This window comes from Juglans regia, chromosome 13 (genome assembly GCF_001411555.2).
Source record: "Juglans regia cultivar Chandler chromosome 13, Walnut 2.0, whole genome shotgun sequence".
Taxonomy (NCBI): Eukaryota; Viridiplantae; Streptophyta; class Magnoliopsida; order Fagales; family Juglandaceae; genus Juglans; species Juglans regia.
In genome coordinates this window covers 39,302,037-39,373,407 of record NC_049913.1, presented here as the reverse complement: position 1 = coordinate 39,373,407, position 71,371 = coordinate 39,302,037, and the positions used below count along the sequence as shown (strand labels likewise).

Sequence of the window (71,371 nt, the reverse complement as noted above, 5' to 3'; positions counted from 1 at the left end):
TGGTATTCAAATACTTATAATTCGCCAAGAAAAGAATGAATTCTATCATCAAGTTGAACAACCATACTAGTTTTGAATCATTCCCCTTACCATTTTGTGCAAACATGGAGAAGTTTGGAGTATTTTTCAAAGTTGTAAAAACTTCCAAGATATTGCATACAGGATATTGCAGCAAACACCTGTAGGGTGTAGACCACAGTAATTTTCTGAGCTCCCTGGTTTCCTGTTTCATTCATCATATCTTAATTCAGTGGAGACATGAAGTTTAAATAAATATAAACTTCATGTGCACATCACTATTCACTTCCACCCACCTGTCGTGATAGGAATCACTGATGTCTCTTTCAACCAATTTAAAAAACTCAGGTGTTTAAGCTAGTGATTCAGCATTACCATGCAAGAATTATATATATATATATTATAATTATTAAATGGAATCTTAATTTATGACATATCTGGACCGTACTACCAACTCGATCCAAATTAATTTTAATTAAAGCAGAAAAGGAAAACAGTCTAAAATGTCTGTTTTTGGCATGAATGTTTTTTTCTTCTACATTGATTTTTACATCTGTATAAATTATAAGTATCTATTAAATAAGTGATAAATATATATATTTTTTAGAATTTTAACTTAAAAATTATTTCCAGATGTTTACGAGATACATATTAATTTTTTAAATGAATTGCAATAAACTAACGATCTACTTTAGAAGAAAAGAATCTATATATCATGTAGAAAACTTGTGCATCAGCGTTGAAGATAAAATGACACCTTTGAGGTGAGTTGATGGGTCATTTGCAAGTTGCAACACATGACCCCTAATAAAATATATATGATTAACATTTCGTCTTTGGTGACTGTTGAGTCATATCTATGTGACCACGAAACATATAACGAGTAAGACAATGTATGTGATTTGGCTGATTCCATCTTATCCTGTTATAAAATTAACTTTGGATGGCTACTCTTTGGAAGGTTAAGGAGTTGGATGGCTTAAAGCATTAATTACAAAGAGATTTTATAAAAATAAATATATAAATTAATATATGCATGATGGTGATGACAAGCTGTCATTTGAGGTCTTCATCAGATGTGGCCAATGAACTTTGGATGGAACTTGACAACCATTATCCAGTGTTTTCAGTCAATGTACGCAAACACTTTGGTGTGGTTGATTTCAATACGTACAACCTCCTTCATTAAATAAAAAGCTAATTCAGAAAGTTGATCAAGTTGAGTGCCAGCTTGTATACAAGTGTCTTGTATATATGTAGCTTTCGCTTCTATTTTAATGGAGAAGTTGATTTGATTTTTCTTTTCTTGTTATTAAAAGGGAGTATATGGTACTAGTAGACTGTTTGCTCTCTCTCTCTCTCTCTCTCTCTATATATATATATAAAATATATTTTACTTCCATCTCACATCAAGTACTCTGTTTACGAATCTTTACCACACTTGAATTATGTGTATGTGCATGATGAAGATATATATATATATATATATATATATATATGTCAGAAAGAGAAAGAATGTTAATGATGTTGAGAATTAGGAAAGGGTGCGGCTACTCTGCCGCCATCTTGACCGCTGCGCTTAGAAAAATGATATATGGAAGCCACTGTTTGTAGAAGTCAATTTTGCACTCATTAGGTGTCAAAACATAAACCACATATTTGAGAGGGAAAACGAGAGAAAGCACAGATGAGAGAGAGAGCACGGATGAGAGATGAGAGAGAGAGAGAACGAGCGGAGATGAGAGAGAGAACGAGCGAGAGAGAGCAGAGAGAGGAGAGAGAGAGCGCAGATGAGAGATGAGAGAGAGAGAGCGGAGATGAGAGAGAGAACGAGCGAGAGATGAGAGAGAGCGAGCGAGAGATGAGAGAGAGAGCGAGACGAGAGAGAGAGCAGAGACGAGAGAGAGCGAGACGACGAGAGAGAGAGAGACCGAGAGCAGAGATGAGAGACGACGAGAGAAAGAGAGACCGAGAGCAGAGATGAGAGACGACGAGAGAGAGAGAGAGACCGAGAGCAGAGATGAGAGAGAGAGAGTGGAGATGAGAGAGAGAGCGAGCCGAGAGAGAGTGAGACGACGAGAGAGAGAGACCGAGAGCAGAGATGAGAGAGAGAGAGTGGAGATGAGAGAGAGAGCGAGACGACGAGAGAGGAGAGCAGAGGAGAGAGAGAGAGAGAGCGAGACGAGAGAGAGCGCAGAGATGAGAGAGAGCGGAGACGATGAGAGAGAGAGAGACGGGAGAACAAGCCGAAGGAAGGAAAAAAAAAAAAAAACAAATGGATGAGAGGCATCCACGTAGTGTGTGCATTGTGTGCACCACTACAGTGGATGCCGTATAGCACTACTCCTGGGCTTATCCTCTAGCGTAAAGTAGTTTTTTTTTTTTACATATTTTTAATATATTTAAAAAATAAAAAAAATACATCAATATATTTAAAATCACTTTCTTAATCATTAAGTAAAAAAAAAAATAATAAAATAAAAAAATAATAAACAGTTAAATAAAAGTGTCAACTAAAATGGACATAATAGTATTTTCCATTAGGAAATTCATATTATTCACATTATGGTTTATTTCAAAGTAGTTTTCCACCTTGCTTTGAAAAGTGAAAAAAAGTGATAAAATGTCTCTGTAACAAATCTCTTTAATCGATTTGATGATATATACATGTGTAGGTCATCAGGGTCAAGCTGCGTGCAACCATACCCCACCCGCTACAAAGATCAATCATTCCGATTTTGACGCGCTTTTAGGTCCCTTTGAAAGTTGAGGACAGCCAGCCATTCCATGGTAGTCTTTAGGTCTCTCGTCTTGGTCAATATAATTATAATAAATTCATCTCAACTTATTGTTATAAACTCACTTTAACTCAAACATGACCTCATTTGAATTGAAAACTAACATCAACTCATTTCATCTTATCATTATAAATTTTTCAAATTTCTACACAAAATATAATAAACAATTCAACTTTTTCAAATTCTAAAATAATAATAATATTAAAAATAATATTTTATTCTACTATTCACAAACCATCTTAACTCATCTTTGAATTTAAACCAAGCCTCGACCAAATTTTTTTGAATTTCGTTTCAGTTGAAGCATTAAAATGAAATATTTCGATACTAGTATTATGAGGGGAGTTGTTCTCAGTGATGGGCCCAACCAAACAAGCCCAGCCCACGTGATATGGGTGGGACAACCTGGTAAGAGAATGGGAGGGCCCAGGTCGAGCCATAAAGCTGCAGGGCAGCACGCGCGAGGCATGGGGACTAAGCCAGGAGACCTGACATGTCTATTGGCTGACACATCACATGCATAGGGTCAAGAACAACCTAGGCCTCTGAGCGTCGACGGTTGGACAAGACTTGGAAGATGGGAGGTGCCTGACCAAGGCCACGACACATTTAATAAAGGACGGAGGCGGGCACGTCAAGACAAGGACCCAGGGTTGTCAACGGTCGCCGCGATCAGGCATGGTTGGTCTGTCACATGGTAGGGAGTTGGCAGAGGATGCGACCTGGATACAGAGTGGCACCATTACGATCAACCTTACAAGGGATCGCCCCTGCCAAGTATAAATATCTCCCCCTTGGGACAAAAACACATAGATATGTTGATCGAAAGCTCACACTGATCACAAGTTCAGAACCCAAACTAGCTTAGGCATCAGAGAGGTCGTGTGCTGAGGCTTTCCATTAACTCTAAGGGGTGCGGCAAGAGCTTGGTTCAGATCCTTACCCCAGGGTCCGTTGATAGCTTCGGCGAGCTAGCCCGACTCTTCCTAACGTAATTCATGGCGAGCAGGAGGAGGAGATGCTCGACTGCCTACCTCTTAACGGTAAAGCAATGTGACGACGAGAACCTGAAGTTGTACCTCTCCCAATTCAATCGAGAGCGTAAGATCACCCTGGCGGCCTTACTTTTGGCCACGGAACCCATTCATGACAGAGATAGTACTAAAAACCCCCAAGACTCTGGGAGGGTTCATGGACTAAGCTGACGACTTTATCAACACTGGGGACTCCCTCCAAGCTTTTACAACCTCTCGGAGAATAGAGCTAGAACATGCAGACAAGAAAGCCGCGGGCAAACCGTGAAGGAAATAACAAGGGAGCACAGGAAGTCAAACGAAAAAATGAGGCGCCGGCCCAACCGCATGGCCGACCACCCACGCATATTATTATGGTTGTGGAAGGCGACCACATCCCGAGCTCACGGGAGGAACCTCAACGAGGTCAGAAGAGGAGCAGATACTGCACCTACCACTGATAGGATCGGCACCGGACCGAGGACTGCTATACATTGAAACAAAGGATGGAAGAACTTGGAAACTTGCTGGAACAGAGACATCAGGAAGAGAAAACGTCGGTACAACGAGCAAATGGCCACCCAAGGCCCCGGTGGAGTAAGAGCCCAAGGGCCCGAAAGGAGGCCCAAAGGAGCTCGCGACGTCGGAGCCCAATCAGGGCAGGTACCTTGATAGGTGAAATCCGCATGATCTCGAGGGAATATACTAGAGGAGGACTCACCTCATCGACACAAAGGGCCCACGCCCGTAGGGCCCGGTACGAGAATGTATTCATGACAAGGAGGGTCACCTCCGGCACCAGGAGACACATAGGGGGAGCCGCCATAACGTTAAGCAAGAACGACAAAGAAGGCATCCTCCACCCCCATGACGATGCCTTGGTGGTCATCGTATAGGTTGCCAACTTCAACATGCGGAGAGTCTTGGTTGACAGTGGCAACTCGACAGATATCCTGTTCTGGGAGACATTTGTCAGAATGGGAATCAATCTGGACCGATTATGCCCTGCGCCAATTTCGCTCAAAGGTTTCACAGATACATCGTCCAACCAATGGGAGCCATAACCCTATCCATCCTGTCTTGGAAGGCCCCTAGAACTTCAACTACGATGGTCGATTTCCTAGTGGCAAAAGCCTCATCCTTATATAACGTGATATTGGGTCACCCGACCTTGAACAATCTGAAGGCTGTAACATCCACGTTCCATCTCAAGGTGAAGTTCCCTACCAATGCAGGAGTGGGAGAGATCCGAGATGAACCGGTGCTGGCCCAAGAATGTTAGAACTGAGGCATGAGAGAAAGGAAGTCAGAAGTCTCGAAGAAGCATGAGTGAAAATTCTTATCAATTTTCTTGAAGTGGACCTTCCTCTTGAATTATCATGATTGTTATCACCATGACGTTTTCTACTTTTACTCCATCGTTTTTCTGTAACAAGTGCCTCTGAATGAGAAGAATAACCATGCCCTTTCCTTATGCTTGTTCATTAAACATGCCATCTTTCACTATACTCATAGTCATCACATCATTGGTAGCTGAATTATTGAGAGACAACCAAAGTGTCCCAACTGTCTGCAATGAACTCAACAAAAGTAAACCTAGAATCTTATCATCCAAGACAAACTTCATGGTAGACATCTCATCCAACAATTCTTGAAAATTATTCAGATGTTTTGCAAAACTTTGTCCATATCTATCCTTAAAGTTCACAAGCCTTCTTATCATATAGGCTTTGTTTTATGCAGTCTTTTGCTCATAAAGACTTTCTAATTTTATCCAAAGACTATAAGCACCTACTTCTTTGGTTACAAGATGGAAGCCACTTTGATCAACCCATTGTCTGATATGACCGACAGCTTTCCAGTTCAACTTCTTTCATTCATCATCAGTTTTCTTTTCTGGTTTAATACCAGCCAAATCAATAAGCTCAAATAACTCTTTGTAATAAAGATCATTCTCTATTCTTGTCTACCAAATTGAGTTTGATAAGTGAGTTTACTCATGCTACCAGATGAATCTTACATTTAATCCACACAGATAATTAACAAAATAATCAACCTAGCTCTAGTACCACATTGTTAGGGTGAACACCAAAACATAGGGGAATATTTTCTACTCTTCTTTGTGCAAATTAAATTGGCAATATAGTAAAAAAAAACTTACAAAAAGGATAAAGAAAAACAAGCAACCATTAGCAAGACACCAAGATTTTTATGTAAAAAACCATTCAAAGTTAAAGGAAAAATCACCGGACCTAGCCCAATTAAAACTTTTACTATCAATAATAATGGGGTTACAAATTGTTTTCTCTAGAGCAATCTCTAGAGGCTACCAGTACATTATGAATATTTATATTCTTGATTCAACACATAATTATCATCATACAAGTTGTTTTCTCTAGAGCAATCTCTAGAGGCTACCAATACATCATGAATATCTATATTCTTGATTCAATAAATAATCATTATCATATAAGTGGATATCAACTAGGGTGACAAGAAAGATCTTACCAAGTTGGTATGCATGTGACAACAATAAGGATTGGCATGTTCGGTCTGGTCTATAGGGATAATCGGTCAGGTCCGATCCAGCAAAAAGGGTGGACCGAAATTTTCAATCCATGGCCTCCCCCGGACTGGACCAATTACACCCCTACTAAATCCTTAATAAAAACATTCTTATAGCACTTCCAGATTATATGTCACCAACTAATTTTTGAAAAAATGGGTGAGATAATCATTTTCCTTAATTTCCTTGTTGCCCAACATGTAGTGAATCTATTGTCCAATTCCTTTAACGTTTTGGAGATAATAATGGTTAACGTAGAAATCACATACGACATTTTTTGCCGTCGATGAGTTTTCACTGATTTAAAAAAGGAGAGAGAGAGAGAGAGAGAGTTCTTAGTACAAGGTTTCAATTTGAGAGTTTTTGTTAAGGAGTTGGAGAAGAGAAAATGAGAGGGAGAATCAGTGTGTGTGTGTGAAATATGGGTGGAGTAGAGAGAGAAAATGAGAGAGGATCCGTGTGTGTGTGGAATGGGTGATAGGAGAAATTATGGAAAAGAAGAAAAAGGGACAGAGAGGGAGAGAAAAGTTGGGAGTTACCATTGCAGTTTTTTTTTTTTTTTTTAACAATATGCGCCTAGGTATTAACATTCATGTTTGGTTATTTGATTGAAGTTGCTCTAAATTATGAGATGTGATTGTTGGATTTGTGGAGCTTAATTTATTTTTATGGTGGGTCGATTTAATGATTTGACCCGAAAATGATTCATTATGATTTTTTGGTGAATTTTCGACCTAAGCCTCATGGGGGTCTGGGAAAATATTTTGACCCTGTATGTGACTTAAGAATCATCAGATTGAAAGTTCGCTCAACGTTCGTGCAACAGGTCACTCAAGCAAAGTTCAAGCAAAGAGTTTGCTCAACACTCGTTCGACATGTCGCTTGAGTGAACATTAGATAGAGAGTTTGCTCAAGATTTGCTCAACACATCGTTTGAGCAAATAATGCGATAATTGAAAAATTAGGACTTCAGTTGTGTAATCCTATATATTTGTTTATTATGAACAGTATGACCATTTGAAATAGTGTATTTTGTCCCAAAATTTATTTTGCCATTCCTTAAGATAATAAAATCCTTTACAACTCCGTGTATATAGGTATATTGTCGAAATATTGCGTTATGTGATTGATTTTTTGGTTTTACTTTACTTGTATCGTTTTTCACAACAGTGGCCAAAGTACATTCGTACTACTCTCATAATTACTGGCATGGATTATTTTTGTAAAATAATAATTTATAAAAAATTCAAATGGACAAGTTTTACATAGTTTTTTTTTTTTTTTTTTTTGTAAATATTAGAGTCTACCATAAAAAAATGTAAATTTTTTTTATTATTTTTCAATAAGACTCACTTTAATTTTTACAAAGGCCTGGACAATATTAATCTTTTTGAGACTTGTATCAAAATAACATCCCTGGGTGTCGTCTCTTATTAAACAAAATAAAAACAATTCTCTTGATAATTGATTTGACCTTGGATTATATATAGCAATATTTCAATTATCTTTTTAAGGAAAATTATAGAATAATGTTGTTGGTTTAACCATTCCAATGGGTACGCATGGACGTACGTACTATAAGGACGGTACGTAATGCAATAACTAATTCGTTTAAACGATTATTGGATATAAATCACGTTTTATTCTGGACTAATTAAGAAAGCCTAGTACTTGTTTCAAATTCATGATTCTTCAAAGTGCTTTTATCAATTAACAAAGATTAACGTTAACAGACATGCATATCGATCGATCGACGCTTAATTTCGAACTGATCTAATCAAGGAGCATCATCAGGCTGCCTCAGCTTCTCATACAGCATCCTCGAAACCTTTCGATTCAAGAGCTAAATGTCAGTCATGTTCACTTGATAGCTAGAGACGATTTCGCCCAAAAAAAGAAAAACATATTAATGCTGAATATTTGGACGTACGTACCTTGTGCAAGGAGGGTGAGTAGCGAGCACCACCTGCATAAATTGGTTGATAATTTGGCATGCATTTTTCAGGGGAAGGAGATAGAGTTGGTTTAATAGATGTTGGAGATTGACGAAGATATGCGGAAATTGGTGAATGCAGTATTGGAGAATGGTTATATGAAGATAGTGGAGTATTGTGATACGAAGAAAGTACTGGGGATGCCATGGAAGTTTGCCTTCGAAAATGAGAAGCCGATGCTGCTGCTGGATCAGATGACATTGACCCTGATGAAGGTGTCATATTTTTAAACCTGTTGCAGAGATCATAGACGACACAGCTAGTAGAGTCATGATTAATACATGATATAAACAACATTAAAGATCATTCGATATAAGTCAAGTGATCATAACTAAGCCAAAATTATATGAATAATATATGTAGTAAAACAAATTAAGCAGTCGACATTACTTGTGATCATCAACATACTCGTGATCGGTCTCATCCAGAATTTCCTCCTGCATAAGTAGAAACTAATTAAACGCATCAAGCATAATTAATGATCGGATGCATGCATACGTTAATTAATTGTAATATGCACTTAATTCAAACCATCAAAAGTAAGAACATGTTGGACGATATATATATTATAAGCAGTTGCCTTATCCCTACATATGCTATGGGTTGTTTTAAAATTCCTGTTAGTTTTTGTAAGGATTTCGAAATGATGATAACAAGATTCTGGTGGGGTAGAAAAATAATAAGAGAAAAATGCATTGGATGAGTTGGGATCGTATGTGTCTATCTAAGTTCAAAGGAGGGATGAAATTCAAAGACTTAAAGGTATTTAATATGACTTTATTGGCCAAGCAAGGGTGGAGGATACTGCGAATTAAAATGAAGAGAACCTTCTACACAGAATTTTTAAGGCAAGATATTTTCCAAAAGGGAGCTTCTTTTATTCTATGCTAGGAGCAAATCCGTCATATGCATAGAGAGGGATTTGGGAAGTAAAAAGATGGCTACTAGAGGGTTGCTGACGGAGAGTAGGGACAAGGAAAGGTATTAAAATCTGGAATGATGCATGGATCCCAAGTCATAAGCCTTTGGTGCAGGAAATTGATTTAATGCAAGGATGTCATGTGGAAGATACAGTGGACACACTCATTGATCAAGAAACCAAATGGTGGAAGGTGGAGCACATTAGAGCTCTCTTTAATCCAATTGTCGCTGCTGATATTCTGAAAATCATGCTGTCAACAAATCAGTACGAGGATAAATGGCTACGGACTCAAGAAAAGAATGACAACTAATTTAATTTAATGTTCGAAGTGCTTATCGATTCATTCAAGACGAATGCAAAAGAAGTCAGGGGGAAAGCTCTAGGTGTACAGATTAGTCTAAACTGTGGAGAATGCTTTGGAAGATGTAGGTACCTAGAAAGATGAAGACTTTTGCATGGAGAGCCTGTAAAGATATTTTGCCTACACTTAGTAACCTTAAAAAGAAGAAAATTGAGGTGGAGGACAAATGATGTTTCTGTAAGGCAGCACCAGAGGATGTTTTACATGCCTTAGTTTTTGTCCTGCCATCAGGGATTTGTGGAAGACTTATGTGCCTCTTATGCATAATATGAATTCAGAAATGGATTTCTTGGCTTTGGTTACATATGTAATGGAAAAAGGAACCAATTCAGACTTCTCTATGTTCTTTCTTATAACTTGGGGACTGTGGTTCAAGAGAAACACAATACAGATGGATAAAATCTTAATTGAGTCTAGTCAGGTTATTAATCATGCTTTGTATTTGTAGAAAACACATAAGGATCTCATAAATTCATCAGGCAAGATAGCAAAGAGAATGTGCTGTTGGAAGCCACCTCCAGTGGGTTTTTTCAAGCTGAATGTTGATGGAACCATGCTTTTTGACTTGAGAAAAGGTGGTGTGGATGTTGTCCTTAGAGATGACAAAGGGTGATGGCTGCTAGTAAGATGGAAAATGAGATAGAGGATCCTGGCACTCTTGAATTGTTGGCTTTACTGCGGGGCTTACAACTTTAATTGTGTTCATTTGGGTTTCTCCAAAATTGTTATTGAAAGTGATTGTTTGTTGATGGTCAAAGAAATGAAAGAAGATCAAGATTCCTTTTCAGCAGATGGTAATCTTATCAAGGAAGCAAAGAGCTTGTTGCATCATTTTCATGAGGTTGGGGTTCAACATGTACATCTCATGGGGAATGAGGTGGCTCATAGACTAGCCCGTTATGCTTGGAATGTTGATAATATTAACATGTGGTGGGACAATGTTTCTATGTTTGTTGCTCAATCTCTTTGGATTGATCAAAATAGTTTGTATTGAATGCTTTATGAATGAATGTTTGGTTATAAAAATATATATATATATATATATATATTATAAGCAGAATGTCTATTACTTAATTAATACATGAACCTGTAACAGCTCCTCTATGACATCTTCCAGCGTTATGATACCGATGACCTCTTCATCTAAATTAGGAAGCTGAGATTCCCAATCCTCATAATTTAAAATGTTCCCATTTCCTTGTTCCCATATTTTCTTTGATTGTGGGCTTTGTTTATTCCCGAGCTTGGCATTGGCATGATCTAATGTGGGAATTTGAATTGCAGTAGTACTCATGTGATGATCAGTACTCCAGTTTGTGTTTACAGAGATATTAAGTCGACGCTCATTCTGACCCAACTGGTGATCATGATCTGTTCTTGAAAACAAGCAATAATTAATAATTAGCTCATTCACCATTATATTCTTATTAATTAATTCCCATGCACGACACACATATATAAATATATATATATATATATATATATATATATATGCATGTTTATAGAAGGAGAAAAACGTCGATTGATCTCACCTTTTGTCACTGCATGTGTATGCTTTATATTTAAATTGATGATGCTAGGTTTGGCTTCTTTTTCTGGAGTACTCTCCGGCCTATCTCCTTTCTTACCCTTTATGACAATAGCCATGTGGCTGTGACCCTTCTGAAACTCATTCAGTAAATCGTAGAGAGGTAAACACTGATTTATCCTGTCACCATTTCGAAATTTAATCACAATATAATAATTTTATGCCAATATCACTCATTGCATGACTTACACAATATTGTCACAAACAAGTCTGAGTTGATGCATGCATTGAAAACAGTACTCATTACCAATATTCTGAAATCATTAGCTAGCTGATGAGTTGATGCATGATATAACATGATGAATGTCTTTTTAGTCCAAAAACTTTTCAAACGGAAATTCAAAGAGAAAAGCTACAAACCTAGGAATTTTCCTGATAATAAGATCTCGGATGGGGGTTTCATCTTCGGGACGGAACTTGAACAGATCTTTTACCTAAAACAGAGGCAGAGGATTAAATATATATGGGTAAATGTACATACATCATGCATACATGTGAGTAAAATAGATATATATATATAGTTGGTCCTCACCAAAATAAGGCCAACGATATTTTTGGGGCTTCCAGAGTAGATGGGCACACGACTATGTCCTTTGCTCAATATTAGTCCCATTGTTTGCCTAGCTAGGTAAATAATAAATCGACTTAAGTTGGAAAGTGATATATAATTACTATATATATGGATAGGAATTAAGAAATTAAAGGGCATATATACTCATCAAGTTTCGAATCTCTGTCAAGCGAAAATATTTCAGAGATGGGCTTCATAGCATCTATGGCCCTTTTCTGTGTCATATCCAAAGCTCCAGTGATTATGGTAGTTTCATCATATGTTAACTCACCACCTTTTCCTGCCTAAAATTAATATAATAAATGAGCTTTGCATCACTTTCACGCTTCATGAAATGAAATTTGCAAGTGAAAGGAATCAATTGCATGGATATCATAAACTAACCAGAATTCCATGCATGTCAACCAATGTTTTAAGCTCTGCCCGACGTAGAAGTTCAGAATGTCCTTTACCAAGTAGCCAATCCAACAGCTGCATGCCACATGATAAGTAAGAAGCCTTTAATTAGGTATTCTAGCTAATTTAATTTCTAAACAAACAATCCATTTGATTTTGGGAATGATCTATCTATTGCTTGCATCTATTTAATTATAATCTTCATTAATTCATAAAGATGCAAAATTACCTTACTAATGGGGTAAGATAATGGAAAGAAGACCAAGACAAGCAACCGAACTAGGAAAGAGAGTTTTGCACCAACACTTAGTCCATACCTTGAACACACCGCTTGTGGAATAATCTGGGAAAATAAAACAGGTATAATATATAAACTTGAATGTAGTATATGAATTTATCGATCATCATGATTTAGTTCATATTCTAGAAGCATAAACAGCCAATCCAAATTCCAAAAGATCAGAAATGGTATTAATCTATCAAAAGGATGGGAGGTAGGAACAGATAAATAAATCATCTTCATAACACTTTCATATGGATATCCGTCTATATATATGATCGAATTTACCTCGCCGAATGCAAGTATAAGTGTGACTGATATCAGTATGGCAGCCCAAGCTGGAAGAAGTGCATCGATGAAAATGGGAAGGGCCTTGTTTAACATGTACGTACGTAGTTCAAATTAGTAGGTTTAGATATATAATAGGAAATCGATCAGCAAACTGTATGACAAGTGAAAAGTATATATATCTTAATTAGCTATATACCTCCATTGCCATGGCATTGCTTATGAGTAGAGTACAGAGGAGTAAGTGATGGTTCTTGACGATTGGGAGAATTTTCTCTGCTACCAACAAGGTATAGACCATCAAGATTTCATGCTTATTCGGAAAACGAACCATAAATAGAGTAATTAATTAATGAAAAAGGAAGGTAATTAATGACCTGCATTCTTCCTATCTTGGGGCTGACCAGCCTTGGCAAGGACCTCAAGATCAACCAGGCTAAGGGACATGAGTCCCAGGGTGAGGCCTGACATGAGTCCGGCAAATAAAACAAGAACCACGCATATGATTAGATACACCCAGAACATTGGCTCGCAACATGGAACATCATTTGCTGCCATTTTTTTTTCTTCCTGTTTTAGATAAACAAAAGCACTAATTTTAACAGAGAAAGCTAGCTCGCTAGTTTCAATGAAGGCACGGTTAAAGAGATCAGTCGGGTCTGGATAAAGAGCAGGAGTTGTATGTTTGGATATAAATAGAGGGAAAAAGGGGGAATTAAACCGACCACGGCGTCACACCAGATGAACCCAAACAAAATTGCCACGTTTTCTGTGTCCGTAGCGAAAACCAGTATACGCGCGCTAGCATGCTTGAGCAAAAGGAGATCTAGACCAAATTTAGCAACTTAATCATGTTACCTGTAAGATGACATTGAAATACATACATATATATATATATATATATATATATATCAAAGCTGCAAATAATTCAGCGTTTTATTAATGGCTACAACTTGTTCAGCTTTTTTGTACGGAGCCTGGTTTTGTTTGTGGTTTAGTTTGATGATTCGATCAGATAAGAATTCTTTGTAGTTTTCTAATGGATCGATGCTATTTTGAGATAGCTCATGCAGCGAGGTACCGAGCTTCTGTGTGTTGTGAGACGTGGCAGCTTAGCTTTGACTTTTCTTGTGAATTCTTTGCGTGGAGAATCGAATCGGGATCAGCTCCCAATTGGAAGCTCATGTTCTAGGCCATCTATCCATGACTACGCCCAAAGGACAAGTTTGAAGCTGTTTTAATTATTTGTAGCTAATAATTATATATATATATATATATATGGCTTCGTTTGTATTCATAACCCATCTCAATTCTATTAGACTTAAAATAAAATTCTCTAATGCAGAATAACACTTTAGAAATGAGAATTGAAGGGTTTAACACCAAGAAATCTTACCTCCAGCCATTGATGCAATTCACTGTAAAAGTTACGTTTTTCACTATGTTTGGCTCTTCCAAACTCTTCTCTACTCTATTTAGATTGTGTATTACCGAAGGGAATTGAGTGAGTGAGTTTGGGGATCAAACACATGTATTTATAGCCGAAATTCCCATCAAATTTCGGTGTTTACGTGTCCCACGTGATCCTATTTTCATGGGATCAGTTTAAATTGATGGAGGAGTGTTGGACTACTTAAAAGACTCTTAAGATGATAGACTCCCACTCATGAACGTCTTCATGAGTAAGAATCGGTCAACATTCTCCCACTTGGTCTACACTCCTAGTTTAAGATTTTATCTTAAACCCATCAATAACCTTCATTTAAGTAATAAATACATGAATCATGGCGATAGGTCCTCTAATGACGAGTATTACCTTCCATGTATTACTATGTATTCATTCTTTATAATTTATGTAGGAACAATTTCTTAATGAATAAACCCTATGTTTATTCTTGGTCCAATACAGATGAATTTTTCTCAAAAATAAATTAAGGTGCACATTAATATGAGAAAAGAACATCAAAATGATTAAGAATTTCATTAAAAATAACTTTGTTCATACAATGAAAAACTACATAATGGAACCAAGTCCCATATTCACTATATGATCCTTGAATTTCAACGGTGGCATGCCCTTAGTCAAAGGATCAGCGATCATTAGTTCAGTGCTTACGTGCTCAATGACCACTTTATTTTCTTTAACACGTTCCTTTATGGCTAAATATTTAATGTCGATGTGTTTACTCCAACTCCCACTTTTGTTGTTCTTAGCTATAAAAATAGCAGCTGAATTGTCGCAGTACATTCTCAATGGCCTAGAGATTGAATCCATAATTCTAAGTCCAGAAATGAAACTCTTAAGTCATACACCATGTGAAGTAACCTCAAAACAAGATACGAACTCGGCTTCCATAGTGGAAGTGGCAGTCAAAGTCTGCTTGGCATTCCTCCATAATATAGCTCCACTGGCCATAAAAAATATGTATCCTGATGTTGATTTGCGTGAATCAACACAGCCAGCAAAGTCAGAATCTGAGTAGCCAATTACTTCCAGATTGTCCATTCGTCTATACATAAGCATGTATTCTTTGGTCCCTTGAAGGTACCTCATTACTTTCTTTGCAGCTCTCCAGTGGTCTAAACCTGGATTACTCTGATATCGTCCCAACATTCCCACAGCAAATGCAATATCAGGTCTTGTACAGACTTGAGCATACATTAGGCTTCCGACAGCAGAAGCATATGGAATGTTCTTCATTTGTTCCCTTTCAAGGTCGTTCTTTGGGCATTGATTCAAATTGAACCTATCACCCTTCACAATGGGAGCTACACTTGGTGAACAATCCTTCTTCCGATATCTCTCCAAAAATTTATTAATATAAGTTTCCTGAGACAGACTCAAGATACCTCGAAATCTGTCTCTATGGATATTAATGCCAATGACATACCCATATCCTTCATATCAAAATTTTTAGAGAGGAATTGTTTCACTTCATGCAGCAAACCTTTATCGTTGGTTGCTAGCAAAATGTCATTCACATATAAAACAAGAAAACAGATTTTACTCCCACTTACCTTCTGGTATATACATTGATCCATAACGTTTTCTACAAAACTGAATGAAGAAATTACATTATGAAATTTCAAATACTATTGGCGAGATGCTTGTTTTAAACCGTATATGGATTTTTTGAGCTTGCAAACCAATTGCTCACTATCACTAGAGGGGAATCCTTCAGGCTGTTTCATGTAAACCTCCTCCTCTAGATCTCCATTGAGAAATGCTGTTTTCACATCCATTTGTTGCAATTCTAAGTCAAAATGGGCTACTAATGCCAAAATAACACGCAATGAATCTTTCTTAGATACGGGAGAGAATGTCTCCGTGTAATCGATTCTTTCTTTCTGAGTGAATCCCTTAGCAACGAGTCTTGCCTTGTATCTCTCAATGTTGCCTAATGAGTCTCTTTTGGTTTTAAAGACCCATTTACATCCAATGACTTTTACACCATTAGGCAACTCAACAAAATCCCAGACTTCGTTACTCTTCATGGAATTCATCTCTTCCATCATGGCATTGTACCATAATTCTGATTCTTTGCAACTCATGGCTTGTGAAAATAACTCGGGATCATTTTCGGCTCCAATGTTATAGTCAGATTCTTGCAGATACACAACATAGTCACTAGGAATTGCTGATCTCCTTGCTCTAACAGATCTTCTTAATGTTGCACCATCATCTTCCTGAGAAGTAGTATGTGGTTTAACTTGTTGTTCAAAAGTTGTTGGCAACTCTTGAACTACCTAATCTACTAGAGTGTAGTCAGCAACTTGTGGAACATCAATAATTGGTAGTTCAACACCAGTTGGTACTTGAGGGGTGTTGTAAACAATAACCAATCTATCACTTGAAGTGGAAGGTTGAGATTCTGAATGATCATTCTCAGAAACTATGTTCCTGGTTTGATCGCTCCCACTGATCAAGTTATTTTCAAGAAACTTTGCATTTCTTGATTCCACAATCCTAGTACTGTGAGATGGACAATAAAATCTATAACCTTTAGACCTTTCAGCATATCCAATGAAATACCCACTAATGGTCCTTGGGTCTAGTTTCTTCTCTTGTGGATTATAAATTCTCACCTCAGACGGGCATCCCCAAATGCGCATATGTCGCAAACTCGGTTTCCAACCTTTCCATAATTCAAATGGCGCTTTAGAAACAGCCTTGGTTGGAACTCGGTTTAATATATACACTGTCGTCTTAAGTGTTTCAGCCCACAATGATTTAGGAAGATTGGAGCTGCTAAGTATACTCCGCACCATGTCCAATAATGTTCGGTTTCTTCTTTCTGCTACACCATTCTGGTCTGGTGAACCAGACATGGTGTATTGGGCAATAATCTCATGCTCTTGAAAAAACTTTGCAAATGGCCTAGGTGCTTGTCCATTCTCGGTGTATCTACCATAATATTCTCCACCTCTATCTGATCTCCCGATCTTAATTTGTTTACCGCATTGTTTCTCTACTTCAGCCTTAAAGATTTTAAAAGCATCTAATGCTTCATTCTTGTTATGAAGCATGTAGAGATACATATATTGTGAGTAATCATTTATAAAAGAGATGAAGTATTTCTGACCATATGAGTCCATGTCTGGACTACATATATCAGTATGTATGATCTCTAATATGTCTGAACTCCTATTGGCACCTTTCTTTGACTTGTTGGTCTGCTTTCCCTTTATACAGTCCACACAAGTCTCAAAATCAGTAAAATCCAGAGTATTAAGTACCCCTTCATTTACTAATCTTTTAATTCTATCTATGGAGATATGGCCTAATCTCCGGTACCATAATTTAGAGGAATCCTCATTAATAACACATCTTTTAGTGCCAGTGTGAACATGCATTGAATCATAAGTGATATTGTTTTGTAAATTAATGCAGTAAAGACCATCAGACAAAATACCATTCCCAACATAATCAGATTTATAGAATAAACTGAATGATGAATTTGAAAAATTAAAGGAATATTCAAAAGGTACTAGTCTTGAAACTGAAATCAAGTTTCTAGAAAAACTTGGAACACAAAAGGTCTTTTTCAACTTTAAAACAAAACCACTAGATAAAATTAAATAGCAAGTTCCAACAGTTTCCACATGCGAGCCCATCTTGTTTCCTGATAAGATGCTTCGCTCACTTCCCACTGGCTTCCTTAGATTTTGCAAACCTTGCAAGGAATTCGAAATGTGGATTGTTGATCCAGAATCAATCCACCATGTGTTAATATTGACATTAACCATATTAGATTCATAACAAACAAGTGAGGTCGAATTACCTTTGTTTGCAAGCCATTTCTGGAATTTGGCGCATTCTTTCTTCATGTGTCATTTCTTTTTACAGAAGAAACACTTGGAATCTTTCTTAATACCACCTTGGGGAGGTATTTTGCCTTTTCCCTTCAGTTTGGCTTGATATTTGCCCTTTCCATGCGTTGCCAGCATTGCACTTTCACCCTGTTTCATCATCAGTCTCCCTTCCTCTTGAACACACATGGTCATGAGTTCATTAATTGACCATTTATCCTTATGTGTGTTGTAAGAGATTTTGAAGGGTCCATATTGATGCGGGAGTGTGTTCAGGATGTAGTGCACTAGGAATGACTCCGACATTTCAACCTCGAGTTTCTTCAATTGAGCCACATTGTCCCTCATTTGCATGATGTGCTCACGCACACCTTTCACACTGGTGAGTCTTAGGGATGAGAACTTCATAATTAGGGTGCTTGCTAGTGCTTTGTCTGAAGTGACAAATTGTTCATCAATGGCTTTTAGCAAGTCTCGGACCTTTTCATGCTAATCGACAGAACCACGAATACCAGCTGATATTCTAGTCTTAATGAACATCATGCTTAGGCGATTAGATCGCTCCCATCGCTCATAAAGTGCGATGTCTGCTGCATTACTGGTATCAGTTACAGCTGGTGGTTCGTCTTTCCTAATAGCATAATCTATGTCCATCCACCCTAAATGAAGAATAATTCTCTCATTCCAGACCTTATAGTTATCTCTCTTAAGTTCAGGGATATCATAACGAACATCAGAGAAATTTGTAGGTTGTGTAACTGCATATAGATTACATGTTTACGTTAAAATTGAGGTCTAAATAAATATTCATGTTTTACCAATGTAAATCATGCCTAAAAATTGAATCTAACGACATAAAATTGCCTGTGGGCTAAATTTTTAATACCTGTAGATCCAATTAATCCATATGATAGAATTTTATCAATATAATTATTTAATTCATAATTCTAAAGGGTATATTATGATTTTGATGTGTATTCTATCTTAAACTTTTATGATAAAACTATCAAATTATTTACTTCATTCATAATTCATATGGGTAATTTATGTATAATTTGATATTTTATCCTAATTAATAATATAAATATAATAAAAATTCCTGTGGGATAAAATTTATTATATTTATGTATAATTAATTACAATTAATGTCTAATATTCTTTATGTGATCCTAATCAATCATTATAATTTTACTTAATTAAAAATGCTGTGGCTATTCTCTAATTAACATAAAACTATATAGATCACTAGACATTTAAATTGCATAAGACTAGCTTAATATTATGAATTACATAATTTTAACTAATACTCACATGTTATAACTATGCACAAAAGATTCATAATATAAGCATAAATATTGCACAATCTAGATTATAATATTATGCATAACATTTAATCTCATGCTCTAAACTATATACTCATCAAAAATTGCATGTAAAAAGTAAAAAATTAATCAATTCATGCAAACTAAATATGAGCATAATAAACAAATATTCTCATCGATATAATTAAAAATAAAAAATAAAAAATAAATTATAAGCACAAAGGGCATAGACTCAAAAACCCACTATTCAAGCCATTTAAGATGGGAAAAAATTTTTTTTTTATTTTTATTTTTATTTTTATACACTGCACCATATAAACGACATGTCGTTTTTCTAGAAGGAAAAAAATGACGTGTTGTTTTGCCCATTTCTTAAAACAGAGATAGCCTCTAAACGACATGTCGTTTTACTGAAACTCAAAACGACATGTCGTTTATCTTCATGTTTGATAAACGACTACCGAATAAAACGACATGTCGTTTTCATCAATTGAAAAATGACGTGTCGTTTTTGTCATTACACTTGAACGGGTTCCGAAACAAAACGACATGTCGTTTTCATTAAATTGAAAACGACGTGTCGTTTAGTAGTATAGGGGAATTAGAAACCTTATGCTAAACGACATATCGTTTTCATCAAATTGAAAACGACCTGTCATTTAACAGTACCGAATGAAATAATGTGCTGCTGAAAACGACATGTCGTTTTTAACAAGCCTGAAAACGACATGTCGTTCGCGTCGTCTTCTACCTCCAGACACAGCGCGATTTTTGCATTTCACAGTGATTTTCACGTCAAAAATCATGTTTTTAATCACAGAAAGCTTAGAAAAAATATTTCTTTATGATTTCTAAACTTCTTTCAAATAAAAAACGTCCAAAAATCAAAACCCAAAAAAAATTTTCAAGTTTTGGCCAAAAACAGAGGAACTGCGATTTTTGAATTTAAACATCAAGACAGAGGTTTTTAATGCTCTGATACCAACTGTTAGACTTAAATAAAATTCTCTAATGTGGAATAACACTTTAGAAATGAGAATTGAAGGGTTTAACACCAAGAAATCTTACAAACTCACCTCAACTCAACTCATCTCATCTCATCTCATCTCATCATTACAATTTTCTCAAATTTTCACATAAAATATAATAAACAATTCAACTTTTTCAAATTTTAAAATAATTTTCTCAAATTTCTATACAAAATATAATAAATAATTTAACTTTTATTCTATTATTCACAAGCCATCTCAACTCATTTATGAATCTAAACCACTCCTATTTATATTAATTTTCCATTTAATTCAATGATATTGTTGAGCGTTTTCGATCTTTTTGCATTAAATTAATTACACTTTTGTGCCGTTCAACTCATACATGACACAAGGGTTCTAGCTAGCTAGCTAGCTATTAGATAATTTAGCTTTGATATAAAAGACAAATGATCATTGTACGGATTTTAGGACTTGATCAAGTTAGAAAGAGAGATAGACAGTCATGAGTTCTATAATTAATAGTTATATATTATAAAGTGTGTGTATATATTATGAATGAGATTAAATATTACTTGGTTAAACTGTTGAAATCAGGGTAAGAATTATATATAAAGAATTTGTGTGTTGGTTGAGCTGTAGTTTTAGAAGTATTGGTGAAGGTAAGAATTTGTGAGTTGGTTGAGCTGTAGTTTTAGAAGTATTGGTGAAAGAAAAGTGGCCTACTTTCATGATCAGATCAAGGGGTACGTAGTAATACTAGTGTTAATGTTTCCAATGTTTAACTTTTTATTTAATCATTACAAATATTCAAAATTTTTAAACAAAACATAAAAAATAATTTAGTTTTTTTAAATTCAAAAACAAAAATTATATTCTAAAAATATTTAACTTTATAATACTTTGATTCAACTTTTTTTCTTTCATTTTCTAAAATCCAATAAAATATCTGACGTCGGACATAATAGTAATTATTCTGCAGACTAGTTTTAACAGATAATTCGTAGGAAAGAAGAGAAGAGAATCACCTAAAAATACAGAGAAACGCCTCTAATGATCAATTCAAAATTATAAAAATTTAAGAATGGTTCCGTCAACCCACAAACCGGACTGTAATAGTTGAAAATCGACCGTATCAGAATTTTATCAAAAATATCAAAATTTCAATAATCATGCTAAAATAAAATATGTAATAAAAGAAGTAATCTACCAAAAATCTAGCCCAAATTGAGTTCAGAATCACTTCCTAAACAGTAAATAAAATATTACTATAAAAAGTAAAAAATAACTAAAAATAAGAATTTAGAGAGGAAAAAAGTAGAACTTGGCCTCGAAAATGATGCACATCAAGGATAGCTGGGTGCCCATGACGTGCGCACCAAAAAGAGCTTTTCGAATTGGGGTCATATGCACGATTCTGATACCTATAGTCAAAGTTATAGTCAACATACTGAAACGTGTCTAAAACTGTCACAATCAAGAAAATATCATGATTTCCTACCATCTTTGCGCTGATCTGCCACCTTAAGGTACTCCAACACAGTCAACGTGTAATCCGACAACTCAGCATCATCTGACTCGGATTCTCCTATATCAACATCTTAATTCAAACTATTTAATTATTATTCACAAATTTCTTATCTTATCTTATTCTTCAAATAGGCCTTAGTCACGGTTTTAATCTAGATAAAATGGGATTGCCCATATTTAGTCTTTTTATATTGTTATTAATAATTTGCACTTATTGTTTTTAAACAAGAATTTCTTATAACCGCTCAAGTTTTTACTTGTAAAAGGTAGTATTTACCTATGAAAAAGAGGTAGCAAATATATCAAAAGGCTTACTTTTTTTTTGTTTTTCTTTGAAAAAAGAAAGAGTGGTCATGATTCCATTGTATAGGAAGTTTACATCATGACTCCATTGGCCGGACCTTTGTATGCTTTTTTTGGGAAAATGTCTAAAAAAGGTAAAAAGGGTTTGGGGAAAACATCATGATTCGTGGGTAATAGATCAAGCTGAGCTGATCTTGGACGGACGCTTCTAATTAGCTATATTTGATAATTGACTATATAATAATGGACGCAGGTGGAAAAGTAACATTTTTTAGTTTTTATGGTTATATTAATATCAAGGCGAGTGGAGCAGTTAAAACGGGAACATGCGCACTTTAAGTGGCTGACAATAAAGCGGTGTCGTTTTCGGAGTGGAATGATGCTTACAGCCACTGAATTAGCTCAAGGTACGTACGTACACTTGGTGCTGCTTTCCAAATAATAATATAATATTGAATCATTGATGGATGGATGCGGGCGGGGCGGTAGTTTAATTATTAATAAAAAAAATGGCATCATGAAATTTGCTGAATGAACTAATTATTTTTTTTTTTAAATTTAAAAAAAAAAAAATCGGTAGCCACGTATATAACGGTCTTATCTCAAGTTTATTTTTTAATCATCTTTTGTGATAGAGGAATGTTGTGATAACATCGTTACATTTAGAGATTACAAAAAAAACGCTGTAACCTAACCCAAAAACGAATTGTCAAAAGAAGCCAATAAAAAATAGATAAAAACAACTAGCAAGCGTGGGGATTCACTTGCTGCATGAACTAGCGTTTCTACTTAATTAAATCCCGTATTATTATCTACCTAACATATATAAATATAAATATATATATATATATATATACACACACACACAACAAGACCTCAAACCCGCATATTTGGTATAAAGCATCTGCCATTATCAGCTACGTACCTCAAAATTAATATATCTTATTCTAATTAATTATATTATGCTAGCTAAAATATGTTAATTATTAAGTTTGTTGTTATTTTTCATTTAATATCTTAATTTACATACAGCTTATATATATATATATATATATATATATATATATATTTCTTAATTTGCTATATATATATATATATATACACACGTACTAAGGGTGGGCAGCGGGGCCCTGCCCCCGCTACCCCGTCCCGCTTCTGCTCCGCCCACGCATGGCGGGACGGGCAACCCCGCTCCACCCATGTGGGGACGGGGCCCCTCGTCCCGCATCTAGGGCTCCTAGCGGGGGCGGATGATGGGGAGGGCCCAACCCCGCCTTGCATTTCCCCCGCTTCCATTTTTATATATGTATATATTATATACATATATATAAACATAAATATATATTTATATTTTACAAATTGTGTATATATAAATATATATTACAATTTGTTAGACTTATTCACAAAATATGCATTGACAAATTTAAAAACTACATAATTTAAAAATTAATACACTACAATTTATACAAAATATGTACTAACAAATTTAAAAATTACATAAATTTTAAATTATAATCATATTTACAAAATTTAAATTTATAATTTAGATTTAAAAATATATTTTTAATTATTTTTATATTTATAAATAATTTTTAAATAAAATAAATATAACTTTTTTTTTTAAGTAAAAAGAGATGGGACAGACCACCGGGTAGCACCCCTAACACATACTGATCGATCATCAAATTAAATGATCTAGTTACACAAGTGTATATATTAGCATGCATGCATTTAATTATAACGAGTTTGGTTTGCGTTCGTCCACATGATGATCGATCATGAGATCACGAGCTTAGCGTACGTACTTGTTGCTAATTAACTTCCCATGATGATGATCATCATGTAGTACGTACTGACCCCATCCAGCTCGATCTCATGTGATTACTAACAATAAAAATGAATAATGTTTAATTCATAATTATTACAACTAGTCTGCATGTCACATTACTACGTACAACTAGTCACAATATTACTACAACTATTATATATGCATGTTAATACCAAGTAGTAAGTAAGTACTAGCGAGCTAGCTCGGATTGCAGCTTCATGAAGCAAAGATCATGATCGATCTATGAAATGTTATTGCCTCCACATCATCATGATCTGATCACGATCGAGTACGTACAACCTACAACATTCAATTTATAATAATAATATATTGGTATGATTAATCTTATCACTTTTCGAGTGCTGCATTAATGTCCCACCAAATCAATCAGTTGCCAATTAATTAATTAAGATAATTAGAATCCGTATCCGGAATATTATATATAATATCATACGATGGTCTAAAACAAAAAAAGATTTAAGCTGCATCTGGATATATATGGGAAGAGGTTTAATCCTCTAAAGGGCTTGCCAAGTTGTATCGCGGGCCGGAGCTACGGCTCAGCCCAATAACTCAATCAATCAAGGGCCTAGCCCATTTCAAGCATATGGTAACACCAAAAGAATAATCATATGAGGACGTTGGGAAAGAGGAGCAACTGGTTTATTCGGAATAAGCTAAGTCCCAATATTCCAAAACTTGAATTTAATTTCAAATAATAGATGAGATAGTTATCGCATAATAATAGAAACATCATAAGCTCTATTTATACCACCCAGGTATGACAACGAAATCTATTTGATTCATTGGGTTAGAGAGAGATCTCTATTATTCTCATTGACTTAGGTATCAGAGGCGTTCTCTCAAACCCCCAAACCACACTCTTCTTTGGTTGTAGGTGATCGTGTGGGAGAAGTTGTGAAACACGTTCATAACATGTATATATATATATATATATATATATTGGAAAGACGAAAGACATCTTGGATGTGTTCCTGCCTAAAATAGTCGAGGCGAGTGGAGAGCCAGAGACAACAGTAGCAGCCCCTGCCAGTGGGTCTACGACATCTTCGACAGGTACGGACTCCCCAAAGGCATCAAAAGAAAGAAAGCTACTTGGCATGTTTAGGAACCCTGGATTCAGGGTCACAGTGTCATCACCCTTACCCAAGTTAACGTAGTCTTCTGCCCATGGAGCCACTTTAGGAGGAACATTGGGTGACAACGCAGAGTCAGCCTCTATCACCAACTCAAGATTAGCCTCAGCTTGGGCCATAAACTCGTTGAAGGAGTCGGTCGGGGGTACTTGGAGGTGATCAGGGTCCTCTCTGCCGCTTGCCAAAGGTAGTGGTGAGGGCCCACCCCTTGTGGAATTGGACTCATCCATAGGCGCCACTACCAAACGAGCCTTTTTCTTTTTCTTTCTCCCAACCATTGGCAGTGACCTCTTTTCAAACTTGCCGCCAATGGCAAAGTGCCTAAAAATTCACGTCCGAAAACGTGTGCCCCTGCTAGGCACCATCAAGAGCCTGTCAATGTTAGAGGGGTCAGTATGACATCTGACCAGGTGGAGTTGTTGTTCTGATCTACCCAAGCTTGTATCAACTAGATGAGAGCCTCCTCTCGAGTAGAAAGGAGAATATACCCCACATTCATAAAAAACGAGGGACCATGAAGCCCTAATAGGGAACTCTTGGTTCGAGACCTCATATACAGAAAACTCTCAACCATCGCCCAATATAAAGAAAAATTCCCTCTGCCAATCCTTGGCATGGGAATATTTGCACTCTAACTGGACCAATTTATTGTGAGCCCTAAAACTGCAAAGATTTCCTTCCAAAAGTTTGAACCCGTATAGGGAAAGGAACTTAGGAGCCGTGAGGTTGTGGTATTATCACCCATGGGCTCCAACACTCGCCACCAAAGAACGCAACAAGCCATCTGAATTCGCTAGGCGTTGGGCACAAGTTGGGCCGGAGCAAGCCCCAAGACTTGTAGCACGTCGCAAACAAGTCGTACAAAGGGCAAATGGAGCCCCATCATAAACATAGCCATATATAAGGCAACGGAAACAACCATACCTCTCACGTCAACGACCCCATGACACTGGCCAGGCAGACCCGGAGCCACTGAGTCTAGGATATAAAAGTTATCCTTAACAGAGTCCAGTTCGCGACGAGAAACAATTGAGGACCATCGATGGCCCTTGAAAATCGAACGAAGGGCAGATTCCCCCTTAGTAGTAGGGTTAGCAGTTGCCCCTTCATGGTGCGTAAGAGAATCATGGGGTCGTGAAGAGCCAGCCCCACGGGATGAAGATAAAAGATTGTTTTTAGGGGAAGCCATGGATTGACGATGAAGTTTGAGAGAAAATGCAAAGTAGCAGAGTGCTCGAGAGAGGAGAGAAGAGAACCAAAAGAGGAGAAGTGGGAAAAAGAGTGCCTGAAAACAATAAATACATGTGACGATTAAGTGGAGTGTGTGAAAGGGCGTGAAGTCGAAACTACGCTCTAACAAGAGGTCACAAAAATACGAAAAATCCAGAAAATGAAGTGATGCCATGATTACAAGTCCAATCACACTGCGTGTGTTGAGACTTCATAGAGTAACTCGAAGAGGTTTAATCCTTTACAGGGCTTGTCGGGTTGTATCACGAGCTTGAGCTATAGCTCAGCCTAATAACCCAATCAATCAAGGGCCTAGCCCATTTAAGCATATAAGGGTAACACCAAAAGAATAACCGTATGAGGACGTTGAGGAAGAGGAGCCATCAGTTTATTCGAAGTAAGCTAAGTCACAATATCCCAAGACTTGAGTTTCAAGTAACATATGAGATAGTTATCACATATCAACAGAAACATCGTGGGCTATATTTATACTATCCATGTATGACAACAAAATCTATCTGATTCATTGGGCTAGAGAGAGATCTCCATTATTCTCACTGACTTAAGTATCGGAGACATTCCCTCGAACCACCAAGCTACACTATTCTTTTGTTGCAAAAGATCGTGTGAGAGAAGTTGCGAAACACGTTCATAACATATATATATATATATATATATTTATCGTTCCTATAATTAATATATTGTATATGTAGTGTGATTCCACTTGTTGCATGCATGGGGTTTTACTTAATTATCATTTGAAGGTTGACCTTACATTATTATTATTATTATTATTATTATTATTATTATTATTATTATTATTATTGAGTTTGGTTCTTGTCCATGGTCCCACCCATGTTTTTTCTATTTTGGTAAAAAATGATCAGTTTATAAAAAAGGACTCAAGAAATTTAAGTTGTGACAAATATTTTAGAATATAGGCTCATGATATATATGTAACTTGTATTTTACTTTTTTTTTTTTTTTATAAATATAACAAGAAAACTGTTTTATTCATCATCAAAGCAATTACATTCATCATCAGGAAAAGAATCCCACCAAATTATCAAATCCTCTAGATTCCATGCAAATCTTGCCAAATTAAGGGCTGCTTCATTAGCCTTACACTCTTTGTGTTGGACAATACACTTAGGAAGCAGTTGCATTCATGTTCTTGATCTCACAAGCCAGATTTTCCCATAGGGCCAATTTGCATACCAACTTGAATATTCTTCATCAACTGGATATTTATGAAAATGCTTCTGGACAGAAAGTAAATTGAGATAAGACCTCCATGGTGTTTAGCAAGATGTTCCTACTCGTCAACAAGCAGAGATAATGCAATTTTGGGGAGTCCAGTACTACCAGTAATATGACAGTACTTGAGACTTTCACCTATGATTGGTAGAGGGAAATACCATACATTTTTTGAACTGAAGAACAAAGTATGGAATAAACTTCAAGGTTGGAAGGAGAAGTTATCTCAAGGGGGTAAGGAAATTCTTATTCAAGGTTGGAAGGAGAAGTTATCTCAAGGGGGTAAGGAAATTCTTATTAAGGCAGTGACACTTTTTATCCCAACTTACACAATGAGCTGTTTTAAACTTCCTGCTTCATTATGTTCTGAGTTGGAAAGCATGATGGTTAAATTTTGGTAGGGTCAAAAGAAGGAAGAGAATAATATAAGGTAGGTGAGTTGGAAAAACATGTGTGAATCTAAATCAAATGGAGCGATGGGTTTCAAAAACTTACTTATTTTCAACTTGACTCTCTTAGCAAAGCATAGATGGTAGATTTTAAAAGACGAGACTACATTGCTACACAAAATTTTTAAGGCTAGGTATTTTCCAAATACTAGTTTCAATGATTCTACATTAGGTGTAGCACATTCTTATGCTTGGAGAGGCATATGGGAGGCTAAGAACAATCTGTTGCAAGGGTGCATATGAAGAGTGGGGGATGGGAACTCAATCAATATTTGGACAGATTTTTGGCTGCCAAATCATATACTGATGCCAAGTCTAGCCATTGTAACTACAACACAGATGAATTCAACTGTGGCAACTCTGATTGATGAAAATATAAAATGGTGGTATATTGAGAAAGTTAAAAGAATCTTACCACCTAGAGAGGCAGCTGAGGTGCTCAACATGATGTTGACTTCAGAGAGTAGACTAGATAGTCTTGTATGGGAACATGAAAAGTGGGGGACTTTTAGTGTGAATAGTGCATATCATTTTTCTCAATCCCTTGGCCATGTTAGGCAGAATGGTGAGACTTCAAATGCTAAGGAGTAGAGGAAGATATGGAAGAAAATATGGAAGATGAATGTACCAAATAGAGTGAAATTGTTAGCTTGGAGGGTGTGCAAAAATGGACTCCCAACATTTCACAATTTAAAAAACAGAAAGGTACTCGAGAAGGCAAAGTATCAATGGTGTAATGAGGAGGAGGAGGATATGAACTTGTATTTTACTTGAGTCATGATCATCACATGGTTAATTGGAATTTGTAAGTAACTAAAGAAGGCTCGATATTCATGGAGATCGACGCTGCGTGTTGTCAATACATTACCTGTCATTATACATGTTCATGGAGCTGCTTGTATTAAGTGATCTGCAGTTGTGCTTAGTTTGGTAAATGTGCATTGTAATTACTTGTAATTTCATACATGCTCCCAAGTTGTAAGGGGATTATGTTTGTATATTCTCAGTTATTCTGTATACTTGGAATTAATATATAATATTCATTTTGAGCTTCATGGATCAACAGTACGGTACCGCCTAATCCATCAAAAGATAAATTACGTGATTGCAAATTACAACTAATAAGTATCAACTAATATAAACTTTATAATATATTGAAAAAAACTCCCTCACTGAGGAGCAATAAAAGATTTCAAGGAACTAATAATTAAGAGGAATGTCACAAATCAGGAAAATTATTAAAGATTGGTGTTATTTGAAAGCTTTTCACTATATATTACGGCATAATTTAATTTATAAGATTTAAATTTTAAAAAAGAAATGTTACAACGAGATTCTGTAAAAATAAATTTATAAACTAATATACTTTCATATGATACGTTAGATTTAATTTATAAAAAAATTAATTTTATAATTTTATATATCACATCAAATCAGATCATCTTATAAATTTACTTTTAGAGAATTTGTTATGATTCTTAAAATTATTAGCCATGTCCCTCTCTGTGGATCGGAATGCCAATCAGCCCACAGGACATTGGGCCGTGAATAAATTCTCTTTTATCAGATCGACTCCATTTCTCATTTCAAAAATAAAATTCCCGTTTTCACCGAAGAAAATCCCTCTTTTGGGAAAAAAAAAAAAAAGGTCGGGACAAAATCAGATCAGCCAACACCATGGAAGACGTTGATCGATTGTTTGAGTGCTTCAAGTGCGGATTCTCTCCTCCCCGTAAGCTCTCAATTCTTGCCCATCCCCCCTTGTTTCTTGCATTCTGAGAAAACGTAGGAAAACCGAAGCAAGATCTTGTTTAGCCCTTTGCTTGGCTGGATTTTTTATATTTAAAATCATAATTTCTTCACATTTCACAAAGTTGGTGTATATATGATTCTGATAAACTTTATCTCGTCCATTTTCAGAATCTGCATTTAGAGAAAGAAAAAGAAGAAAAAGCAAATTGAAGCATGGAAGTTCAAACCACGAGGTCTCTACGCCTTCACCTTCTGGAATTCTATCTCCGGGATCGGCTGGAAAAATACACGAAATACCTACACATCTACAGCTCTCCATTGAGAAAGTATACATTCTGCATTGTTTTTATCTCGTTCTTTATTATTCTCAGTCTTATTATTAGATTTTATAATTATCACTAGTGTTTTTATTAGTATGACTATCTGTTGTTGTTGTTGTTAGTATGGGTAATAGTTAAGAAAAAATTTCAGTTACCTTTCTTAATGCAACAATTTCTTTTAAGTTACGGACTCTGTGTTAATGTTGAACGTTGAAAGTGTTCGGTTTGTGAGCCTGGTTTATTGTTGTGGTGCCCGACTTGATGACCCGTCACAATAATAATTCGTTATGGTTTTTTGAGTGGATTTTCAATGAGGCTTGTGCCATGTTCGCTTCAGCTTGGGCTGATACCCCGGGAAAAAATTTGGCACTGTTTTTTACTCAGTCCAGACAGAAAGTCTGCTCGAGTCTCACTCGACAGTGGGCTTGTGCGAAGCCCAGCCAGAGAGTTCGCTCGACTCGGCGCTCGAGTGGAAACCAGATAGAGAGTCACTTGATGCGTGCTTGACACTCTGCTCGAGTGAATATTATAGAAAAATGAACGTTAGGGCTTCCGCTGTGTAACTTTATAAATATGCTTATTATGAACAATATGACCGCGATGAATGGTAATATTTTGCCCCAAAGTATATTTTGAGATTCCTCGACATAATAAAATCCTTTGTAGCTCCGTGGACGTAAACATGTTGCTGAACCACATAAATTTGTGTCGTGATTGATTGTTTGATTATTTCTTGTTAACTTTTGCTTGATTGTCATCGTTTTTCACAATAGAAAGTGCTGCCCTTTCTTTTGTACCCTTTGGTTGAAAACCTGTTCGCTGATGTTTGTTCCATTGCTTGTGATCACTAAATCACATTTTGTTATTGTTTCAGTCTGATTCACCATCAGTTAAAACAAACAGAAAGAAGCAGTTCTCTCCGATCGTATTCTATGGGTCTCCACATGGTGTTCCTCCAAAGAGACCATCCAGCTTGTTGCAATTGTTACATCTAATACGTGTCGATCTCACTGAACAGAATAAATTTAGCCTGAGGTACTCGTGTGATCCTAGTTCTGGTTTCTTTGTACTGTAAATTTTATACTATGACTTGAATAATGTTCTTTGCTTATTTAGGAAGGAAATTTGGGCTACATTTCCAAGGCAGGATGAAGCAATAAAGTTTGCCAAAGGGCATGAGCATGTTCGTGTTTTTAGTTATCAAGACCACTTTAACGGTCAAAGAAGGTTCCTTGTCTCAACGTACAAATATTTTTGGCAAAGGTTGTCATTGCTATGTTTATTTTTCCCCATAATAATCTACCTAGTAACTATTTGGGGTTCTTTCCTTCTTGGTGTTTACTGCCGTTCTTATAAATTTCAGGTACAAAAACATGGATTCCAAATTTCGGCATCATTATGAAGTGATTCAAGAGGTAATAACCTCTTGATATTTTTTTATTGAATTCATACCTAAAGAAATAGGCATGCACATGTACTCATGGTAGGAAACAGTGTGAGACTGTGAGTACATCTGCCATGATGTCTTACAGTTCGAAATTATTCTGCTTCCAGGGTTTACCGTGCCACCTTTACTTCGATTTGGAGTTCAATAGGAGAGTGAACATAGACAATAATGGAGATGAAATGATTGATCTCTTGTTGTCAATCATTTTCAAAGCCTTCCATGAAAAATACTCCATTCAAGGAAACCTGGACTGGATAGTTGAGCTTGATTCCTCCACTGAGGGTAAGTTTTTCTCGAACATGTGTGCTACAGTCCCTAATTATCCATGTGATGTCCTCCATTTATGTTTATAGTGAAATTTGGTGAGCAACTGTATAATATATTGCTTTGTATGATGAATTGTAGTTGGCTATTGTCAAATTTGAATTGTGCTCATGCTGAACTAAAATGCAACTTGGTGCCATGTTCTGATATGTTCTTCCGTTTGATTGGATACGACAATAACTAAATTTTTTGGTCTAATTGGAGTCATGTTAACCATGAAAAACATTGTAACCAGTGGATTCTGAATAATATTTAATGTTCAACAAGTTGAAACTCGCCACTGTAATTTTTTTTTTTTGATCAGTAGAAGAAAAATATTATATATATGAATGAAATAGGCATAGTCCTTGTACACAGAAAGTATACATAAGTACTCCCAACTACATTCTAAAGACGATAAAATAAAGACAAGAATTCCTGGATATTATCCCCATCTAATACAATAGTAGAAAACCAACACATTAGAACTCGCCACTGTATTTAATATATTTATTACTTTGAACCGGTGGTTCTTGTATGCAGAAAAGTTTTCTCGTCACTTAATCATCCGCATACCAAAGGCTGCTTTCAAGGACAACTCACATGCAGGTGCATTTGTTGCTGAGGTATGCTTTAGTGCGAAAGCATATCAAGTCTTTTTTTTTTTACTTTACTTTGCTTTAGTTTGTATCTAGGAGTATTCTCATGTATACTCCCTGTGTACTTGGGTTATGCCTATTTACTTGGAATAAAATCTCTTATTACCTATAAAAAAAGAATAATAGCAGTTGTTGGAGATGAATTATAGTTAACGTACAACTTAGTTGCGTAGTTTTACCATGCAGTCTCCTTTTGTGAGCCTGCTAGAATGGAATCTGCTCGAATTACTAGAATGTTTTGTTATTTTCTTTTGTAGAATTATCAACTGTTGTCACTATATGATGACATATTATCAGATATGCTCTCGGATTCTAATTGAGAGGCAAAGTGATGGAAGACTTGATAAGCTGTTTGTGAAAAAAGACTCAAGCTCCACTAAATCCTCAAGCCAACTTTTTGTGGACACTGCTGTTTATTCTAGAAATCGTTGCTTTCGTTTAGCTCTATCTTCAAAGGCCGGGAAGAATTCTGTGCTTTTACCTACAGGACGGTTCCAATGTAAGGACATGGTATGGAACTCTTCTTCCTCTAGAGTACTATTCTGTAATAGAATTTCAAACTAAGGAATGTGTTTTATAATTACATAAACCAATGCCAGGACCTATTCAGATGCTCCTCTTATTAGCAATAGTGCTCCTTGTATAGCTCTAAGAAAAGCTTGTCACTGTACATGTGAGTGGCGTCTAGTTTTATTCCCCCTTAAATACCAAGCAGAATATGGTGCCCCGTTTCTAAATTTCATTGCCTAGGAAGAGTTGTATGAGCACGTGATGTGTGGGATCACAGCACACCAACAAAATCAAGTTCGATATGTTCAAGGCAACATCTTAAAGGCATTAATCTCTGTTGGTTTTCTGGAATCATTATTCATTGCAGTTAACATGTGATAATTTATCTTTAATGTTGTTAAATAGCTGTGTGAGGAAGACATGTTCATGGCATCCTTGATCTGCAATATGGATATTGATTGCGAGAAGCTTCTAGTCTGCAAAATGGAGTTAGATTGTGTGAAGACCCTACACTTTGGTACAGAGGTAGTTTTGGGCTCTGATTTTTTTATGCCATCAAACTACATCGTGGGATATTAGAAATGTTCCATGATGCCTTCCAAAACGTTTTCATAGCTCATGGATATGTGGGAGAAATCTTAGGCCCCGTTTGGATCTCATCTCATCAATTCAAATTTTCCAAATTCCCACACAAAATATAATAAACAATTCAACTTTTTCAATTCCCAAAACAATAATAATATTAAAAAATAATATTCTAACAATATTATTTCAACTTTTAACTTTTATCTAAAACCATCTCATCTTATCTCACTATCCAAACTGCACCTTAGTCTTCTGCTAAGATTGTGGGAGAAACCATTTTTTGTATGTACAGTAGGGGCTTCTATGTCTAGTGTTGAAATTTGATCTATTCAACAATTGAATATCTTTCTCATGCAGGTAAATCATAATTTTGCGACGAATTGTGTTGCCTCGCAAGAATTTCCATTGAGTGCCTGCACAAGTGATCTTACAACAACATACTTCCTGGGAAAGTCGCCATTTCCGGCACTGGACAAATTTGTTGAATCCATCGCCTCCATTGGCAATGTATCAGGTATTACCAGCGTTCAATTTTATGCTTAGACCAATGCAAAAGAGCTTTATTTTTATTCATTTTTATTGTATCGTTCTGAGTATTATTTCCTTGCCCTAGGCCTGAGCTGCAATAGGAACTTTACATCTGGCTGTGATATCATTTAATATGATGTACCTGTAGATATTAATTTGCTTGAGATTTCTTTTCTGGTCTCAACTCTCTCCAAATCACCCTTTTAAAGTTATGTTTTATACTTTTAGTAAAGAAAAAAAAATATTGGTTCAGCTTTTAGAAGCTCTTTTGGTTGGTTGAAAAGTTATAAAATTTTGTTAGTGCCAAAGGTAAACAAAATAAATATATGAACTTAAAATTTCACCTTTTTCCGATTTTTTTCTCTATGATCCAGTGAGAAATGATATAGGTGCAGAGCGCTGTTTTTTCCTTTTTCTAATCTCCTTGTTCATATATATTTTTTATGTAATTCTAGGAAAAATCCGAAGCTGGTATTGGTTTTCAGAATATGGACTGATGGTCTACAGCATGTCTAGAAATAGATACTGTGAACGAATTGGTCGACAGCATAAAAGCAATCATGGTAAATATATTCACCCATGTATCTGCTAACTTCAAATTCTCCTACTGTTTATACTTTATTCACAAAAAGTTTGGGTATTTATATGATTTTGTTTGAAGCCACATCTTGATCCACATGGACCAAACCCCATAGAAGCTCTTCTTCTTGGTGATCCATATCATCCAATTGCCAGAATACTTCATTTCTTGTAGCTTATGCTTAAGGCTAGAGGCTAATGTGCATCAATATTTTGTTGGTTCAGTGATGTACGTTGTTGACCTGAGAAGGGCTGTATATTATCAGAAATGTCATGATCCTGACTGCAGAGGTGCATAAGAATAACCTTTTAGAACTTGGCAATTTTAAAATCCTCACAATTTTGACTGAACACATTCAACAAAGCTTACTGATGCAGGTTACCGGTCTCCTCTGCGATCGATCCCAGATGACATCACTCCTGATCCTTCATTGTTCTTTGATTCTAATCATGCAGTGAATCATGGTGGCTCAACATTTAATAACCCTGACCATCATTTTGTTGATAATGACGAGAAAAATGTTTTGCTTCACAATGATGAAAACTTTATAGACAGCTGCATCAAAGATTCTTGGTGGCTTGAAGCCTCTAGAGTTGCAGAGGATATCGAAAATAAGAAAAATACTGAACTCAGCAACATGGTTAGTATATCGATGATGCTTGAAATAGAATGTCTGTTTTTACTTTTGGGTTGCTGTAGGTAAAGAACCCCTTATCCCCACCCAAAGCTATGCCTGTACTGTGTGCTACAAATACTTTTATAACTGGATATAGAAACGACATGGTATCTTTAAACAGTTGTTTAACTGAGGCTAATAAGTCTTGGGGCCACTTCAATTCATTTAGTTGGCTTCTTTGAATTGGTAAAATGTGCGTCTGATCTGAAGTAGTCTGCACTTAACCCATACATGATTGTCTATTAAGATGCTTTCCTTTCCGTTTCAGTCAGTGAGATAAAACTACTTTAGCATGAGCTAACCAAAATAACAATAATAACAACAGCAAAAATAAATTAGTAATAACACTAACAATAGTAAGAAAGTAAATAGTGTTCTTGTTGTTAAGAGTTCAAGAATAGGACTCCCGCCCTCCCATTCCCTCTCTGCTCTGGAGAAAACCCAGGAACCTCATTTTTCAAACTTTAGTGAATAGTGAGTTGAGCTTCTTTACATATAAGATATATGTATGTGCATGTTTTGAGAAACACATTTTAGTCCGTTTAGGTCACAATGGTTGGTCAACAACATTGATACACTGGCCTTGAGTTTGTGGTTTGAAATAGCTATTTTTCTCATCCGATGATCAGACAGTTCAAAACTGTAGCACTTTGAATGATTGTCAGAAATGAACTGCTCAGAGCTTGCAATAATGTGAACCCTAGAATCTTTCCAGCTCCAATTTTCTTGTAACCTTATTGATGTTGAATTTTTCGAGCAGGAGACTATTGATGATGAAGATGATGAGTGGTGGATGGCTGTAGAAAGGACTGCATCCCAGGCTGAATTAAACCTCTTCAACTAAAATGGGGTTGGAGCAGTTGATTGATGAGTAATTCTAGATATAGTTATAAGTTATGCAAGCCTCCCGCATTCCTTTTGAAAAAGAGTGGGGTCTGTTATTAAAAAATTAATTTTTTTATGTAGATCTCATATTTACTTATTTTTTAAAACAAGAGTGCGTTGCATAATCCATAATTGTAAATATTATTTTTCTTTTGGTTGATAAACATTACTATGGCAAAATACATTATGCGGGTTTTTTCCTCTAGAAGCAATAGTTTTGGTGACTTGTGGGGATTGCCTTGCAATTTGATCTGCCGTCGATGTTGGGGTTCTATGATGCAGGACACAAACACCAAACAACGTGGCAGCTGCATGTGATTGTTTTCTAGAAGATCTTGTGGAAGTGGTGGAAAGCTGTGATCTCCAGCCAAGCACTAACAGGATCAACTCAATCATTCCATTATGAGCACAATTTTCAACTGCTAAATTATCGTGTCAACAAACTATTTGATTTGTTTACTGTTTTCCTGATTTCTTTTCTGTTTTTTCGATTGTTTCCTTTTCATGATCAATAATTTTCCTATTATATATTAATCACCATTGTAATAAGGGGATTTGGTAATAAGGGAAGAGAAATGTGCGGTCAGTACAGATCATTTGAGTGTTGGTTGTTTATTAAAAAAAAAAAAAAGAACAATCAGAATGTTAAAGAGGGGAAAACACAAATGTAATCCATATATGAATTTCTATGACAAATTGGTATAGTGAAAATATTGCCGTTTCTTTCAAGTATAAATTTAAATGTATGGGGTTTAGTGAGTTCTTTGAAGTGCTTTGTAATGATTCTACTTCGGGCATGACAATTTTTTTTATTTTCAGCAAAAGGAGAAATATCTCCTTGCTATGGTTATGTAATTATTAAACAAGATACTATTCTTATATATTTAAATAATTTTATTTTATTTATAGTATTATATTTAAATTTATAATGAAAACATCTTAAATATTTAAAAAATTATATTCATAATACTATGCATGTGGGCAAGTTTAAATTCACTCAAATAATATAAAATATAGTTAGGTAAGTTTGAATGGCAATGGTATTTTTATAAAAACTAAATGAATAAGATTAAATAATCATTTGATCTTAGACTCGTTTACACGTTGTTCTACGATCCTCTTTCATATTTTTATTTTATTTTTTGAGTTAATTAAAAGTAACCATTGTCCAGGTCTTGGTCTTCGTCTCCCTCAGGAAACTTCCCACCCGCCTCTACCTTTCCTCTCGACACCAAGACTTCCCCGATTCTGAATCTCATCAATGGCTTCCACACCCAATCCAGCCAAAAGTGAGGACCCCAACACAAATGATACGAATCCCAATTACCTGACAACCACCACCTTCACATCCCCAATCTTCATCTCCACAGAGTCTTTGCACTCCCTCATCTCTCACCAAAATCTAATACACCACTTCCATGCCTGTCTCCCTACAGTCTCATCTTCCCTCCAAACTCCAATTCGCCAAAGCTATGATGTTTCACCGTCTTCCTCTCTCCTACTCATGCCCTCTTGGTCCTCTTCTCCGCTTTTCCCATACGTAGGCGTGAAGCTCGTGACCTACTTTCCACAAAACTCCGCGCTAAATTTGCCAGGAGTGCACGCAAGTTATGTGCTATTCAGCTCGATAACTGGTCAAACTCTGGCCTCCATGGATGGCACTGTATTGACCCTTTATAGAACCTCATGTGTCTCAGGCCTGGCCTCAAAGATTTTGGCTAGAAATGATAGTGAAATCCTTGTGATGATTGGAGCGGGTGCTTTGGCACCCCATTTGATCAAAGCCCATCTTTCGGCTAGACCCAGTTTGAGAAGGGTGATAATTTGGAATAGGACAGTGGAGAAGGCGAGCAAATTGGCCGTCGAAATGCGAGAAAGTGGTGGGTTCGATGGGGTGAGTTTTGAGAGTAATGGATGTTTGGAGGAGATTGTTGGATTGGGAGATATCGTGAGCTGCGCAACGAATTCAGAGACGCCGCTTGTGAAGGGCGAAAGGTTGAAGGCAGGGGCGCATTTGGATTTGGTTGGGTCGTTCAAGCATTCAATGAGGGAATGCGACGACGAGGCAATCAGAAGAGGAAGAGTGTTTGTGGATAATGAGGCCGCGCTGGTTGAAGCAGGGGAATTGGTGGGTGCTTTTGAGAGAGAGGTGATTGGAAAGGGAGAAATTGGAGGGAATATAGTGGAGTTGATAAAGGGAGAGAAAGTTGGCAGGAGAAATTCGGATGAGATAACTGTTTTTAAGTCTGTTGGTTCTGCAATTGTGGACATTCTTGCTGCACAGTTGGTGTATGAGACTTACAAATCATGAATTGCATAGTTTATGCAATGGGGAAATCGATCATAATCTTGCTCATTTGTTTATGTGCCAATCATTCATTGTTGGACGATACTGCTACAAGGGCTCTTCCATTCTCCCCTTCATTCATATCTCCCCGACTCGACACCCATGATTTGTAATCTTCTTTTCTCATTAATGTTATTATCTGGTTAAAAAAACAAAATGTCGGATCGCTCTGTTTCAGACCCAATGGATTAGTATGCTAAACAGATTTGTGGTCATCTTTATGGATAATGTTATTGCGATGCATATAAATTCTATTAAAACTATTAGTTTAATGAATCTTTTGGTAACCCGTGCTGAATAATTCTTGAACAAAGATCCCCGTTCAAGATGAGCAGAACAAATGCATTGCAATTGGCAGAACTGGTCTCAGCATTAATAGAGAGTTTCAAACAAGTTCTATCTTTTTTTTTTCCTGTTTCAAAACTGTTTGGGTTAATTACACCATGCCCCCTCGAGCTTTTACTGAATTCATTATGTACTTTCGAAACTAATAATTACATCAAAGTTAACTCTCGAACTTTTAAAACTTTCCAATCCCTCCCTTTTGTCTATCAGCAGCGTCAAATGTAACGAAAATTCACTATAAAGATGTAATTTTTATCTAATTTATTATCATTGACCATATAAAATATAAAATAATATATATTATCAATTAATAATAAATCATTAATCATTAACCACATATAAAATTATTTTATACCTAAATTACAAATAAGTATTAATAATCTATGTACACAATAAAGTTATTTAATATTAATTAACCATATATAAATTAATAAAAAAATTATTTAATAATTAATAATTTATTATTAATTGATAACATGTATTATTTTATATTTTATTTAGTCAATGATAGTAAATTAAATAAAAATTAATCTTTATAATGAATGTTATACACATAAGCAGTACATACAGTGAAATTTTATTAGATTTAACGCTGATGATAGACGGAAGGAGGCATTAGAAAGTTTTGAAAGTTCGAGAGTCCACTTTGATATAATTATTAGTTTCAGAGGTACATTGTGAATCGAATGAAAGTTCGAGAGATAAAATATAATTAATCCAAACAGTTTTATCCTATGAAAAAATGTTTGTGAGAAAAGAAACTGCCGTGAATGGCGTGGTGATAAAATACATTTACTCATGAGAAAAAATGGGAAAAGCTCGAGAGAACGAGGACGTATGCTTCTGCAGAAGCTGGACTCTTAAGAGCGGTAGATAAAGCATGGATTCGTAAGAAGCAGGAGCAGGTTGGAAAAGAATTATAGCCCATGGTATTCCTTGCAAACAACAATTACATGTGCTGTGGTGGCTACTATAGGATTTTTCTTTTTCATTCATCCTTGACCTTCTCTCTCTATTCAAATCTTGTGAACCAGAATTACACTGGAACATGGTATTAGACAACATTAGCATTCATTCTGATGAGATTTTTTCATCTGTTGCGGCTTTTGGAGGATCCTTGGGAAGAGTAGATCATTAAGCTGTCTATCAGCACTGTACTCTGACGTAGCCTGCAAAGACAGCTAGACAATATTACTTTCCAGGAAGGTTATTTTGTTGCAGCATATAAAGTTCAAACAAATCCAAAAAGAAAGAAAGGACGGACGGAAAATGAATGTGATGAGGTTGCTGCAAGCGAATGTAACAAGGTTTTTCTAATAGGTAAGCAAAAGTAAGAAGTATGACTACGTCTAGACAGAGGCAACAGTGCAAGGAATGTGGCATGATAGTTCTTAAGGGTGCAGCAAAACTGGTTCTGGTTAAGTTGAAGTGTGCCACACAAAAAACCTGAGAGAATACTTCCTATAGAAAATTACAAGAGCGAACAAAGATGATTAGACAATAATGACGATTACCCGGTCATCTAATAGCTAATTGTCTGATAGTGAGATAAGGGCATCCCATACAACTGATGCATTACTACGTACTGAACATGCAGCCTCACCCCTTATGATAGGAGAAGGTGCCAATTAGTTTGAGGACCATTGACCACTTCAAAAGAACATTAATACATTTCAGGTTTCGAGACTAATGAACTATCTTTGGGAACAATAGATAAGGTAGTGCACTATACCAGCTAAAAATTGGAAGGATTCAAGCTCTGATTTTGGGCATAGCTGTAGGGGTGCTACACGCACCATACAGTGCGGGGTAGCCCCCTCCCTGCCCCCCGCTCACTTCAATAATAGACTACAGTCTACTAGGCCCAAAAATTATTCCTAGATCCAAAATTGATCAAAAACACATTTTTGGACCTAAATTGTAAATTTATATTTGTAAATATAACTATAATTTTAAAACTATGTAGTTTTTAAATTTGCTAGTGCATATTTTGTACAAGTTGTAGTGTAGTAATCCTACCAAGGCAATGCAAGAGTCCAACATTGCTTAAGTATGCGACTCGTATTGTGAAGACAATCTATAAAAAGGTCACCCTACTACACTACAACTTACACAAAATATTAAGTAAAAGTACTACTTAATACATATTACTATATTTATATATAATAAAAATAATAAATATTTATAAATATATATAGTATAAACATATATAAATATATATTTATATAAAAAAAAAAATTTGGGTGCGGGGTGGGGAATGGGGCGGGGCCCCATTGGGGCCATACCGCCCCTGCCAGTGTCTTGCCCTGTGGGGTGGGGCAACGGGTTGCAGGGTCTCACTGCCCACCCTTACATAGTTGTTCTCTCATATAAAAGCAAACATACCAAAATACATATAAAACACAATACCTGCGAATTAAACGCAAACCGCAAAGTTTGAACTTGTGTTCCTGAGCAAACCTTTAAGTCAAACCCAAGGGAATCTACACCAATAAGTGCTGCCTCCTGCAATGATTGCAATGAAGAGTAATTATCCACGGCAGCAACTAAAGAAAAACTCAACATATCACATAAGATGGCAGCATAGATGCAATACACATGAAAGGAGCTGCAGAATGGACTTTTCACAAATGGTATTATTGTTTCTCTCAATACATACATTCAACAGTGTGAACTAAATGTATAATTCTTACCTTCTTCTACTTCTATTAGAAACTTTCTTCTTCCATTTCATATCAAACCAGGATTTAAGATGCCAACACAAAACGCTTAAAAAATTTACTAGTTAGCAGAGAATGTGATCAAGTGTCAACTATGGAGGACATACAAGTACTTGTACAGATTGTTTGGCCACATAGCAAATTGATCCAGGAACTAAATTCACAAGTTTTTACAAGTTACCTCCACTTGAATGCCCTTACATCTCCAACAGAGAGATTTGAGCGCCTGTGCGGTCTTTTCTCCACCAGCTTTCACACGAGATATAATTTTGGCTGCTGAGTGTGCAATGGCATCGGGTTGAGCGTTCACAAAGTCTTCTACTTCAACAACAGCCTATGGATGAGTAAAACAAAACAATTATATTATAGCAACTAAAAGTTTGTATAACAAGCAGAAAGAGGGTCAACCAACATATGATTTTTCACATCATGATGAATTCATGTTACATTAGCAAATTAGTATTTTGGGGTCAACCTGTGATCAAAAAGTAACTAAGATCAAACAATTTGTGTTCTTCAATGCATGCTAAGCATATCGTTTTCAGTTCATACAGAAATGGACTAGCAACCACAATGTTTAAAAAAAAAAAAAAAAAACCTAAAATGCCATCAAACATACCGGATGCCCATATGAGGAGAACAATTGAATCCTAATCATCTCCAGCCTGTAAAATGAAGTCCCATTCACAGAAATTTCATCCTTCTCTGTTTCATCTGCCCAGACTGAACTATCCTCAGATGATCCTGATTCACGTCTATGACCATTAATCATGCCAAGATCTTCTATTTTGTCTCCTAGATTTTTTTCAACCTGATTTATGTCAGCATTACTGGACTGATGATCAGATAGATTCTTTTGGATGATAGATTGTTCCTCAATAAAGGCAGGTCTTAGAAGGCCTTGGATGGCAAGACTAGCTGAAGGTTGGTCCATCCAGTCAATAGGAGCATCTGAAGCAACCTAAGCAACGAAAAATAAGATAAAAATGGAAAAAGTTCACATTGTTCCATGAATCATTTTAAAATGGGACTACAATTGGGCATAACCGCATGTAGCAATTATGCCTATGATTATGCTATGATGGAAAACAATTTAATTTCATGCCATCTTCTGAAATTACTTGCAAACTACTTGATCACATAACTAAACATTTAAAGTAAATTGTCACCTCAGCAAGCTTTTTGGCAAATTGCATTGGATGAGAGGAACGCATCGTCTCCAACTTTGCCCAATCTGCAAGTGTCTCATCAGAATCATCCTCATCATCTTCGTCTTCAAGAACGGCAACCCAGTCCTACAAACAAGAATCTAATACATAATGGAAGATGTTTGACAGTTATAATTTACAGCCAGTGCATAGCTAAATATGACTTGATCAATTAAATTCAAGCAAAAATGAATACAAATCAGACCGTATCATAATCATCATCTTCATCATTATCTTCCTCCTCAGCATCCTCTTCATTGTCGTCATCTTCAACATCGCTATCTTCATCTTCAATTTCCTCGATTCCAAAATCAATTTCTGATGGACCTTCTAACTCCATCTCACTTAGAATTTCCATAGTATCCAAACCTATGATGACTTGCTGCACTTTACGTAAACCACATAAGCCCAGAACAAACTCTTAAACAAGAAATGGTGTTCAATTCAACAATTGTCTCAAATTATGATCTAGAGAGGAATGTGAAGTGCAAATAGCAGCACATGAAGATAATGTAACAAATGAAAAAATGTTGTGCAAACCTAGGAGTGGCAACAATTGTGGACACGATTTTTGCAACCATCTAAATGTTTGGCTATATGCCACAAAGACTACCGAAATAATCACTCAAAGGAGTCAATTAATGTCAACAGTGCACAGTCATGAAGAGAGCAAAAACATGTTTGTCTCTAATTCAACTAGCCAAACATGCTAGAGGGCACAACTAACGACAACAAATACTAAGGGTGGGTTTGGATAGACAGTACAGATGAGATGAGATGAGATATTTTGTTGAAAGTTGAATAAAATATTGTTAGAATATAATTTTTTAGTATTATTTTTATTTTGGAATTTGAAAAGGTTGAATTATTTATTATATTTTTATATGAGAATTTGAGAAAATTGTAATAATGAAATAAGATGAGAGATGTTTTGTGTATCCAAACCCACCCTAAGTCTCCAACCGAAGTTATTCAAACCGAAATGCTTTATTGAGAACAATAGAGTTCAAATTATAAATTCCATGACCCTAATGAGTAATTAAGCAACATTTACATCTTTGTGTTTCACAAGCTGCTTTCCTTAGAGAGTTTTAAGACGAGCAGAGAGAAATGGCTAAAGTATTGGTCGAGATATCTATGTCAAGCTGCCAAAGTTACAGACCGCCACCATAGGATAAATTTAAATTTTCAAGAACTAAGATGATCTACGAATTTTACATGGTAATTACCAAAGGTATATGTCCACTACAGTAAATTAGAAACATTTTCTCATAAGTGGTTAATTAGAATATTTTAACTAAGAAATCTGGTAGTCCTCAACTAGTGAAATGTGGAGGCAATAACAGCATCAATCCATGCAAACATGCGCATATGAACATACATGAGCATGCGCGCACATACATAGAGAGACAAACAGATCATTTCGTTTTATGACGTGGAATCTCACTGAGGCAGGGCTCTTTGAACCCATCCCTCAGGAATAAACCTTGGATACACGACCTCACTTGCCAAAATCATGTATCAAGTAATATTAAAGGGAACTACCAGTGTAAAACCAACCCGGGACGTTTGAGTCTACAACTCATCCCAAACCCATCCTTTGACTTCTAGGCTGCACCCTGGCGGGTAGAGAGAGAGAGAGAGAGAGAGAGCAATGAAGGAAAACTAAAGAAAATAATGAGTACCAAAAAGAAGTTTTGGTATATCCTTAGCACGAAATCATGTTTGCACTTGTATTAATGCATATGTTCCTTCAAATATCTGAGCATGTTTGCAAGGAGACATTCCATACCACGAAGTTATTTTCTGAAGACAAGGATTGAAAAACATTGTCACCGTTGTTCACTTGAAAGTATATATCTGCAACACCAGAGCACATTGTCAATTGAATGACAATGCCGAGCCCACTAGTAAATATGTAATTGTGACAAGCAAACCTTCAAATGCTTGACTTACTTCCATGTTCGTCAGTAACACAAGGCAAGTCAGGCAGTATAACATTCTCATGAACTTCATCATTGATCAAACTGGAAAACATCAGTGTTGCTTTGCTGTTTACCTGAAAGCGACGCACTAAACCAACTGAAAATTAGAAAGAACAACAATCAGAGTTTTCAGACCATCAAGACACAACCACAAGAGATACCATAATGGCATAATTTAGAAAGACTTTTATTTTTCTAACTATAGCTACTAATCATATTTTCAGATGTGAAACTAACAACTTATTTTCTCAAAATAACTTCACAACAATCACAAACACAATTGCTAGCTAAACAGCTCTAGCATCAGTGGTCTAAAGATTTTTAAGGGTGTGAGAGGTCATGTTACTTACATGTTAAGGATATAATATAAATAAATTAAATCTACCTCTTCCTATCAGGTTAAGCTTTTAAGCACTGTTTTCAATTTCATACCGTACCGGCCAGTACAACCGAAATTTTTCGTACCGGCGGCTGGGTCGGTACAGGTACTATATATGTTTCCTACCGGCCCAAATACCGGGTACAGCACCGGTCGTATTGGCCTCAATTTCGGTTTGTACCGGCTTATATTTCGGCCGGTACCGGTAGATATTTCGGCCTTTAGTTTTTTTTTTTTTTTTCAAACTACAAGCTTATTTTTTGACCCCCAATTTAGACTAGGCTATTTATAATTTATATATATATTTATATATAATTTATTCATATATAGACTATTATTTTAGAATATAATTTATATATAATTTATTCATATATCGACTATCTCGAAACAGTACACGAAACGGTACCGGTACTGAAATATTTCGTTCCAGTGCCTTGACAGGTACGGCTTCCGATACGGTATTCAAAACATTGCTTCTAAGACAAGTGAAGATTTCATATGGTATTAGAGCATGCATACCAAATAGGTTATGCAATTTACCTATATACACAAATGCACAACGTATATAAGTGAAAAAAGCCTGTATGTGTCAAATAATTTGTCATTGAATTTGTTTCCGCTGCCAGCAAGTGACTGCAACTTAATACCTCAATTATTGTCCTAGCAGTTTCTGCAGCAGTAAGTTTAGCATCGTCACTATTTTCTGATGTTGACTCAGCAATTTCCTCAGATGGATGATATTGTGACCTACCGTTTTGCCTTTTAGGATCCCAAGCTGAGTCCAATTTCTCCACAGATGCTTGAATTCTATTTTTTACGAGACTATTCCTTCTTCTCAAGGGCATACCTTTTAATCTTTGAGTTCTATTCCTGTATATCAATCTTAACATGCATTAATATTCCTTTCTGGGGTTAAAAACTTGTCAGTATCAACACATGGTAGATAAACATTCTGATGTTTGAAAAAAAGTGACTAAGAATCATTCCATGACCTAAATGAAACTACTTTTATCTTATAAACTACAAAACTTGCTGGAAAATGCATTTTGGCAGGGCGCTTTTGAGAAACTACTTAAAAAAGTATCCCTGAAACTGGAAACGAAGATGAGTAGTTTACATTATGTATATAATGCTTCTCATGGGCACTTCCAAACATAATTCCAAAGGAAAAATATTTTCCCCCAACCAGCCATATTTTTTTTCCTTGCTTTATATTTAGACCGAGTTACTGAAGCCCGAGGAATAACTTATTCAAAGGTCTCATTTTTCAGTAAAGACTAACAATTACTTCAGATTTATCCCGGAAGTTCAAAGAACAACCCTACTCATTCATTAGGTAACCAGTTTTTCAAAGAACAACCCTACTCATTGATTAGCTAACCAATTCAAGTAGCTCTACAATAATAAGAAGAGTAGAAGATTGTGCTTAATACCACGGCACATTAAAACCGCAAGAGTGAGGGAGTCGGCAAGAGGTGACGTGGGTTCCATGAACATCCTCCGAGCTCCACATTGAACGACAATCTACAATTAAGAAAGAAAATGTTAACAAAGATAAGCAATAACACGTGCTCCGTTCGGACGCCAACAAAATGCAGGAAAAGGGAAAGGAGATTGACACTCATTTTCTATAATTTTTCTTTTCTTTTCTTCAATTTGGAAGCTGTAAGAGCATATAATATTTTAATGTGAATCTTTTTCAGAATCGAGAGAGAGAGAGTGTTACAGGGAAAGGCGGTGGAAGAGAAGACATTTGAGCCGGCGGGGAATCTGACAGCCATGGCTGATTCGATCATCATCATCATCATCTCTCTCTTTCTCTATCTCTCGCTCTTGTTTATGCAAGTTTGGGATCCACAAGCATCGTCTATCTGTCTCAGAGAGCGCAGCCTACAAGGATGAGGTGCGCTTTTAGATTGTGTGGCATGGATTTCCTGCAACGACCCTTACTCTAATTTCCTAGGAGTAGACAGGTGGTATGACCTAGTTTGTGGGTTCTACAATGCATATGCTTTAATTACTGAAATGTCCTTGTATATTCGCCCAAAAGACAGATTCGGATGTTGGTCAGGCCAGACCAGTTGCACTGTACGGACCTATGTTTCTTCCTCTCTGGAACCCTAAAAAAGAAAGCTCTAGCTCCGCCTGATTCTTCAGGTACTTCAATTTCAGTTTCTTTCTCTCAGATTTCCATCTCTTTTCACCGTCTTATGTGTTTTTGTGCGTATGCTGAATTCTTTCATTTTCCGCTTCTCTATTTTGAATCTTTTTTTTCTCGCCAATCTCTATCTCTCCCTCTTTGCGTATGTGTGTGTTTTGTTTATTTTTCCAACTTTTTCAATTCATCTAATCTAATTATTACAATTTTTTTAAATTTTTACATAAAATAAAATAATCAATTCAAACTTTTTTAAATCACAAAATAAAAATAATATTAAAAAAATATATTCTAATAATCTTTTATTCAATTTTTAATTTTTATCTCATCTTATCTTCTCTCATTTGTGAAAAAAAACATGAGAGAGACATTGGAGAGATTCAGGCAAAATTTTAGATTTATGGTAATATTGAACAAGATATGAATTCGGTGTTTGTGTGTGAGTTATATAAATTGAAGATATAACTGGTATTGAAAATCAGTTATATGTTTTCATTAGAAAGTCTTTTAAATGAAATGTGTATCTTTATTCTGTGAGTAGCAAGTTTGTTTGGTTTAAATTTCTTTCTTTTCAAAAGACATAGTTTTCTCTGGATTCTAGCTTTCAAAAGCAAGATATAGATTGAATTTATATGGCTGGTGATGATCTGGGCCTATTGCGTTTGCAGGCTTTAAACTTTGCGTATTTAAGTACCATAAAGATTTACTTTGCATTTTCTCAGGATTCTTACATTGACGTACTCTCTGCCAGTCATCATTTAAAGATGGGAGTTTCCAGGAGTACCAGAAGTGTTGTGATTAGCATCTCATGTTTCTTAAAATTTTAATCTTTTTGTTGATGGTAATGGAAGTTGACTGGTTCTATTTTGGTTGCTAAGATGAGATATAAAAATGGGAACTTGGAATTTGTAGATGAAGGGAGGGTGTAAAATGTATTTTCTGTGTTATAAGTGTATGCTTTATGTAGAGAAAAAGGATAAAAGATTTCTTTTGTGTTGCGGTTATTTATTGGCAATCAAACTAAACCTTACTCTAATGATATATCTACCTAAAAATGTGAAAACAATTTCAGGTATGTGCTGCAAAAGGCCCAAGACCAGGATATGCTCGAGTGTGGAAAACAAGAAAGAGAATTCAAACTATTTCCAAGCCCGCAAAACTTGTTGATTGTGTAAGCTCGCCTTTTATATCCCCTGTTTTGTTCTCTTCTAATACAATTCTCACAGCAAATATGAGTGTGTCAACTTGACAGCTTATAGAAATATGGGGTTGCCCATTTGACATTGTAGATTTTTTTTTTTTTCTAACAAACTTACGGTAATAGGAGAGCATTTTAAGGACACTTTCTGGTCAAAATTCCTTAATTATATTTTTTTATTTCTCTTGAGGTAATCATTTTGGGGCTGTCTTTTTGTTGATTATGGAAATGTCAAATGTCAAAGAGGAAGTTCATGGGGCTCTCTTGATTCATTCATCTCCTGGGAATTAGAGTTCCCTTTAGGGGAGGTTTGGATGGTGAGTTAAGATGATGTGAGTTTAGATGAAAGTTGAATAAAATATTGTTAGAATATTATTTTTTAATATTATTATTATTTTTGGATTTGAAAAAGTTGAATTGTTCATTTTATTTTGTGTGAAAATTTAAGAAAATTGTAATGATGAGATGAGATGAAATATTTTTTGTATCCAAACCTAGCCTAGTTACCGTGAAGTAGGCTTGAAAACTCTTGAGAATCGCAAAGAATGGAAGAGAACAATTCAGGCGCCTTTAGTTTGGTAAAACTAAAGGGATGAGGATGATACTCCAGTACTCAGCTAGTATACATGAAACTTACATAACAATATATCAAGCAATTGTGTATGGGTTGTAGCCTGTAGGTGACAAAATGGATGTCAAACAAAGATCAAAGGGAGAACAATGGGGAGCTATATCACCTTACTAAATGCCTTAACAGAAGATGGGAGCCTGGTGGATGATGCTGAGGGACAAAGATTCTCTCAATTTTAAGTGAAATTGATAGTATCTAATTAATAGAAAACATGGATACCTTAGCCATTTCACTCATCACATGATGTGAAGTGACTAAAATATCCATTATTTACTAAGAATATAGTATTCATTCCAAGTGAAATAGAGAGGATTGTATTCTAGAGCCGAGGAGCTCCGGACAAAACTATTTACAGAGAACTTGGAGATTAGTCATGATGTCTTTTTTTCCTCTTAACCAGCTCCCTAAACGTCTTATAAGTATTCTTCTATCCCTCATAAGTCCGTGATTACCTAGTTTTAGGCACTAAATTTTGCACCTAGTATCGTTTTATCTCCTAACTTTGTTAGTTTGGTTTTGGGATTATTTGTAACCTTCAAACTCTTTTTGTATACAGTATTTATCCATCATCCTCTTCGAATATAAAAAGGATTGAATAAATATTTTATTTGTTAGGTTTGATAGCTTGAGACTTATTCTAGTTGAAAAAACACTTCACCTAATCTAATTAGTAGAAATTCATTCGAATTAATCTATTAAATTGTCATGTTCTTCTTAAAAAATATGAGAGATTTGTTTTCTTTTAAACGATTAACAGTGATACTCAATGTTAAAAACCATTATCTTTATAAGTTTAATATTGGGTATTCTATAAAAAGAAAAAAGCGTGGCTCATATATGTTAAAAATACATAATAATTTACTAGATTAATTAGAAAAACTGTATTAAAAAAATATTGTATAATATGTGTTGCGGTATACCTTGAGTTTTTTCTTATAGGTTTTTAATTTAAATATATATATTTTTATTTAAAAAAGATAATGTGAATTCTACTCTATCAGATAGTACTGGCCGTGGATTACGCGGCGCCACCTAAACCTCTTGTGATATTGGGGTGAGAAATTCTATCCATTATCTTCACATACTATACACCACATTGATTTTTATTTTTATTTTTTATTTTTTTCTTATCAAATGTATAGTATATAAATGATGAGTAGACGAATTTAATTAATTTAAAAAGAATAAAATAAAAAACAATTTGAAATAATAATCACAAAACAATTAGTTTTCCAGATGCACCACAATGCTTTTGGATACATCCTTTCATAAATTCTAGTGGGGTATTGAGAATAATAATCTTCACAAATTCACTTCCAAATCATGGAAAATAATTTGTACACCAAAATCCTTAGGAGGTCTAGGCCTTAGAAAAACTTCTCTGTTCAACAAAACTCTTATCTCACAATTTGTTTGGTATCTCCTCAATGACACACCAAGTCTCCGGAAAGATTTTATAAAAAACAAATACTTAAAAACTCTTCTTTCCTCCAAGTTTGTAGCAAGCCTATTGACTCTTTGTTTTGGAAAGGTATTCTGAAGCAAAGAGATTTTTTAAAAGAGAGCTTTTACTTCCAGATTAATAATGATACTTCCACTAGAGTTTGGATAGATCGTTGAGTTCCTGGCCTTCACTTGCTAAAGCCTCAACCTAAGCCACATACACAGCATAAATCCAAACGTGGGAGAAGCGACAGTAGCACTAATGGCAGTTCAAGAAGCAGAACAAAGAAACATTAAAAATATCGTCATTGAATGAGATTCCAATATGGTAATCCAAGAAATTACAAAAGAAAAAGCAACAACGGATTGGATAATGCTTTCAATCACAAGAGACATCCAATTTTTGCTTCATAATTTTCTAGAATGGCGAGCAAAAAAAATACATCGATCACAAAATCGATATACGCATAACCTTACACAATGGGCAGGGGGTGAAAACGCCACCCCTGGCCCATGCGGGATCGGGGGCAGGGAGGAGACTACCCCACATCGTATGGTGTAGATAGCACCCCTAGAGTTTGGTGCAACAACGTAAACATTTTCACACGAGTGTATTGTGCTTATACTTAGGAGTTGTAATATGTAATACAATCCATGAATACGATATGAAATTAGTGGATATGGGTTGGATATAAATGAGTTCTGGTCAAAACAAATTGACCCATTAAGATATAATTAATAAATGAGTCAACTCACTTAATTTGAAATCAACTTGCAATAATCTATTTTATTTTATTTCAAAATTATAATTTTAGTATTGTTGGATTGTAATATTAGCATTTTTCAATATCGTTACATTTTTCTTGTAGGGACTACTATTTTGGGTTAATGCTCATATTTGTATTGTAAGATTTTGTAATATTGGTTTTTTATATGTTAAAATTTGAAAAATATTAATATTTTTTTTACTTAATTGATATTTCTTCTTAGTAGGTAATCTTATTATTTTTTTAAGATATTGTGGTTACTAATAAATATAGATTTGAACTTTTATGTGAAATTATGTTAATTAGATCGAATGTGTTATGCATGTTAATTCAACCTATTTATATGAAACAGATTAAAATGAGTTGTGTCATATTGATCTATTTATAATTAATTAATTTAAATGGATCAAAATGAATGATACAATATGACTTGCTATTTAAATGAATCAGATCAAAATTTGAAGGTTTGATCCAATTAAGGCCTGGTTTGGTTACATAGTTCAAACTATCTTCTCTTATATCAACTCATATAATCATTACAACTTTTTAGATTCATACACTAAATATAATAAATAATTCAACTTTTTAAAATTTTAAAATAAAAATTATATTAGAAAATTATATTCTAATAATATTTTATTCAAATTTTAATTTTTATCCCATCTTATCCCATCTTATATGTATAACTTAACGAGTCCATAAATTAACAAGTCAGATTTAGTCTTAGAGTAATTATACTCCTACACCTCTTTTACTACTGCTTTATTACCCAATTTTTTTTGTTCGTTTTGCTATTTGAATCTGAATTAAAAATTTTAGAACATGAGTACATTCTTGTATAATCTAGAAGAAAATAAATTCAATTTTATAAAAAATAAGTCAAAGAGTAAAGGTAGGTAAATTTTTATAAAATTGAATTTATTCTCAATTAAATTACAAGATTACATTGGTTTATTGAATTTATTTTTTTCTAGATTATTCAATAAGGTCATGTTTTGAGATTTTTAGTCCAGATTCAAAGAATAAAAAGAAAAAAATCTGAATAATAAAACAGTAATAAAAAAGGATTAAGGTATCATTACCATTAGCAATATAATTAAATATCTCTATTTAAAATTAGGGATGTCAAATCGTGTTAACGGATCGTGTTTGTTTCGTGTTAAGGCATGTATATTATAATATATGGGTTAACCCAAACAAGATCTGTTAAGCTTATCGTGTCAAAATCTCAAACCCTAATATGATCCCATTAATATAACAGATCATGTCGTGTCAACTCGTTTTGACCTGTTAGTGAGTACCAAAAGGTTAAAACGATTTGAAATTAACCCGTTTGATCTGATTAAGTTTAGCATAATTTTATATAAATGTTAAAATCACAATATCTTTAAAAAATACAAATCTAACTACAAGTCTAAAATTACAATTCAAACAATAAAAATATCAAAATTAAAATCTAAACAATTTTACTTTTAAATATAATGATATAATTATAACTTTAACTTTATTAACGGATTGATCCGTTATCAACATGTTAAACAATCATATTTTAACAGATACTTTGAACAAAATTTATTAAGACTAAATTCAATTCTGTTATTATTATATCGTTTTTATATTAAATTAATAAATCGTGTTTATTATCACCCCAACTTAAAACGAGCCGAACATTGCAAGCGAGCCAGTACCCCGTACCTCTATTTTTTTTTTTTTTGATAAGCCGTGTACCTCTAATCTAATTCTCACTTCGCTGCGACTATCACACCCGACCCTAGCCATTGCCGTAGCATGGCGTTCCCAACTGACCCCGTCTCCAACTTCCTCCAATCTGCCACTTCCAATCTCCTCTCCCTCTTCACTGCCCACAAATCGACGGCTCCCTCGTCCTCTCTAACCTCGCCTCCTCATATCTGCCTCCCACTTCTCCTCCCCTTCTCCAATTCACCTTTAGACTCGGGTCTCCCTGCCATCAAGGGTGGCGTCCCATCATCTCCCGATTCCGGCTTCTCCTCCGCATTCCCATCCACAGTCAGGGTTTCCGGGCTCAACTCCAACGGCAGGGGTGGTGGGCCCGCCTTCGTGGGCCAGGTCTTCAGTATGTGCGACCTTTCCGGAACTGGTCTCATGGCCGTCTCCACCCACTTCGACATTCCCTTCCTCTCCAAAAGGTATGCCTTTCTTATAATTTCTCTAAAATCAAAAGCCTTTTCTGCGATATGCCAAAATTTCATGGGACACTTTAGCTCTTAGACCATAAAGTCGTCAAAGATAGTTATTTCAGTCGATTATCTTTGATTTTCAGAACACCCGATTGGCTTAAGAAGATTTTTGCAACAATTAATAAGAGTGAAAGAAATGGCCCTGTATTCCGTTTTTTTATGGATTTAGGTGATGCGGGTACGTTTTTAATAGTAGCTTTTGTTATTATTATTGCTGTAAAGTTCAATGAACGCTATCTTCTGGTTAGAGATAACATGCATATTGTCTCTTTTGTTGTAGTGGCATATGTCAAAAGGTTGAATATCCCAAGTGGTGTGGTGGGTGCCTGTCGTCTTGATTTAGCATACGAGCATTTCAAGGTACTGCTCACCTGTTCTAAGTGAAACCGCTATATTTGTTTGGTGTATTTCGCAATTAGAGTATGGAAGGAATATCTATTTGTTAGCTAGCTTGTTGGCATTCCTCTTCATTTGCTTTCTTCCTGCCCTCGGATAAGTGTGTTTGCGTATTTCTATGTATATTCATATGAATATACCTCTTTAGGTTGTTTTTTCACATGCACTAGTGAGCTTCGTGATGTCAGTATACAACATCTTGATAACGCTGCAAACTTCTTATGAGGCTGTTAGAGGAGCCATATATAATGAAGTATTGAAAAAAATGCAGGAAATTTTTTGGACAAGGCTTAATTCAAGGGTGGCTGGGGTTTCATCATTCATAGCCCCCCTCGCACCCCTAGTTTCATCCCTGCTCTAAAATATTGTTGATCGGTGGTGAGTTTGAAACAAATGATCATTTTTATTTGTAAGAGGTGTGGAATCCTACTTCAGGAGATTCATTGACAGCTTCAAGAAGAATAGATTATTGCATTTATGCATTTACTATAATTTAGTTGTAGAAATATGATACAAGTTCCTCATGTGTAGTGGTTGGTTGTTATTAAGATAGATGACTATGTTGGTTTGGATGAGTAACATGGTTTGCATTGGATGTGTTATGAATATAGTTAGAAGGAGAGAAAAGGATTCTAGTTGAGTTCAGAAAAAGAAAGGTTGTTCTCTTGACAGAAAACATGCTCTTGAATTCATCAGAATTGTTAAACAAGACTTTTGTTGCAAACCCAAGTAGTTGCCTAGGCTTTTTTCTTTCAAATGTTTTATTTCCTGAAGATTATGTACATGTCTGTTATTTTGGTTGGTGAAATAATCTATAGAATGCATGCCAATGAGTCATATCCTGGACATGGCAAGTAATGGGCCTCGCTTTTCAACTTGATATCCTTCATTTATCTCCTTGTGTTGACATTCATTCTATGTGCCATGCAGGAAAAACCTCATATGTTCCAGTTCGTTCCAAATGAGAAACAGGTAGATATGATTCATATGTTATTAGAATGTTAAAATTTAGTACTTGTTTTTATAGTTAACCATCCCTGCAGGTCAAGGCTGCCAACAAACTTCTGAAGACGATCCCACAGAATGGAGGAGGCAAAAAGGTTGATGGTGTTCCCGTTTTTAGTGCTCAAAACCTGGATATCGCAATAGCAACTACAGATGGGATTAAGTGGTAAGTTCTGCCACATTTGCCTCTTTATATTTTTGTGAATTTAATACGCAGAGAGGTTGAATATTTCTTGTTCACTTGATTTAATGAAAAATAGCGTTATTTATATGCATCAACTGTTGACTTCTTTCCTTTACATGGCAATTGGAAAATAGGCCTATTATTATGATGGATTAGGTCTTTATTTTCTGCCCAAACTTGGGCCTTTGTTATTCAAGTATATTGGCCTTCTCTTGTTGGAAATGGGAATGGTGATTTTTCTTCTTGCTGTTGTCTTCTAGCTATTGTCCATATTTGATTTGTTTGAAAAAAAAATTTCTAGATACCAGTTGAAGACCAGCTTCCCTATTGGATTGTTTTTTCCTAAGTTCTTCACAAATATCCAAATTATTGGACATTGAGTTTTCCTTTCTATGTAACTTTATTTTTGATTGTCTGATGCTCACATTGTTACTGTTTTTTTCATCAGGTATACTCCATACTTCTTTGATAAAAATGTTCTTGATAACATTCTTGAAGAATCTGTTGACCAACATTTCTATTCTTTAATTCAAACTCGGCACATGCAACGTCGACGGGATGTCATTGATGACAACTTGGCCGCAGAAGCAATTGAAGAGATGGGTGATAACTTGTGGGAGCCTCCAGAGGTATGAGAACCGTTGTTCTGTTACTACTTTTGGTGTAGTTTCTATCAAATGTAAAAAATCCAGTAGTAATACATAATGGAAAGGTGGGTCGAGATTCTTGGGTTCGTGAACTCTTTTGATTGATTTGGGAACTTTTTAGTATTTAATACGATGTAAGTTTGTATTAGATTCTGTATAGTGTATGCACCAGACAGAAGCAAACCTACTCCGGAATAGAAGTTACATATATGAATGCATAACGATGTGAAAGGAAAGAGGAAAGCAATGAATCAGCTACACTCATACAACACTTAAGATGTAAAGCTAGAAACATTATTTTTTTTCTTGATTGAAAACATATTACAGGTTCAAGAACTGCTGGATGAGATGGGCAATCCTGGAATACCTTTGAGTGTTATTTCAAAGGCTGCTGAAATGCAGCTTCTTTATGCAGTTGACAAAGTAATTCTCGGTAACAGGTGGTTGCGGAAAGCTACAGGCATACAGCCAAAGTTTCCTTATATGGTTGACTCATTTGAGAAAAGGTACTTCTATTCTCATTCTGTAGCTTCAGAAACCGATGATTAGTATTTATGGAACTTTTAGACTTATTTCATTAGGGAGTTTTGATTCTGCATCTTGTGTCTTCTTTAGCAACATTATGATTGTTATGTTGCAGGAGTGCTGCTTCTGTTCTGAGAGCATCAGAGTCCGGCAGCTGTCTTGCCAACCCTGAGATGGGAAAAAATGACAGTAAAGATTATCAACACCAAGGCACTTCAGAACTCACATTAAGAGATAATATTCAAGTGAACCGAGGTTACATACCTGATTTCAGGTTACCTTTTATTGATTTGTTTAGTCATATGTGGGCAAAAAAATCATGCCAAACAGAAGACTCGTTGAAGGAATGCATAAAACAAAATCTAAAGCCAAATCCTTTTCTTCCAAAGATTACAATGGTTGGAATCACAACTGGGGAGGCAGGTCAGATGACTAAAGCCAGTTTAAAGAAGACAATGGAGGATCTAACAAAAGAGTTGGAGCAAACAGGACAGGCGCATACTGGAAATGCCACAGGTAGTAGTAGTAGTATTAATGACTTTAAAAGTGAAGATAGAGATCCACTATTTGTAGCAAATGTGGGGGATTACTATTCTGGCATGGCAAAGACTGGTTCAGCGCGATGGGTTCGTGGCAGAAATATTTAGAAAAGATAGTTGCTTTGCTGTGGTGATATTTTATCTCTGGAAAGAAAAAATATTCCGTTCCCACCAAAAGGAAGGCAAAATTAGGGGGGAGAGAGAGAGCGAGGGGGGGAGTATGGTAATCCATTGTTTTACAGGTCATTTCTTGCTTGGATGCTCGCTTCTTGGGTGTCTGTCCAAAGGCATGCATTATGTCTAAATTCAGGTTTGACCATCTGATCAATGTTGTAAAGGGTGATTATAAATAGATATTGACGATTAGTTGGCAAAATTTTTTTGAATTGTTAGATGTTTGCACAACAGAACAAGAATAGATCTTTCGTGGTGTTGTTAATGGCAAGTTGAGCATTCATGATTCATGGTCATTGAAATGGGCGAGGGATTTTTGAGGAATAGGAGGTTCTTTGTATGGTGAAGCTTTTACAATTGGAAGTTGTGTAATTAGCTCCAACATTTAACCTTCTTTCAAATTTGTTCGAGTAACATATCTGTGTCACGAGATTGTTAACTATCTGGATCTTGGCCTTGAGATATTATTAATTTCACTCTTACTAGAATAGAAATAATTATCTTCCAAATACCTTCCGGTTTCATGTGGGTTATCGGTGTACTCTTCATTGAATATGCCTTAGTACAATCTAGACCATATATATATATATATATGTGTGTTTATATATATATATATATGTGTTTATATATATATATATATATATATATATATATATATATATATACTGGTCGACGTACGTGCATGTGCATATGCTCAATTGCTCAATTGCAGTTTATTGTATCTACTTAATTGACATTTGAGATTATTCTTCCAGTGCAAACCATGTGTGTAACGTCTCAATGGAAGATTTAAATCACATAATCTATACTCTAAAAGGACTAATCAATGATATAATTAAAACTTATAAAAAAAAAATGATATAATTAGAATATTATTAGAACCTTATAAAGAGCAATAATTTCTATTTTTCAAGCAATGTGAGATTTCGTATACCAACTATTCTTATCTTTATCATATGGGGTATCACAATCTACTCTTCTTAAATTTCTGACGTCCTCGTCGGGCCAGTCAGTCGTAGGTGGCATAGCTTAAGTCTTATATTTTTTGTTGGGATAAGTTCTGATACTATTTGTAATGTTCCAATGAAAGGCCTAAACCAGATGGTCTATACTCTAAAAGAACTAGTCAATGATATAATTGAAGCTCTATTAAAATTTTATAAAGAAAAAAAACTTTTTTTCTCAAATAATGTGAGATCTTATATACCACATATCCTTATTCTCATTATATGGGATATGACAATGTGACTACTGGTGGCTCCACAATCTTCAAGCCATATATAATATTTAAAAAGCATACATGCTTTTTGCAAGCTCTTGGGCGCCCCCCACCCCACCAAAAAGAAAAAGGGCAATGCGTATGATATTTTAACCACTCTACTCTGTCGCTTAAAGAAAACGACATTTAAAAAACTATTACAACATTTTAATGTGGACTATTAACTTGAAAGTTCCCGCAAGAAGATCATGTATATGTGTAACGCGTGTCGAAGACTTTACATCACGCCTTCGATAAATGAAATGCTCCGTCTTCAACTTTTCCTTTACCCGAAAAAGAAATTATATATTTTGGTTGAAATTAACCAAACAGCAGAAAGTAAGATCAGCACTTCAATACACCACTTCTGCTAGCTAGCCGAGAAGAGCCTCAATATATATCAATATTAGCATCATTAATTGATTTGTTATGGTGAAAGGTGAAAGAAATAAATCCCAGCTTGATTCATTGGAGCAGCACTAACAACATTACTTTACAACTCGACCATACATATATAGCAAGCACCATGGAAGTACTGTGGGGTTCAGCGTTCAGCAGTTAATTCTATTTCTGGCAACGAGTCTGCACTCGTATTTGATGATGGAAGAGACACAAACAGAGGAAGATAATGTCTCAATTAAATGCATACAACTACTACTAGAAGGTTAAAACAATGATGATCGGGAAGACGAATGAGTTTATAATTCAAACTACTACAATCCAATGACGTCCATACTGATCAAACTGATACTGATAGTGGTGGTGATAATTGTTAATGGTGCCTTCCATCTCCATCTCCTCAGTCCTCACGGCCTGTGGCCCTTCCCACTGATCTAACACATGGTGTAATGTCCCCCACCCCCCGGGGCTGTCTCAATGTCTGCCAAACCCACTTCTCTCATGATCTTCTTCCCTCTGATCTCAAAGCTGAAAGAATGGAAGATCTCCATGATAATGACAATCCCATCTTTCACGGTCACTTTAAGACATATATATCTATCTATATAGAAGCTATTTCCTATCCTATATATGCATCTCATGTCTAATCTTATCAACTTGAAGAAAGACCACCACGAGTACAGTATGGTTTCTTTATAAGAGTTGTAGTAGTAATGATGTATCTCTTGACTCAAGAGTACTGATCATGAGGAGAGTCTAGACCTAGCTAAACAGATTTTCGAGTTTATTGTGGCCAACAGCTTGTTAGTTCATGTGCCTTTCTCATTCAATAATTAACTCATGGGCACATTTAATATATTATATATGTTTGTTCATCAAGACATATAATCTAGCATCCAATCATTACAATAAATAGGGTCTTTAGCAGCGCCAAAAATCGCCGCAAATAACCCTCAAAATCGCTGCAAATGACATTTTACAACGATTTATGCTGCACCGGTCATTCATCGCTGACTCACTTAAAAGTTAAACCAGTGAAACTTAAAAATCGTCGCGAAAAATGTTTTTTTGCAGCGATTTTTTTCGTTGCTAATATTGTAAATTACGTCGTAAATAACGTTCATATTTCAACTCTTTATAGTTGTGAAAAAGTATTTGCAGTGTTTTATATCGTCGCGAATACACAAAATATCACCACAAATATCTTCATGTTATTTGCAGCGTGTTCAAAAATTGTTGTGAATAATATTTTTTACAGCGGTTAAAATCGTCGTAAATAAGATTCTCTTTTCCAGCGAGTAATTGTTGCTGCAAAATACTATTTGCGGCAATACGTAAATAAGATTGTCTCTTTTTCAGTAAGTAATTGTCTTTGCAAAAGACTATTTGTGGCAATACTTATGCGCCGCAAATAGTCTTGTTTGACAAAAAAATTATTTACGGCAAGTAAAGTTTGCCGAAAATGATGTTTCAGATAAAATAAAAAAATGCGCATACACAGCCTTTGGGGAGAGATATCAAGCAAACAATTCCCACTAATGTTTTCATTCAAAAGGGCTTCCATTGCAATGGTCATCAGAAGCAGACCATTTAAAAAAAAAAAAAAAAAATTACTCATGCAAGCCCATAATCAAATAACTTAAATTACTTTGTGTTGATTTAATAAGCATGTATAAAGTAAAGTTCCAAGGAAGCAGACATAACCAAGTCAAGTCAAAACTTCATAACCAGCTCATCAAAACAGTAGTCAAAAATATATATGAGTGATGATAGCATTCACTCGTAGATCCAAGGGTGAAGACTGCTCTCCCAGCTAATAGGGACTTTAGGAAACCACAGTGCAATTTCTTTCCTCCCACTCTCAACTGAATCACTTCCATGAATAACGTTCCTGCATAAAGTAACTTAAGCATTAGACGTTTTCCAATCCTTGGGTATCACTAATCCAATTTCAAAGTAGAATTACTCAAAATTCACTTTCCATTTCTGCATTAATTTTCCTAGCTTCAAAAAATTCCATCAGAAGATGTTCTGAAGTAAGAGGAATACAAAGCATATCATTTGCTGGGACCATAATTTTCTTGATCCATAAAGGAAAGTTAAAAAAAAAAAAAAGGTTTTCAACCAGAATAAAAGATTACGGGGTATTGAACACATTTACATGATCACAACCCACATTGGGAAATTTTGTTCACATCAGAAACAAACCAAGTACACTTTTTTTTCTTGATAAGTAGAAGCCAAGTGAACAAGTTGAAACAAAACAGTACTTTAAGACCATTAATGCCTACATGAGATGACCATTCTTTATCAACAAAAACAAAACAGTACTTTAAGACCATCAATGCCTATATATATGAGATGACCATTCTTTATCAACAAAACAAAACAATACTTTAAGACCATTTATCAACAAAACAAAACAGTACTTTAAGACCATCAATGCCTACATGAGATGACCATTTTTTATCAACAAAATGCGTACTGGAAATCATATAAGACCATGACCAAATTTTGCAAGAGAAAGAAACAAACCTTGGTATTTTGAAAAGTATTCAGTTAAAGGAAGATGAAATTACCTCCCAATTTCAACTGCAAAGTCACCACGGATGGTTCCAGGGGCGGAATCCGAAGGATTTGTAGCTCCAATAATCTTTCGACCAAAAACATGAGCATTTCAGATTGAACCCTCTAAGAGTAGACCACCTATGGCATAACTGTCATTTCAGACTCATGCAAATTATGCAATCAGGGTCTACATCTAATTATAGATGCACATATTGGAAATCGTCATATGTAAAGCTTACAGGCACATATTACTGCCAACCCATAAGTACTTCACAGCTCATATTCTACGATGAATGATCGAAAAGATCTTATCTTTCAAATAGAAGCCCTTCTTCTCAAATCTGCTAATGATCTCACCAACCTGAATACAGATAAATGCTTTACGAAATCAAGCTGTCTCGATTAAACAAAAGGCAGTTGCAAGATAGGTACCTATCAATCACAACCCAACGGCTTCACCATTCAACCCAATCACACAATTGTAAACTCAACCACATTTTACACTTTACACAATAGCTATGTAATCTTGGTTTATAATCAAGATAAGGCCCATGAGTCACTTGGAAGTCTCAATAATAAGTTCATTTCAAGAGAGGCTAAGCTTCTTGGTGAGGTTTCATGGTGTCAAAGCATGAATTGTGGTCTAATGCTTGTCCACCACATTTCCTACATTAAAAGTAAAGTAGAACCATGAATGAAGGCTATTCAGATGAAGAAAAATAGGGAAAATCTAAAGGAATACAGGTAAAACCAAAACTAAGTTTACCTAGTATTTACACTTCAGATAGTTATATACAAATGGCTAGATGAAAACTGATTTTGATGAGAAGTTTATTATGTATGTCTTTATTTTTCAGTACTCTAGCATGTCACAAAATGATAGATGTAACTAAATTGAATTTTCATAGGAAAGGGAAAGAACAGGGGCTGATTAGAGACCCACGGCCACCACCGTTACTCCCTTTGGAACAACATCAACAAATTAAAACCCAGATAAAAAAGAAAACTGCATCTAACTAACGCTTGGAGGGAGAATAACCTTGGCAAGATTAATACAAAAGCACTATATCGGTACTCGGGGGTGGAAGCTGTTTGGCCACATCATCATGGGTCTAGATGCTTGAAGAGCAGCGAATGAAATAGAAGAGGAAGACTTAGAAGACCATAAAATGGCAAGAAGAAGATGATTTGGAAATAAAGGTTTGGAAATCTTACCTTGGGGAAGTTCGAATATGTCGCGGAGATCAGTGGAAGGAGAGACGGAGAGGGCACTACAAGAAACAGGATCTTTCCCGGCATGGGTTGTGCTCGAGGTGAGGTAGCGGTGGCGTGGTGGGGTTGCAGGCGACGGACTGTGCTTACCGGCGTGGGTTGTGCTCGAGAAGGAAGAGTTGGGAAGAGAGAAGGGGAGGGAGCAGGGGCCGGGGGAATTAGGGCTGGAGGGAAATGACAGAAAGAACGAGCGGGCATTTCAATTTTATTAGCTTTTTGCGACGTCTCTATATCGCCGCAAATGCCTAAACCTCGCTAGAAATATGAAAAAATCATTATAAACGAAAACAATATCGCTCCAAATACGCATTTGTGGTGACTAAAAGTCGTCGGGAAAAAACTAAAAATCGCTATAAATAACCATTTTTACAATCGCAGCAATTAACTAAGCGTGGCAAAAAAAATTTAAATATTTTGACGAATTTTTTGTCGCAAAAATTGAAAAGTCGTTGTAAAAGATTAATTTTGCATTTGTGGCGATTTTGTCCATCGTAGAAAGTATAAAAATCGTTGCAAAAAACCATTTTTCAACGTGATGTAAAAAACCCACAACGACGTGAAAAATCGCTACAAATAATAGCTTTTTATGGTGATTTTATTTGCAACAGACCTAAAATCGTCGTAAAAAATCTTATTTCTTGTAGTGAATATATAATCATTTCGATCGTGATATTTGAGAGAAAATTAATACAAGTGTTTTCTTATAAATTTGTTAGCTAGACCTTGTTAAAACTTAAAAACACAGTACTACGTACGTACGTACATGAGATCGATCATGATGTGAAAATATCCAAGCCCATGCATGCATGAATTCATTCATGTTATATATATAGCTAATAACTCAAGATCACGAGAATTAGAATATTCGATCCCTTTCTTTATATTATATATAATTAATTAGTAGTTACATAAACTATTTGATCATTAATTAGAAGTAATAATAATATTGGTTTGGAGCAGCTACGATTCCTCTTATATATTATAAAAGGTTTTAAGTTGAAGATCAAAACCAGCTAGCTAGCCAACCTGCAAATTAGATAAAAGGCTTTGAGCAATAATCAATTATATATAATCGCGAAGATCTTATTCCTCAAACTAAAACTTTGGACCCTACAGTACTCCGGTCCTACAAAAAGGATCAGGTGGTAGCTAGTAGTGGTGGTCCCAAATTACATCATTTCAATGTTAAGCTTCCTTTAGTAGAATTAGCAGCACCCATTTCATTTTCTCATTAATTATATCGTTAAAGAATTAATTCTATCATGTGTATATATATATATATATATATATATATATATATATATATATATATATCCTGATCATCATGATCATCTCCTACAAATTAATCACGACCATTGTTAATGCCACTTAATTACATGATGAGTCTTTCAATTTTTGCAGCTCTTAATTAATATTCTTAATTAATTAGTATTTATATTAGTACGTAAAAAGTGGTCATGATCTGATGTTTTTCTTTTCCAAATATTTTATTGCTTCATTTTTTTCTAATCTAAATTTATTTTTTATTCGTTGATCTTGATCAAAGGGAACCTTTTTAGATGCACTACAAGAAATAAAGCCTTTTCCAGCGATTTTACTATCGCAGCAAAAAAAATCGCTGCAATTAATCCTTATTTGCGGCGATTCTCTTATCGTCGCTGAAATCTAAAGCAATGAATACGAAATCTGATGTTGCAATTACTGTTCACTCATTTGCGGCGATTATTTGATCTTTTGCGGCGATTTTTTTATCGCCGCAAAAGATATCAGAAACTGTAGCCATATTTTAATTGTGACGAATGGGAAAATCTCCACGATAGCTAATTTTGCGGCGAATAAAAAACGCTGGAAATAGTCTTCTAGAAAATTTAGGCCTTTCCCAACGATTTTAATATCGTTGCAACAAAAATATCACTAATAAACATTATTACCAACGATTTCTAAGTCGCTGCTTGCTTTCCTTCTCCAATTTTTCAACTGATGGAAAAGAAATTACTTTTACTTTTTGCAGCGATTTTAATATCGTCGCAAATTGAACAACAAAGACTATTTGCGACGAAAATATTCACCGTATTTTCGCCGCAAGAGCATATCTAGTAAATTATATACTATTAGCGTCAAATCAAAATCACCGGAAAAGTGAAATTAAATTTAAACAACCCGCCTTACCATTTCCCTCATTTCTTTCCCTCTCCTTCCCAATCCCTCTTCTCCCTCAACCCACGCTGTAACATCCTGTATTTTAGTATATTTTTATTGAATGATTACTTTTATTTTATTCAAAAATTTATTCTCTTATTTTAAATTGGTTGGATTTTTAATGAGTTTATTTTTATGATTTTAATTTGGTGAAAATTATTTTATGTGCTTTCTTAATATTTATTTATTGTTATGCATTTAAATTTTTTTTCATATTTACTTAATTACTGTGGTATTTAATTATTTCAATTTGACTTTACCATTACGTTTAAATTATTATATTTAACTTGTGGTTTTGAAATAGTTTCCGTTGGATCATTTTTATGACCCAAATTATGAGAATTGGACCTCATCTATTTTCCCTCCATTTTTTTTTCCTCTCCTTTTCTTTTCTCTTTCTTTTCTTTTTCCTTATTTCTCCTTCAGTTCTCTTCCCGCGCGCGACCCAGCTCCCCCTCCCTCTCTCCGTCCGTTTCCTTCTTCACCACCCAGCGCCTCCTTGAGACGGCGGTGGCCGTCACCGCCCAGCCCGTCAGCTTCCCCAGCCGCCGGCGACCCTACCCCACCAACCTCAGCTCCATTCGCGCCGCCGTTAGCCACCACGAGCCCATTGAAGCCGCGACACTCTTTCCGCCGCTGCGCCGCCGTCGCACCACCATTGGCCACCATCTTCTCACCACTTCATTCTCGACTTCCTAGCAACCCATTGCACCCAACCCCACCTCCGATCCGTCACCGGTGAAGCACAACCAACCCCATTGCCGATTTTGGTGTTTTTGGCCTTCTACCGCCTCCCACGCCGCCACCCACGGCCAACCTTCACCACCACTAACTTCACCGACCTCCCTAGGCCCTACCCTATCAATTTTGGGTCTTCGTTTGCCTCCGTTGAAAAGTGGGTATTTGTGACCCGGCATAGATCAATACCAACGATTTTGGTGTTCTGCAGCTGTTTTCCCAGCGATTAAAACATCGCCGGAAAAGGTCAATACCAGCAATTTTGTGTCGCCACAACTGAGGTCACAAAACCAAAAATTCAATCACAGCGATGTTTAAATCGCTGGTATTGATCTATGCCGGCGATGTTTTAATCGCCGGAAAAGATATTTCAAAGTCATTTAGTTAATTGTGGCGATTTCAAAAAATCGCTGGGATTGACCTTTTCCGGCGATGTTTGCTCTTTTAGCGACAACATTAAATCGCTGGAATTAATATCTCCCAACGATTAACAACTGAATCGCATCGTGCAATTGCGGCGATAGAAATACTATTTGCGGCGAATAAATATCGCTGGGAAAAAAAATATTTGCTGGCGATTTTTGGCTTCCGTTGGAGTAGATCAAAAGTGGAGATTTAATACCGGCGAACTTACAGCGATTTATAAATCGCTGGGATAGGTGAGAGGCGGCGATTTTGTTAGTTTTGCCAACAAAGGTGAATCGCCGGTAAAGGTGATTCTCCTTGTAGTGATGCTTATACTTGTATTTCTAGATGCTTATATATATATATATATATATATGTTCTTCGCTATTAATCCTTTTTTTTTTTTTTTGTTCCTATATATATATATATATATGCTTAATAATTTGAACCTAGGTACATATAATAAAATACAAAAAGTACTTTAATTAATTGTCTCGATCTATATCTTTATTAATTAAGTAGCTAGGTATAATAATTTTTGAAGGAAAGCTTAATTAATTAAATGAGTTATTAAAAAAGGCCTTCGATCTCCAGACTGTTTGGGGGTTAATTAGAAGGCATCATCATCATGATCATGTAGCACTTCTAATCATGTGTTGACGTTGTTAATCCAGAAAATCACCTTAATTAAAACAACTTTTTCCTCCGTCTAGCTATATATATATATATATATATATATATGTATATATATAATTTTAATATAATTTCGAGGGCATGCAATAATGGTACATGTTGCCAATTAATCGATCGGATCTAATTTTCTGATCGTGATCATAAATAATCGTGTATATTTTTGGCAACCATCAATATTATATAATTAATATTATTGCTAATTCTTTTATTTTGACTTACAGCTTTTTGCAAATATATTATAATCAAGTCGCTCATATATATATACCAATATTTAATTAAGCACGTCTCGTTGGACTAGTGCTACGTACGTACCTCCATGCAAACTATATATAGATCTCATCATAAACATGAAATTAACAAAACTGTTTTCAAAATAAAGCAAATAGCTAGCTAGCTAGAGAAAAAAACAAGTGCTCAAACCTATGTGCTTTTGTATCCATATTAATCAGTCGTACTCTTTACTTAATTACTAGCTAGCTAGCTAGCTATGTGCATGCATATTCAGTACTTATATATATATATATATATATATATATATATATATATATATATATATATGCTAATTAAAGCTAGGCATATATATATATATATATTAATTGCTGTAAACGAAGTATCACATATATTATATACACTGATCATATGTATAATGATATTACTCAATTTCTAGATCTCTTTCTTGCTAATATATATAGTACTGTTAAATTCATGTAGACTGTAGAGTATATAAGTACTCGTGCATATATATATGTTACATTAACAAAATATTACTTAAAAGAAAAGTTATTATATATATATATATATATATATATATATTTCATCTCATTTGATCTATTGCATTAATTGTGATGTGGCATTAATAAGCATGAATTGTTAGATCACTTGGTTTCCAGAAAAGAGAATTTTAAGGATTAATAGATATATTAATGGCACATCACTACGCATATATAAAATAAGAATAAAGTGAATATATATATATATAAATAAATGAGTCAATTAATCGTCGAGCTAGCGTTAATTAGCTGCAATTATAATATATATATATATTAGAGGTGATGTTCCACATGCAATTACTTATAATTAGATCACTAATTGCAGAGTTAAAGGAAATACTACCAAATTAATTAAGATCATGATCACAAAGGCTAGGCCAAAATTACCAAACCTATAGGTCGCCTCACACTTACTACTCATGTCCACATTTACGTACGATGCCACAAAATCACCCACCGTTAAAAATGCAAAAGATTCTCACGTAAAAATATATATATATATATAAAACAACCGAAAAGCAGCTTTAAAAGGCGCCGGAAAAAATCACACCCATTTTCAATGGCTCACGATTCTTCACCAATACTACATCATCAAAATCGAAAGTAACCATATATTATATACATAACTTGTTTTACAAGACGACCAAGATCGGAACATATTTTTCTTTCACTTTTTGTCTTTAGTTTTGTGGGTGTGGTGTGGACCCCATGCAAAGATGTTTCTCGCATCATCGATAGGAGGATCCCGATCACAGGGCCGTCAGTATTCCATCATCACCACATCTAAACCATTATATATATATACTTTTTTTTTTTTTTTTTTTTATAAGTAACCATATCTATATAAGAGTAATGTTACATACAGTTATAGAATGTGTAAGTATTATACAGTCATTTTGAAAAGAGTAGGATCTACTATTAAAAAATTAATTTTTTTATATAAAATTTTATATTTATTTATTTTTTTCAAAGTGATTGAATGATACTTACATATTCATAACTATAATTATCATTTCTAGTATAGATATTACATGCATGCATGCTTCAGTACGTACGTACGTAGTACTGATCAACAAGATGATCATCAGTATAGATATATCCAATACAAAATGAAAAAGGGAATGCATATAATATGTATATTATTATATATTTTATTTATATATTATTCATCAGAAAGATTAATCACATCATGTACGTGCATGGTAACAATTAGCTAGCTAGGACATTCACGTACATTTAAAAAATTCTTGCTAACAAGAATACACTTGGAATATAGTATTATATATGGTCGTTAATTAAGATATGAAATCAATGAACTTAATATCATGTATTAATATTGTTAATGTCTGCTATATTGTTATTCTTGACAACCATGCCATGCACTTCAATCAAAACATGAATTACATTAAGTAACAATTAATAAGAGATCACAACGGGCGGGCATTAACCCAGCTCATGATGAATCGATTCTTAATATAAGTCATGGTTTGATCTTTACCTTTAACAATTATTATTTTTTAATGCGACGTCGTATTTAATTTGATCATGAGTATATATGAGAATTCCTGGTTATTTCTTTATCACCACTTGCTTGCTATCACTTTTACTATATAAATGAGTAATGTAGTATAAAAAGGTTAATTAAGGAAGGTTAATTTGCAGGTTTCACATGACATTGATGGCTTCATATATAATTTCTAGTAATAATTAATGTAACCTTCAAGCAACCCAGCGTCTTACATGTTAAACTAACAAAATGACAAGCTGGTTAATTAAAGTAAAACTTTGATTTATTCAAGATTAAGAAATTTAAAGTAAAAGAAATTAATTAATAAAGACTTGGTCATCTAAGAATAAGAATAATTCTCTCAAATTATCTGATTGATCAATTAAATGAATTTTTGACAAATCATGTGAAGTTTGAACGATTAAGCTGGTAATTAAAACTCAAGAACATGAGTCATGATCCGAGCTTTCTTTTATATATATATATATATGGGCCAGTGGTAAGTAATCAAAGAGAGTGGGACTGGCTTCAGATTCCATTGTTCCAAATTGGTACACCTTTTTCTTTATTCCAATCCAACCCAGTGCGTGATAGCAGCCCCACTCCCAGGAAGGAGTACGTGCTTGAAGTTGAAACACAGGATGGAATGTAGCCCAATTGTAAGACAAGCTATGCCGATCTACCACAGGTTACTACCAAAAAATTGCTGCATTCATCCCCAACCCCCCGAACACAAAACCCTCCCGTTTGCGAGCGTGCACGCGGCCAACCCAATTAGATTTCGAGTACAAAGACATAATAGTTCAAAGCATTTGGAGGTGGAGGTGGAGGTGGACGCTTTTTTTTTTCTGGGGACCCTCCTCCTTCCGTAATTTCATTGCCACCTTGCTTTTAGCCTTTTGGCCCACTTTGACATTTGCTACAAAGTCAATGGAAAAGCAAAGAAACCCCAACTTGTGTCTCTTTACCGGCCTCTAAATTAACTCAGTATTGCCCCCACCCCCCACAAAACGGCAAAGCCCTTCACCCTCCTAATTCTCTCTCTTAATTCTATTCTATACTTAAAATATTTTAATGAGCTATTATTTCTTGCCCTTTTATAAATAATTAACGAATTACCAAGTCAGTGCTCCATCTCCATCTTTTCCTCTCAGTACCTCCCTTACCCCCAAAAGTCAGCGCTGTCGTCTCTCTCTCTCTCTCTCTCTCTCTCTCTCTCTCAGTTCTAATTGTGGGTTGAGGGTATAGCAAGAAGGAGCAGAGATCAGAAATATTGTGGGGGGATTTCTAGGTGATCATTGGCTGCCGGTGGTATATAGTAAGTACTGTTGATCAGTCTATGGCCGATGACTGGGATCTACATGCGGTGGTGCGGAGTTGCAAATCCGCCGCCACCAAAAACAGCATCGCCACCAACACCAACACCAACACCAGCATCGCCGCCGCCTCAGAAGACCCTTTGGCTTGCCTGGCCTCTCTAACTTTTGAGGAGGAAAATGACTTGTTATCTTTTCCCCTTCTTGCAGAGCCCAGAACCAATGCTTTCCATGAATTGCAAGAACTTTGCAAGTCCTTTTTCCCCACTACTACCACTAGTACTGCCACTACCACGACTAGCCATCGTATAATTAGCCCTAATTCCTCCTCCATTTCAGATGTACAGAGACGGCGACACCCAGTACAGCCCAATCCTACGATTAGTGCAGCTAGGTCTCGTTTCAAACCCGAACCATCGGCCTCCTCGTCTTCTGGGCTTGGAGGAGTCCAAGACCAACAACAACGGAGACATGCACAGCAACAACCACAACAACAAAATCAACCGTATCAACAACGACAGCAAGTCAATCAACAGGAGTTCCAAAGGCCTCGTGCCAGTTCTGCAATGTCTTTACCCGCAGCAATGCAATCTCAGGCCCCCAGATCAAGAAAAAGGTGTTGTTTAACTTTTCCATTGATTTGTTTCTCTGTACTTAAGATACCAAAAGAAAAAAAAATGAAGTTTTTGTACACGCGCGATATTATGTATGGCGATGAATACGATCAAATTTCGTTGTTTCAATTTACAGGAAGAGCCAGCAGAAGAGAACGGTATGCCATGTGACCGCAGAGAATCTGTCAGCGGATATGTGGGCATGGCGTAAATACGGACAAAAGCCCATCAAAGGTTCTCCATATCCAAGGTTTTAATTTCTATGTACACTTATCTCGCTGATCCTTTTATGTAAGATGTTTTCTTTCTCGTATCAAGTTCGATCTAATCGTCGAGTTCTTGAAAAA

The 71,371-nt window shown here is 35.5% G+C and overlaps 6 protein-coding genes and 1 long non-coding RNA gene across 12 annotated transcripts in view; 5 read left to right on the top strand and 2 right to left on the bottom strand.

Annotated features, from left to right (window-relative positions):
- Window positions 1–8,775: 8,775 nt before the first annotated feature.
- LOC109010892 (DUF21 domain-containing protein At5g52790) lies at window positions 8,776–13,353 on the bottom strand. Its single transcript, XM_035684738.1, has 11 exons — window positions 13,173–13,353; window positions 12,995–13,071; window positions 12,796–12,879; window positions 12,457–12,570; window positions 12,216–12,302; window positions 11,976–12,115; window positions 11,793–11,880; window positions 11,621–11,694; window positions 11,205–11,380; window positions 10,760–11,043; window positions 8,776–8,826 (listed from the first exon to the last, which is right to left on the bottom strand). Exons 1-11 carry the CDS (start codon window positions 13,351–13,353, stop codon window positions 8,776–8,778), a joined length of 1,356 nt encoding a protein of 451 aa, XP_035540631.1.
- A 16,405-nt stretch (window positions 13,354–29,758) lies between these two features.
- Window positions 29,759–37,102, top strand: LOC109010834 (DNA-directed primase/polymerase protein). 3 transcript variants are annotated; one of them, XM_018991756.2, is made up of 15 exons: window positions 29,779–29,902; window positions 30,091–30,248; window positions 31,117–31,277; window positions 31,359–31,505; window positions 31,606–31,657; window positions 31,797–31,971; window positions 32,536–32,618; window positions 32,949–33,161; window positions 33,567–33,686; window positions 34,104–34,260; window positions 34,730–34,837; window positions 35,079–35,144; window positions 35,232–35,494; window positions 36,291–36,463; window positions 36,698–37,098. In XM_018991756.2, exons 1-14 carry the CDS (start codon window positions 29,848–29,850, stop codon window positions 36,372–36,374), a joined length of 1,842 nt encoding a protein of 613 aa, XP_018847301.1. In that variant the 5' UTR covers window positions 29,779–29,847; the 3' UTR covers window positions 36,375–36,463; window positions 36,698–37,098. The 3 variants fall into 3 exon arrangements, with proteins under 3 accessions (XP_018847303.1, XP_018847301.1, XP_018847305.1); XM_018991758.2 differs by lacking the exon at window positions 33,567–33,686 and having other exon boundaries at window positions 29,759–29,902; window positions 36,698–37,102; XM_018991760.2 differs by lacking the exons at window positions 36,291–36,463; window positions 36,698–37,098 and having other exon boundaries at window positions 35,219–35,307.
- Window positions 37,103–37,501: 399 nt separating this feature from the next.
- On the top strand, window positions 37,502–39,034 carry LOC109010835 (protein SAR DEFICIENT 4). The gene has a single exon (XM_018991761.2). The coding sequence runs from the start codon at window positions 37,677–37,679 to the stop codon at window positions 38,724–38,726; it is 1,050 nt and encodes a 349-aa protein (XP_018847306.1). The 5' UTR covers window positions 37,502–37,676; the 3' UTR covers window positions 38,727–39,034.
- A 934-nt stretch (window positions 39,035–39,968) lies between these two features.
- LOC109010837 (uncharacterized protein At3g49140-like) lies at window positions 39,969–47,311 on the bottom strand. 3 transcript variants are annotated; one of them, XM_018991763.2, is made up of 11 exons: window positions 47,126–47,311; window positions 46,833–46,923; window positions 46,047–46,269; window positions 44,992–45,094; window positions 44,828–44,895; window positions 43,241–43,417; window positions 42,997–43,122; window positions 42,447–42,788; window positions 42,009–42,161; window positions 41,517–41,612; window positions 39,969–40,276 (listed from the first exon to the last, which is right to left on the bottom strand). In XM_018991763.2, exons 1-11 carry the CDS (start codon window positions 47,205–47,207, stop codon window positions 40,172–40,174), a joined length of 1,566 nt encoding a protein of 521 aa, XP_018847308.1. In that variant the 5' UTR covers window positions 47,208–47,311; the 3' UTR covers window positions 39,969–40,171. The 3 variants fall into 3 exon arrangements, with proteins under 3 accessions (XP_018847308.1, XP_018847309.1, XP_018847310.1); XM_018991764.2 differs by having other exon boundaries at window positions 44,992–45,117; window positions 46,151–46,269; window positions 47,126–47,302; XM_018991765.2 differs by having other exon boundaries at window positions 44,992–45,108; window positions 46,151–46,269; window positions 47,126–47,302.
- Window positions 47,312–47,420: 109 nt separating this feature from the next.
- LOC109010838 lies at window positions 47,421–49,166 on the top strand. Its single transcript, XR_001999264.2, has 3 exons — window positions 47,421–47,556; window positions 48,280–48,398; window positions 48,630–49,166. It is a non-coding gene; the product is annotated as an uncharacterized LOC109010838 (long non-coding RNA).
- Window positions 49,167–53,293: 4,127 nt separating this feature from the next.
- Window positions 53,294–57,319, top strand: LOC109010836. Of its 2 annotated transcripts, XM_035684128.1 has the most exons (9): window positions 53,294–53,764; window positions 53,899–53,993; window positions 54,096–54,175; window positions 55,142–55,183; window positions 55,255–55,382; window positions 55,849–56,029; window positions 56,375–56,553; window positions 56,688–56,827; window positions 56,962–57,128. In XM_035684128.1, the coding sequence occupies exons 1-9, from the start codon at window positions 53,385–53,387 to the stop codon at window positions 57,006–57,008; spliced, it is 1,272 nt and encodes a 423-aa protein (XP_035540021.1). In that variant the 5' UTR covers window positions 53,294–53,384; the 3' UTR covers window positions 57,009–57,128. The 2 variants fall into 2 exon arrangements, with proteins under 2 accessions (XP_035540021.1, XP_035540020.1); XM_035684127.1 differs by having other exon boundaries at window positions 56,688–57,319.
- A 12,937-nt stretch (window positions 57,320–70,256) lies between these two features.
- LOC109010840 (probable WRKY transcription factor 27) overlaps window positions 70,257–71,371 on the top strand; it is a 1,919-nt gene continuing 804 nt past the window's right edge. Inside the window, exons 1-2 of the mRNA XM_018991768.2 lie at window positions 70,257–71,026; window positions 71,161–71,274. Of these exons, the coding sequence (XP_018847313.1) occupies window positions 70,434–71,026; window positions 71,161–71,274 (707 nt within the window). The 5' untranslated portion in view covers window positions 70,257–70,433. The remainder of the gene's footprint in view (window positions 71,027–71,160; window positions 71,275–71,371) is intronic.

Bases quoted from the DNA above. Each gene is read 5' to 3' on its own strand.
- LOC109010892 (XM_035684738.1), bottom strand. From the start codon at position 13,353: ATGGCAGCAAATGATGTTCCATGTTGCGAGCCAATGTTCTGGGTGTAT. The intron at 11,044-11,204 runs GTGAGATCAATC...TTTCAAGAACAG, and splicing joins TACACATGCAGTGACAAAAG to ATCATGATCACCAGTTGGGT. The intron at 8,827-10,759 runs GTTCATGTATTA...CTACTTATGCAG, and splicing joins TCATAGAGGAGCTGTTACAG to GAGGAAATTCTGGATGAGAC.
- LOC109010834 (XM_018991756.2), top strand. From the start codon at position 29,848: ATGGAAGACGTTGATCGATTGTTTGAGTGCTTCAAGTGCGGATTCTCT. The intron at 29,903-30,090 runs GTAAGCTCTCAA...GTCCATTTTCAG, and splicing joins GTGCGGATTCTCTCCTCCCC to AATCTGCATTTAGAGAAAGA. The intron at 33,687-34,103 runs GTAGTTTTGGGC...TTTCTCATGCAG, and splicing joins CCCTACACTTTGGTACAGAG to GTAAATCATAATTTTGCGAC.
- LOC109010835 (XM_018991761.2), top strand. From the start codon at position 37,677: ATGGCTTCCACACCCAATCCAGCCAAAAGTGAGGACCCCAACACAAAT.
- LOC109010837 (XM_018991763.2), bottom strand. From the start codon at position 47,207: ATGATGATGATGATGATCGAATCAGCCATGGCTGTCAGATTCCCCGCC. The intron at 46,924-47,125 runs GTAACACTCTCT...TCTTAATTGTAG, and splicing joins CTCTTCCACCGCCTTTCCCT to ATTGTCGTTCAATGTGGAGC. The intron at 42,789-42,996 runs GTGACAATTTAC...TTCGTTGCTTAG, and splicing joins TTGCCAAAAAGCTTGCTGAG to GTTGCTTCAGATGCTCCTAT.
- LOC109010836 (XM_035684127.1), top strand. From the start codon at position 53,385: ATGGCGTTCCCAACTGACCCCGTCTCCAACTTCCTCCAATCTGCCACT. The intron at 53,994-54,095 runs GTACGTTTTTAA...CTTTTGTTGTAG, and splicing joins TATGGATTTAGGTGATGCGG to TGGCATATGTCAAAAGGTTG. The intron at 54,176-55,141 runs GTACTGCTCACC...TGTGCCATGCAG, and splicing joins TAGCATACGAGCATTTCAAG to GAAAAACCTCATATGTTCCA.